The sequence below is a fragment of the Seriola dumerili genome, unplaced genomic scaffold (assembly GCF_002260705.1).
Source record: "Seriola dumerili isolate Sdu_G_001 unplaced genomic scaffold, Sdu_1.0 BDQW01000008.1, whole genome shotgun sequence".
In the NCBI taxonomy this organism is placed as follows: Eukaryota; Metazoa; Chordata; class Actinopteri; order Carangiformes; family Carangidae; genus Seriola; species Seriola dumerili.
Window position 1 is genome coordinate 392,346 of NW_019174263.1, and position 72,089 is coordinate 464,434.

General features: G+C 40.7%; 1 protein-coding gene across 1 annotated transcript; it reads right to left on the reverse strand.

Annotated features, from left to right (window-relative positions):
• Positions 1-21,406: 21,406 nt before the first annotated feature.
• Positions 21,407-55,137, reverse strand: olfml2a (olfactomedin like 2A). Its single transcript, XM_022746615.1, has 8 exons — positions 55,069-55,137; positions 45,774-46,037; positions 43,102-43,209; positions 42,810-42,974; positions 40,771-41,014; positions 35,770-36,063; positions 35,464-35,649; positions 21,407-24,299 (listed from the first exon to the last, which is right to left on the reverse strand). The coding sequence occupies exons 1-8, from the start codon at positions 55,135-55,137 to the stop codon at positions 23,695-23,697; spliced, it is 1,935 nt and encodes a 644-aa protein (XP_022602336.1). The 3' UTR covers positions 21,407-23,694.
• Positions 55,138-72,089: the final 16,952 nt, after the last annotated feature.

Here is a 72,089-nt window from a genome sequence, read left to right on the forward strand (position 1 = left end):
ATTCTCTGGAAGAGATCAATCATTTCTTGGAAGATACTTTTGGTAAATCAGCCAATGTAACTGATTATTTTCCTGATGCCAGAAAGTCGGCGAACACTCTACAAAAGCTTGTGGGTCTGGACTTATTGGATGAGAAGAAACGCTACCGGTTAAAGAAACACATAACTACAGTAAGAAAAGACTTAAAGATGTCTAAAGACAAAAGAGTGAAGAAAATGAAAGTCTCCAAGTAACAAAAACATGATCATGCAACACTGGGTGTTTCCTCTCTGCTGTGTACTGTCCTGTCTCTCTTCTCCTCCTATGCAGGTCTTGAGGGTGGCCTCTTTAAACATTAATGGGGGTAGAAATGCACAGAAGAGAGCGTTAGTGTCAGAGGTAGTCAGTCAAAAAAGACTGGATGTAGTTTTTTTTGCAGGAAACACACAGTGATAGTGTGAATGAGGCAGACTGGTGGTGGGGTAGCATGTGCTTAGGCATGGCTCCAATCTCCAAATAAATGTTTATGCTCCAAACCATGGCCCTGAGTGCTCAGTCAATTTTAAAAGGTCAGTTAAGGCTGTGTGGTCAGGGAGAGTGTGTTGTTCTGGGGGGAGGGGGACTGGAACTGCTGCACAGACTCTTTAGATAGGACTGGTCAGGAGCTGCACCCTCAGTCAGCCGCACATCTGTCTCAGCTGGTAGCAGAGGCCGATTTAGTGGATGTGTGGAGGATGAAGCAGCCTTCAGTCAGGCAGTACACCTGGATGAAGGTGACAGGGTCAGTGCAGCCAGGTTAGACAGGTTTTATCTGTCAGCTTGCTTTTACTGCTCAGGCTGCTGACGGTCACATCCTCCCTGTGGCTTTGACAGATCACCATTTAGTTCTTATGGAGCTTGTTTTATGTTCCACTGACAGTTTTAAATCTTTTTGGCATTTTAATGTTAAACTTTTTGTGAAAATTTTAAATTGTTTTGGGCTCACTGGAGGTCTAGGAAAGAGTCCTTTCCTTCTCTGAGTCAGTGGAGGGAGACAAATCAGGGTTTTCTGCCAGCAGTACACATCGTACTCCACTGCTTGGATCAGGAGAGCTGTGCAGCAGTTGGAGGCAGAGATAACAGAGCTGGGGAGTGGGTCTGGTGAGCAGAGTGCCCTGTTGCTCTCTAAAAAACAGCAGTTGAGCACCTTCCTCCAGGAGAGAGCTAAAGGAGCGCTCATCCGGGCTCGCTTCTCTCAGCTCATCAACATGGATGCACCGACTAAGTTCTTCTTTAGCCTGGAGAGGTCGGTGGCCTGGAAGAAGCAGATGGTGTGTCTCTGCCTGCCTGATGGGAGTCTGACTTCTGACCAGGTGGAGTTTAGGAGGCATGCAGTGGCCTTCTACACTGACCTGTTCAGAGCTGAGAATTGTGATGCGGATGCTGCTGCTGAGCTGTTGTATCTTCCACAGCTGAGTCCGGAGGAGCGCCACACCCTGAGCTCAGACATCTCCCTACATAAACTGACCACTGCTGTTTCCCAAATGGCCTCAGGGAAGGCTCCAAGCTTGGATGGCTTACCTGCGGATTTTCTTTAAACACTTCTGGAGTGAGCTGGGGCCTGACATGCTGGATGTTTTTAAGGAGTCTTTTACTAAAGGGACCCTTCCAGCTTCCTGCAGGCATGCAGTGATCTCCTTACTGCCTAAGAAGGGAGGTCTAACTCTTTTAAAAAACTAGAGACCAGTTGCTCTTCTGTGTACAGATTACAAAATCCTCTCCAAGTTTTTATCTAACAGGCTAAAAGTTTTTATTGACCTGTTGATTGGGACGGAACAATCATACTGTGTCCCGGACAATTTGCTTTTAATGAGGGATGTTTTTGACATATGTAATCTGTACAATCTTGATGTAGGTGTAGTTTCCATAGATCAGGAGAAGACGTTTGATCTTTGCCACAGGACCCTGTTTGTCCTGGGTGAGGTTACTGTACAGTGGTGCGTGTTGTGTGCTGAAGGTGGGGGGAGGTCTTAGTTGTCCTGTGCCAGTCAGGAGAGGGATGGGGCAGGGCTGCCCCATCTCAGTCCAGCTCTACAGTGTGGCCATCGAGAATCCCCTCCACAGACTGAGGTCCAGGCTGAGGGGTCTCTCTCTGCCAGAGCTGGCTAACTGCCCCCCTGTGGTTATATCACTGATGATGTCAATGTTTTTGTCTGGGGGATGTGCGGGAGTTAGAGGCCAGCCTGGCTCTGTATGAGATCTTCAGCCAGGATAAACTGGGGGAAGAGTGGAGCTTGTCTGGCAGGGCAGTGGGTTTCAGGATGCCCTCCTGGTCTTCCTGGGAGCCTTAGCTGGGGAACAAGAGGATTAAAGGATTTAGGTGTTCATCTAGGCAGTGAGGACATAGAAAGACAGAATTGGGAGGGAGTGCTAGCGAAGGTGGAAACCAAGTTGTCTAAGTGGAAATGGCTGCTTCCCCAGCTGTCCTACAGTGGAAGAGTTCTGATTATCAATAACCTGTTTGCCTCTTCCCTGTGGCACAGACTACAAATGTTGGTTCCACCACCAGACCTCATGGAGGCGCTGCAGTGGCTCCTCATGGACTTCTTCTGGTCGGGTCATCATTGGCTACGGGCGGCGTTGCTGTATCTCCTTGTGGCAGAGGGGGGGCAGGGCCTTATAGACATTAGATCCAGGACAGCACCCTTCAGACTGCAGGCTGTTCAGAGACTGCTATACGGCTGCAATCTCTGCTGGTCGGCTCCTGCCCAACTCATCCTCAGAAAGGCTGGGAGATTTGGCCTAGATAGACAAGTGTTCTTGCTAGACACAGTGTGACCTGTCTGGACTTACGCCAGTCTCTGTCTGCTCCACTGAGGGCTTTTGTTCAGGACCGGGTGCTGGCTGAACACAAGTTCGTGTTCCCCTCCCTCATCATCAGTCCTACTGTGGGAGAGTGGAGAGAGAACAGTGGCCTGCTTCTCTCCCTGAAGACTCAAGCTTTGGGAAAATTCATTCCTTGTGGGACGAAACATCTTTATCACAGCTATATAAAGGTCCTGAACCATGGCTCTCTAACAAGACTCAGGGAGTCCAAATGGACTGAGGTGTTTGATGCAGACTCTTCTCCTAAAGGCTGCTGGTGGCTCCTGTATAGGCCTCCTGTTGAAAGACAGATGGCTGACCTCTAGTGGAAGATCATACACAGAGCTATAGCTACAAACAGATACAGAGCTCACCTGGACCCCAGCACTGGGGAGAGCTGTCCTTTTTGTAGACAGACAGAAACTGTGGAACACCTGGTGATTTCCTGTCCTCATTTGTCTGACTTATTTAGGCTGCTGCACAGGTGGGTGGAGGCTTTAAGAGAGGCTTTTTCGATTTCTTTTTTTGTTTTTGGCCCAAGGTACACTGTTAAAAAGAGAAAGACACTGGTTCTGATCAACTTTTTGTTAGCAAATGCTAAGATGGAAATCTGGAAAAGTTGCAAGAACCAGTTGTCAGGTGTGGGCTGGACAGAGCCGGTGCTGTGCCTGAAGGCTCTGGTCTCAGCTTGGCTCAGAATTGAGCACTCTTTTTATAGACTGACCTGCAACCTGGACGTTTTCAGGAATGTGTGGGGATCAGGCAGGTTTTGTGTTCCATTGTGGACGATGGGTTACTGCAGCTCAGCTTTTAGTTTCTTTTAACTTGTAGGTAGGAGTGTGTTGTTGTTGTTGTTTTCTTTTTGATTGTGGGGTTTTAGTTGTTCACTGGTAAGTTATTAGAAGTTTTGAAACAGACCATTTAAGTTTTTTGGCATAATGTGTCCTAAATAAAGTTGTGTAAAAGTCTTATTCTTCTTCTTCTTCATCTCCTGTGTGAAGGAGTAAGCGTGGAAGAGCTAGTGTGAGTTTTTCTCTATATTTCTATCTTCTTTTCTGTCCTTTCCTTTGATGTATTGATAGTTATAGTTGTGTTAGGTGTTTAGTGTTGTGTTTTTATTTTAGTTTAGGTGCTTTTGTGTTTTTTTGCCAGCCAGGCTTTTTCTGACTGGTCGGTGGCTAAGACGCCAGCATGGCGACAAGCTGTATCTTCTCTAAGCTGACACGGCATCAAATCAGAGTCGGCTCTCCGTGCAGAGTGGAGGGGGTAGCTATGGCCATGGGAGAGATTATCGGGCACGGGTCTGTGAAGTCCACTGCCCTCATGAACAGTGCAGTAGTTCTGTTCCTGGAGATGGTGGAGAAGGTTAACAGGTTAGTGTAGACAGGCATCATGGTGAATGGGATGTTTGAGCCAGTGCTGACACTTACTCAGCCAGCTACAAAGATCACACTGTCAAACGTGCCTCCGTTCATAAGTGATAAATTCCTGATCAGAGAGCTGTCGAGACACGGAAAGGTAGTATCACCAAAGTGTTGTCCGCCTGTAAGTCTCCCCTGCTGAGACACGTTGTGTCTCACAGCAGGCAGCTCTTTATGATATTGAACAATTAAAAGTCTTATCTCATACATAATAATTTATTTGTTGATTATATTTTTTATTATTAATTTAAATCTGCAATGTAACAAGTTATCAGATAAATGTAGTACAGTAGTAGAGCCTCTCTAAAGTATTTTGCTTAACAACCAGTCCTCCAACCAACAGTCATACAGGTTGTCATGGTTACAATAACAAACTGTACCGACAGTGACGTGCCACAACTTCGTTGCAATGGTTACAATAATAACCAGTCATGTATTGGTTAGGTTTAGGAAAAGCTTCTGGTTTGGGTTAAAATAAATGCTTCCTTAACATTAGACAATCCTTGTTGTCACGGTTACAATAACAACAACGTGGTTAAGGTTGTTGAATGGTCATGGATTAAAAAAAAAACAAAACATAAACTTCTACTTTCACATGGGAATCAAACATCACGCTCCTGTGTCATATTCCCTTTATTTGTCGCTATTTATACATCATCCATACATCACTGGACCATACATCACTGGACTTCTACCTGTGCTCCTTGACCACCAGGTGTCGCCTAGCAACTAAACCTAACTATGGGTCATAATAAACTGCTGCACAATGACCTATGGGGTAACTTTTAACAGGATGACAGTCTCCAAGTACATGTACCTCAGAATTGTACCTTCTGTTAGTACAATACTTGTGTAGCATTAACACCATAATTTAGAATTTACTCTCATTGAAATGGGGCACCAGTCCTCTGTGAGGACAACAATGATCATTAATAAATTTATCAATCTCATATCAGAAGCCATGACATCTTGATTCAATGGATCTCCAGTCTCTACGTCAAAAGAACACAACAGGACAACAACTGGGTGTAAATAAAGGAGTTTATTAACTAAACTACTATCTAAAGAGTTAATATAAGGTGTAATAATCATAAAGAAGAAAATAATAATGAAATTAGCGGTGTGATGAGTCAGCAGTGGTGGGAGAGAATATGTTATGGCTACACTGTGGCTACACAGCTAATGATACTACGTCTACGAATGAGGTTTGATGATTAAATATTACTATATTTTGACATCAACCCAGTCATGAGCAGTGTTAAGACCGGCCTACTGTGAGTTGCGCTGTAGCTGAGGACCCTTCGCTGGAACCCAGGTGGCTGTGGTTGCTGTGGTAACCCTGGAGACGCAGGATCTAGGTGGATTCTCCTGGAGGCCGTGTCCTGTTATCACGATGACGGATTCTGACGGTGTCTCAGCGGTTCAGCTCTGGTGGAGTTAGCCAGGAGACTTTCTGTCTCGGGAACTCATGATTTCTGGTCAGCTTCTCTGCAGGTGGTCGGGCATAGGCAGTGCTATGTGCTATCTGCTGGCGTCTCTTGCAGGTTGATGCGAAATAAACTCTAATGCTCTTCACTCTGGCTGGATAACTTTAGAGGAGGGTGGCGTTGACCAGATGAATCTAAAGTTGTCAAAAATATTCAAAAGGGAAAACTTGATAATTAAAAGTTACAAAATTACTCTGAGGCACATCTGTTGTTTTGGTTCAGTTGTTCTTGACTTGGCCCATAAAAATTAAAGGTTGCGCATGTAGACAAAAATAATGTTACTTGGAGCCTGTGGCAAAGAAATAATAAAGGACATGAAAAAGTGCAAAAATGGCTAAGAGCCATGGGTTTGTGGCTAGCAGCTTAGAGCTAAGAGTTTCCATAACTACAGAGCCGGGCTAAGAGCCGGGACTCTTAGCTTTGAGCAAAGTTCTCAGCTTCTAGTTTTCTGCATTGTTTTTCTAGCTTCAGCTTTTACATCCTCTAGCATTGACTCAGCTTTTAGCTAGCTTCTCTTGTCTTAGCATCTAGCAATGTATGAATTGATCACGACTGTTTTATTCCCTGGGAGCTGGCGCACATTTCAGGGGCGTCACCCGTCTTCTCCTGTGTTTCAACTTGGAGAAGAGATTAATTTTCCTCTGAACTTTTTAATAGATTAATTCTAGAGTTTACCTATAAACTCACACATCCGTCTTCGACCATGACAATAAAACATTAAATGAAATAACATCCTAATGGCACTAATAATGATAGACAGGAGTAATACAAGTGTAGATTTCATATTACATCCTTCAAACCTGGAATTAATCATAATACAAGTGGTTAACTGATCAAACAACAATATAAACATTTCCTAAAGCTAATAGTCTATAAATGTGGATTTCACAGTAGTTCTTTGAATGTAATAATAATAATATGGACATGGGTTAAAAAAAAAAAAAACTGGATCAACACTCAACAAAAAAACATGACTTCCTGTGAACCTGGACGACAGGTTGAAGAGCTGCGTGCTTTTCTCTCATGTTTAATATTGATATGAAACAGTCTGACAGATTATTTCTTTAGTGTCTGTGTGCTCCAAACAACAGACACATCAGTATTAGCTGCTGTTTCCTTCAGAGCTCAGATGGTTCGCCAGAAAGAATGTCTTGGAATTATACAGGCCTTCATGCACACTCTCCTCTTCTCTCTGTTTTACAAGTGAAATAAAGCATCCTCTGCCAACATCTGGCAGTAGATCTACTTTTATATTTGACTCTTTATCATTCGGCGTGCTGGGATCTGCCACATGATCCTTGTCTCTGAGGACAGCAGGATACAGAAACTGGATTCCTCTAGTTGATATGCTTGGCGCGGCCACTGTGATGGGTGAAATCACCGCTACGCCAGAAGACTGGGCGTCTCCGTTCTCGTCTCTGGTCTCTGGAGGAAGAATTACTACTCACTTTCACCCAGAGTTCTGGAGCTCGGTGTGTGTCCACTGACAACTGAAGTATTTGCTGTGAGGATGCTGTAAGGCCTCTCCATGAGGACAACCACAGGCTGCTGCCTTTGTTCTGAATGCTTGCTCTCTGAGGTCAGAGCGTACGGCCACCCATAAAGGGCAGAGAGCGCTCCATATGTGTGAGCAGGGTGTCTTATACTGTACATTCTCTGCTAACCACATCTTGAGCACAGATGATGTCAAATGTAAACAGTGCATCATTGTGGAACATGCTGCAAGACTGGCTGAGAGATCCATCAGTCTAGATGACCCACTAAACAAGGTTTCCTGAGCTGTCTGCTGTCAGCTGTGCAGTTTGTACACTGGTGATTTGACATCTGTGAGATGTAGCATTAGGTGTTGAATATTTGAAAGGACCCTGTGGATGTGGACACATTAAGAGCATAAAAAAATGTCAAACCTTGACATAGGCAGTGGTAAAATTGATCTACACCGATGGATGGCCGTCTGTGTGAACCAGTCAGAGGGGATTACAAAGGGTTTTCCCCCTCTGATACCAGGGCCAAATTGATTTAAGCAGCAGTTGGCTTCAATGCATCACATTAGCTGTCAAGAGTGTGACCACGCTCTTCTAGAGCACAATGGCACTCTGAAAATGTGGGTCAATTTCAGGATTCACTGGGTGACACAGTGTCTAGATGGTTAGTATTAACTGGCTGGTTCCACACGTTCCTGTCATAGTGCAGAGACAGCTGAGGTGGGTTAGAACCCACTGTGACACAGGTCCACCAACCCTTTAAATGTTGTTGAAAGTTCTTTATAAAGCTTTATCCTTGAATTTTAATTCATGAAGTCCGCAAATGACATCTACTTAACATCCTGGTGCAGTCATGTGACAATGGGTGAATTTGTGTACCCATGACACCATTTCCAAAATGGTGGTGTGCCTGGTTAGCTCACTTCACAGAACTAGATAATTTTAGAAAGCTTCTTTTTTATATCCAAAGTTATGTTTCATCCCATTTAACAATTGTAATACTTTAGTAACATGTCCTATATTACATTGAACCTGTTCTGACAACATTTCTTGAACAAATCAAGTTAGGAAAATATCGTTGTGAGTTCATCACAGCAGAAATGCTTGAGTTACTGAACACAAACATATTTTTTGGGGGGGGGGCAACATCAGTACAACAGTACCTGTTCTGTCAAAGCACCGTACTAGGCCTTGTTAATGCATGGTTGATCCACCGCCATGACTGTAAACTACTTGGTGTCCAAAAGCCACTGAAACAAAGGAGCTTCCAGGCAGAGGTTGCCACTAGCCTGATCCTTTTGCGGTGTGGTGTGCACATTTCCTTCACCAAGGTAAGAAATTGCTTCAACTTTTAGCATATAGCCTAGGCTAAACTTCCAAAACAGACATAAAAACTGATAACAATAGTTCAAATATGGTGCTGATACTATGAAATTCTTGTTTCTGTTCAGCATTTTTTTTGTTTTTGTTTTACACTTTTTTGCACTATGTACATGTTTTCTCTAGTTTGCTACATAAAGCTGTTGCTCAGTTTTCTGCAGCTACAGTAGCTTTTTGAAAAGACCTCCAAGATAAGGCAGTCTTACTTATTTTTATTCAGTTTTCACATTTGTGTGTCGTAAAACAAATCTTAAAAAGAAATTGTTGTTAAACCTAACCAGCAATGTTATAATTTTGATATCTGTTATGCAAATGCAAATAAAAATGCAAATCTGTTCTGCTAATTTATATTCAAATGAGGAATAAATATGCCGTGAATGCTCAATGTAATGTATATGTAACGTGTTATATGTGTTCCATTTGGTCTGTTTTATGTCCCCTGTAATTTTCCTTTAAGGTGAAATGGGTCTGGGTTCTTATGGGTTAATGACAACTCATAGTTGTAAATGTGTTAGCATTGGGTTGGCTCACACAACCCTGAGCAAGACTGTTAGAGAATGTATTTTGAACTTCACAGTGGATGTTGTTTTTCAGAGGTCAGCACAGCACAGCACAGAGCCTGAAACCTGATCCAGGACTGTGAGCTGTACATAGAGGGAGCATAAAGAAACAGTATGACAAGAATTCAATAAACTGCTTCTCTCAGAGGAAGCTAAAGAGATCCTTCAGTCTATAGCACTGATGTATTAACATATGGAGCTGATGTCACGTGTTATCAAACAGTTGAAACAGTTGGCCTGAGTTTTTTTTTTTAAAGCTTATATACTGTAAAAATGATGTGGGGTGGAAAAATTGGCAGACTGGTAGTGAATTGTAGCATGCCCAGTACCAGGGCAGAGTGGGATTTCTGACTTGGACTGGTCCACCAAATCCCATCATCAAACCTATTGTGCAGTAAACAGAGGATAAATTCTTTGTGGTGACTGCAGAACAATAGATGAAATAGAACATCACATTACACTGTAGTTCTTTTTTCACTTTCCTCTGTTTAAAGCTGCGTTTTGACCAAAAATACTGAGAACTTTTAGTTCCAGGAACTTTTTTCAAGGAACTAAAAGGTTCCTGTTGAACTGTTGGTTTCCTGCGTTTTAACCTCGGTTTAAAGTACTTGGAAGATTTGGCAAATTAGAATGCTGATGTATGACAAACTGATGGCTACACCATGCTGTTCAACTTCAGTCCAGCAAGTAGCAGTAATGCAAAAGACTGGCAGCATTTGTGCGACACAGCAACAAAATGTAAATATGGAGGAGATACAAATTGTGCAGCTGTTGATTATAATTTACTGTTTTGCAAATGGAATTGTTGAGCCGATGCTGGAAAAGAGACAAGCTCTGGTAGCAAAGCAAATTCAAAACGTCTGAAATGCCAGACTCAAAGAACAAGGATGGAAAGACGCTAAAATTCATCCATCTATTAGCTATACCATCTATCCTTTGAGTGTCAGGGGGTTGCCAGCTGACCCTGGTTGAGGTATAGCATATTGTGACGTCATCAGTCATCCACTGTAGAGGCTGCGGGGCTAGAAGCTCAGACAGGTGAAAACCACTCCTTGAACCTGAACAACCACCAATCCTCTGATTACGACCCAGAGGAGTGTCTCCTGAAACACAGCCCCTACGGTGGCAGGTGTACTGGATCTCGGTTGTCATGGTTACAATAATAAACATGTGGACTGTACCGACAGCGGCGTTCCTACCTTTGTCGCCATGGTTACTATAATAACGGTCATGGTTTGATAAGGTTCAGGAAAAGATGGTGATTTGGGTTAAAATAAATGCTTTCTCAACATTAGATGATATTTGTTGTCATGGTTACAATATAAACAATTGGTTTCATATGGGAATTGAACACTGTCCTCCTGACGTGGACTAAACCTAACTATGATTTCATAATAACCTGCTGCACAGACAACCCATGGGTTCGTTTTTTACAGGACAGTCTCTCTAATGAAGTTTCTCAACTCATTGTAGAAGTTGTTGAAGTTTATAGATTTCAAATAAAACACTCTAGTGGCTCTAATACAATGTGCATCGTTTTGATCTGTGAAATGTTTTCACCAATGTACTGTTTTTTTTTCGATAAAAGTGTCAAAGCTGCATAATTAGTGTTTAACTTATTAAGCACATCACCTGCAACTCAGCCTGAGGACATTTGCTTATTTTAACTTATGCATTCTTAAATACTGAGCTCAGTGGTGTACTGTGGTTTTAGTTGACAGACAACGTATAGGCCTAATATTAAAATTTAGTAACAGACATTAGCATTGACTTTTTACATGTAGTAAACAGCTGTCTGTGGCGCATGCAGCAGTGGCACTGGACGGAAAAGGACAATCTGATCATCATGACAATGGTCACATTCTTTATTAGCCCAGGCTGAGGCTGCTGTCACCCAGCCAGCATTCCTCAAGGAGCTGGCTTTGTGCTGAATGTCAAGTATGTCTGGGGCTGCATGGAACCATCAACAACAGTGTGGATCAAAACCTGCGTGAAACGACATTCACTTTCTGCACAGTACAAATACAGAAGAGGAAGAGGAAACATTTTCCCATGAGAGGTTCTGAAAGTCAAGACTGGATTTTTACAGAATCATAAGATAATGTGAGACATTACAACCACAACACGAAGCTAAAGGTATAATAAAGCATGCTGTAAACCAGTATGCAGCAGTTTCACAAATGCTTTAAAGTAATAATATGTATATATGTAACTTTTCCACATTGAAATGACCAATGTTCTATATGTTGTTGAGTTGTGTTCTTACATTATCACAAATATTTCCATCAATTCTCAAACCAGAGAAATCAGTGATTTTAGTCATGGTAATGTTTCATTGGTTGTCTGTCAGTGACATCATATCCTCTATGCTCATGTGTCAGTGTTGTGTTTGTCTGACAGAAACTCAACACTGACTTTTATCTAGTTTTAAGCCACATACACTTTTTACACCTTGGTGGTTTTCAGCTCTATATTGGAACCAGATGAAGGATTTTAGTCGTCGGACATCTGGATCTGAAGTTATCAGATAAACAAGCTGAAGAAATGTTAGATAGCTCAGCTCCGAGCTGCTGGAGACGTCCTGTCCTGTGTCCACTGAAAAGCGTCGGTGAATCTCTCATTTTTAAAGGTGAACTGCTTTCTTCTGTTTTTAATCCCCTGATCTGTTTGTTATGGAGAGGAGGACACCTCTGTGGATAATTCACCTGCTGGTAAAAACCTGCTGAATGTCTGGTTCATAAGTTATCAGAGAAACAATCAAAAAAAAGGTACATAAAGGGACAAAAGGACAGCTCCAGCCAGGGACAGGCCACCACAAACGGGGACAGTCCCTGGAAACGGGCTTGTCTGTTCACCCTAAGTCCATTTATCAGCCTGTGCAGGTAAACTGACCATTTGCTAGTGCTGCTGTTCACAGGTCTAATGACCTCTGGAATAAAACCAAACTCTTTTTGTTTAACAGGCGATCTAAACTGCATTTCTGTCAGTTTAGGCATCAGAGATCAGAGAGCACATGACTGAAGTTGTTATTTCAGAGTTGAGATATTAATTGTAGAGCTGCAGGTCATTTCTGTCACATCTCAAACTGGGGATGGCTGCACTTTTAGAAAGGTGCAACCGCAAAAGGCATTTATCTCTTGGTTCTAATAAATCCACCCATGTTGACCTACAACACAAAATGAGATATACACTCTGCTTTGGTTTCTGGTTTTATTTTTCTTCATATGCTCCACAGTATATGAGCTGTAGCTGTAAACACAACAGTGGTCTCCTGAAAGCTCCTCAGTGAATTCATGTGGCCTCTTAGTTTTGTGGTGGAGCAGTTGGTGTTAGCTGAAGTCAGGCTTTCCACAATAAGCCCAGCTTTACTTGTTTACCCCCCTGGTCTCTGTAGTGACTCCTTCGACAGCTGCGAAGGATTTTCTAATGTTTAGAACAAATCAGTCTTGTTTCTGATGAGGCAACGCCTCAAAACTGCTTCACCCCCCCACCTCACACCCCACCCCCACCCCAACAGCTGCAACGTGGTGCTGATGTTTGGCTTCATTGGAGCTGGCATCTGTTGTTGGGTGGGACATTGTAAAGGATGGCAGGGCTGATTGAGGCTGAAGCCACTCTAGCGTGGTACCATAAGTTTGGTTCCATAAGTGCCAGCAAAGAATAGCTGTGGACTTGGCTGTGGCTGAGTGAACTGCATCAGGCGCTCTGGGGGCTGCTGTGTCTCTGAACCCTGTTTTGTTGTTGGCCCAAAACCAAGACCAGATCACCTCTGCCCCTCCACACAACACGCACGATCAGATTTCCAATTGTGGCTCTCTCTCTCACTGAAATCCAAAGGTTCACTTACTTTGTCGAGCAACACTGTGAATGTTTAATATCTGTGTTCAATAAAGACACAAAACATTATAATTGTTTCTGTAATATCAGCTCAGACACAGAGTATTTGTGTGACTGAGATGAGAATCAGATCACTCAGAGAATGATGATAGAATTGTGCTGCCAGTAGAAATGTGCTCTGGAAGTCATTTGTAGATTATTTTTCAGGGGATTTATCTCTGGCAAATGTCATGTTTCTGTTTCTGTGTCAAGTCCCATCTCGTAAGTTACTATGACCAGAGACGTACAGTGATGACCCTTATGTGTGTGTGTGTCTGTGTGTGTGTGTGTGTTTGTGTGTGTGTGTGTGTGTGCTTGTTTTACTATATTTTCTGGACTCCACATTTAAATGGCTGTTTGAGGGTACTTTATATATCCCCTAGGGGAAATACATGTGTCTATTAACTCATTGTTGACAATAATAATACAAACAGTTAATACCAAATAAACAATAATAATTAGATTAGTCCACTTCCTTTGGCTGAGGTGTTGTATAGGCAATGGCAGTGGGAACAAAGGATCTCCTGAACCTCTCTGTTCTTCAGCGCAGTGAGATGAGACGTTTGCTGCAGCAGTAGCTGCTTCTCTGTCCTGCCAGAATGTTGTGGAGAGCATGGTTGATATTGTCCAAGATGGCCTCCATCTTACATTGCATGCATCTCTCCACAACAGTCCTGAGTGAGTCCAGACTCCTGCCAAGCACAGACCCAGCCTTTTTGACCAGCTTTTTCAGTCTCTTTGTGTTCATGTTGGACATGCTGTTGCCCCAGCAGACTGCAGCATAAAAAAGTTCACTGTCCACCACTGACTGATAAAACATGTTCAGCATTTCACTGCAGACGTCAAAGGACCTGAGCTTCCTGAGGAAAAAGAGCCGGCTTTGCCCCTTCCGGTAGATGGCATCCGTGTTCAGGGACCAGTCCAGTTTACTGTCCAGGTGCACACCTAGGTATTTATAAGTGTGCACCACCTCAATGTCTTTCCCTCAAATGTTGACTGCTGAAGGGTGGGCTCCCTGTACTCAGATCCCTGTACTCCTCTTCCTGCCCGTTTCTGATATGCACCACAATAGCAATTGCAATAGCATTGTAGGCATATATTATTATTCTGCATACTTACTACATGTGAATACTGAGTCAGTGAAAACATAAAGAGTGAAGTACATGCACCAAGCAGCAGGCACATTCAAAATTTCTCCACAGATTTTCTAGTTATAATTAATATTATTAATTTGTGCTACTCTCATTGCTGGCAGACCCACAGCCAGACCTCCAGCTGCCTGTCTCTTGCCCTGACCTCCAGCCTCATTGCTGATCCTCCAACCCACTGTCTCTCATGTCCTCCTGTCCTCCTATTCTGCTTCTTCAACATTACCATCACCTCCCTGCTCGGCCCCCAGAGCAGTTCTACCTCCACCCCTGCCTTCACCACTTGTCTGTCATGCTTCTGCTCCATCTGCCTGAGTCGTCCTGCAGAAGATTTTCTGCTCACCAACTCCATCCTGTTCCCTGATTCCCGCTTCCAGACTCCCTCCACTTGCCCTGCTGTGCTTCAACTTTTTAGGGATGTCGGTGGGTGTTACTTCCTGCTTGGACTCTGTGTTATTATTTCCTGTAATATTATTTTTTAAATATTCTTATTTCTGTGGTGTTTTTACTTCCTGCTATTGTGTGCCTCTCACCTTGACTGCCACGCCTTTCACCTGTTTCTTATTACCCCTGCCCTCCTTGTGTGTTTAGTCTCACATTCCCCACATGTTCCTCAGCTGTCCTTCCCGGAATGTTCCCTCATGTCTTCGTGAGAACACTCTTGTTGTTTGTTCCTGTTTGCTTTGCAAATCATCTGGTCATCCACCTCCTACCTATCAGCCAGTCTCTGTGTGTGTATTTAAGTTCTCCATCAGCGAACTCTGACAATTTCATGGAAAACAAAACAGAACATGACAGAAAGGAGCCAAAAAGTTTTAGTCATGGTCTGACTGGAAAAACCCATCTGGAGGACGGTTAGCTCTTATCAGCAGCTGCTTGAGCCGGGCTCTGGCAGCACACTGGCTATGGCTGCAGGCTGGTTTGAGTGTATGGTACTGTATGAATGTGAAGCAGTGTTAATTATATTTATTATATTTACCTTCCCAATCACATATCTGTATCTAACTATATCTCTAAGAATTGCATCTTCACAAGATAAAACACTACAGAGGTTGTCCAGATGTTGCATTGTTCCTGTTTGTTGACATTTTTATTTTCCTGTCACCATAGTGAAGACTACCAAAACACTAAAAACATATCTTTTATCTCTTCTGAAGACTCAGATTCTATTGGGTGTTTTACTTGCTCTCTATATTTTCCAGACTACCTGTTATCTCCTCATATTCAGACCCAGCAGGGACAAGAGTTCATTGCTTCATCACTTCATCACTTCATCAGGAATGTATTTGGAGGAATGAATAATCTTTGTTGAGGATTGTTTATGTGCTGCAGCATTTTTCCCTCGATCACATGCTAAAATCTGTAGGTGTTTTGGGCATCTGTGTCTATGCGTCTGCTACAGAATGTTGATGTGAGGTCCCAACACAATCATTCCTCCTTCTTCATCTCCAAAGGCCTCCATTGTGTCTCATACAATGACCGTCTCTGGTGGACCTCAGGAAAGCCCCCTCTGCAAAGAGCATGAGACATTATTGAGTGTGTGCCAGCTCTCATAGACCAGCTCGGAGAGGCGCACTTCATAATTGGTTTGTTATTGAGTATTGGACCCTCAGGCCTGATTTTACAAATGAGATCTTATAATGCTCAGCAGATTGACAGATTGATAGGTTTCCATGCAGCTTTAAAGAGGAGGTGCTGTCCTCACTTTGCTCATACATCCTGTTCAGCCAACTCTTTCTTTGAGTAAATGTTACAGGAAGAAGCTCTGTCTTAATTAAAATCACATTGATGTCCTCTACTTTGTGTTCAGCAGAATGAGTAGAGCTTTCACGAGTCCCATTTCTGTTAAAGCATACTTAACTATGAGCACTAATGTGTTTGCAATATGCTGTTGAGGACTGCTCCAAATATAAAACATACAGAATCCTGCTAATCTCTGTAAGATCCATTTAATAAAACCTGTCATACTGCAGAGATTTACACTTATGTTTTAAGCCCTAGTAGAAATATGAGGCAGAAGGAGAGCTGTAGTGTGATCAGCAGCAAATCAGAAATCCATTTCATCATCATGTCACCTGTTGTTTTGTTTTGTTTCAAGTCTGGGCTGTGAAGACTGACTCTGGATTGAGTCCTAAACTTTCATGAAGTCAAAGCAACAACTCCTCCTGAAAGACCTGAAAGAGCAGATACTGTATGTTCTATCTGATTTAAGTCAGTGAAGAAGGTTAATGCACATTGCCTGTTGTAGTTTACTATAATTCATATTGAAATATATTATCCAGATTGAGCACATTGATTTACATTAAACTCATGATGGACTTTTATTTGAAACACTGCAAGAGACATGCTGTGCATTGTAGGATAGGAAACCTGTAGTAAACAGGTAGTGTGAAGCACATGTGTGCATGGTGAAAGCTTCTCCTGTGTCCTACACTTTTCTCATGCCCCTCTCAAGTTCTGGTTGTTTAACACATATACCTATACTTATATATGTATAAATGAGTTACATTTACTGTTTATGCACAGTGTTAGTGTGATGATGTGCAGATTGATGCTAACAGGAAGTCATTCTGGTGTTGCAGTGATGCTAATTTACAGTAATGTTACATGCTAGTGTATGACAGTAGGAGCATATCATTTACTTGTCATTCGGCTGATTGCTAATGTTAGCACTTACTGACCAGCTGTGTTGTAATCATACAGTAACTGTACTGTACTAGTGTAGAGACATTCAGGTCTTCTCTGTCCTTTGTTTATTACAATCAATTGTCTATGAAGGAGTGAGGCGTTTGCTTCCTGGCTCGTGAACATTGTGTTTGGCAGCTGTTTATCTATGTTGAGCTACTAGCTGTATAAAACAACTAGAAGGAGCAGTCCACTGTAGGTCATTTGCCCCAACCCTCTGATACGACCCATAGGAGTGTCTCTTCACCTAGAGGCACTATGGTGGCCAGTGTAGTGGACCTTCGTTGCCATGGTTACAATAATAAATTCATGGAGTCTACCAGCGGTGGCGTACCAGATCTTCGTCACTGTGATTACAATGATAAACACATGGTTAATTTTATGGTCAGGGTTTGGTTAGGTTTAGGAAAAGATTGTAGTTTTGGTTAAAATAAGCACTTAGTTTAGGTTAGAGGACCTTTGTCATCACAATGATAAAACATGCAGTGAAGGTTGTGAAATGGTTAAAAAAAAACAAGGTGACTATTGGGTTCAAACAGGAAATGAATGGAGGTCTCAATTCCCGTGTTTTGTGGACTCATACTGAAATTTATGCAAATAGATAAAACACGATCAAATCAAGAAAACATCATGTGCTGCAAATACACACAGCATGACTACACAGACAAATGCTGCCAATAGGGCATTTGGTTAGGTTGTGTTGTGTGCATTTGTTGTCATGATCTCAGCTTAGAGGCTCCAGGGTTTTGGTTTTTTGGACTTTTTTTGGACTTTCTTGATGATTTAGTTTTCTGTGTTTTGGGTTTCTGTTCTGGGTTTTGTGTATTTCTGGTTTGGGTATTTCCAGTGTCTAGTGTAGTCTTCCCTGTCTTGTGCTCTGTTTACCCGTGCACTTCCTGTTTTATTTTGATAGTCGTTTCGCCCCAGTGTCTGAGTTCTAGTTTTGCTTCCTTTGGTTAATCATCCCTGATGTGTCCCACCTGTGTCTGCTTCCCCTCCTGTTCTCCATCGTTAATCAGTTCCGTTCCTTTAAAAAGCCCTTGCTCTGTCTTGTCTTTGTGGGATCATTGTTGGTTATGAGGTTTGGTGTCTGTTTTGTCGGCGGCTTCTGCTCATGTATGGACTTTGGTTTTTTTGTTTGAATAAATTCTTTCACACTGGTTCCTCCTCCGCATCTGAGTGTCTCACCCTCACCCCTGCCTCATCAGACTGACATTTGTGCTCTCTCAGCCATCTGCATCGCCAGGTCAGCTCATTTACTTACTAAGACACACAGTCTTCATGTGATATCAAAATGATGTGTCATAGCCTGGCTCCTAGGCAACGACATATTAGGGAATGGACACAACAGATGATAGTTGATTAGAACATTTCTTATAAAAATGAATAAACTGAAGAGACAAATACAAATTGGAGTGTGACAGACAGTAATATCAGTAATGTGAATGTAGTGAATTGTAGGATGTTGTAGAGCAAAACGAAAACAAAAGCCAAAGAAAAGAAAACATGCCGATGCTGGCAGGAATGAGTCCAGGTGAGGGAGAGGGAAGAGCGATGTGAGCCCGTGCCTATATGCCCTGGGAGCGCACAGCCCATGGTGCTTCAAATCTGGCTGCTGTGATCACCTCCTTCCACTTACCTTCAAAAGACACAACAGCACAGTAACTGCCCATGACACACTCAAGCAGGGACTGTCACAGATGTTACAGTGATGCTTCTTGTACCACACACATGATCTTTGGTCAGTACCACATTAAGTCTCAAGTCTTTTGGACCAAAAGTCAGAGACCTGGGATGTGAAGTCAAAAAGTTCAAATCAGTGCTTAGTGTGAAAATGACAAGAAATGACACCACATACATATTTTTTAATGGAGACAGGAACCAGGATCAGTGCCGATCCAGACTGTCAAAACCAAAACCCAGACTGAGAGTTTATCTGGCAGCTCTTATCAGTGTCACGCAACAGAGCAAATTCATTTCATTCATATTTTTGTAGTTAAGTTGACTCACTATGTTTAATATTATAACTAATTTATACAGTCAGTATCATGGGCAGGTTGCACAAAAAGATTTTCCTTAAAGTCAGAGGTAAGGTTTCCTTAAAATAAAAACAGTTGCACAAAACAACCTTAAGTCTTGTTCTTAAGGTTTCCTTAAATTGTTCATTTAGGGATTTAAGGTTTTCTCTAAAAATACAAAAAAAAATGCCTTAAAATGCAGTGGAGCAAGTAACTGACAACAGGCAAAGGACAAAAGTTCATTTCAAGCAAGCAGCGCTTCCCTTTATCCACCAAGTGTTTGAGAGAACTACTTCTTAAGTATTTAAGAAATCACTTAAAGTCAGTTAAACTGTTGCACAAAAGACCTTAGTGACCAAAGTAAGGAAAAAAACTAAAAGTATCTCTGACTCTTGTGTGCAACATGACAGAGTTTAAATGAAGGAAATTAACTTGACCCGGAGACACCCTTTAACGATGCAGAAGAATGTTACTGCTGTAAAATCTCTTTCACTGTTGCAAATACCTACTATTTCCTTAACTAAGGAAAACTTTTAAGAGATTCTGTGCAACAGCCTTAAGTAACCCCATCAGCTAAGGAGAAATTAAACCATAAGCGCCATACTTAGGTAGAAGACTGAAGGTGTTTTGTTTTATCTTGAAATGTTAGGGAAGTGGTAACACATACTTTTATTTTGAAACAACTTTAGTGTAGGCCAAGTCTACAGCTGTGATCAGGATCAGGGAAGACACAGGCTGCAGAGGAGACGACAGAACAAAAGTTGCATTTTAGTTTTTTGTTAAGTCATTTAGAGGAGCTATCTGTAAGTTTAGCTATTGCTACATAGCTAACATTAGCATGAGCAGCTGTTTACTGACCAGTCTAGAAGAAACATTGTAAGTTCAGCGTGAAACCTCATTCCTTTATACAACAACAGCTGTCTGCAGACGTGGACACAAACAACAATGTTAAATCTCGTTTCTATCACGTCTTTTCTTCTACTGAAGTAAGCATGCTAACCAGCTAGCCCCGACCTGTCTTATCACAATTTGGGTCCTGAAATTGCTGTCCTAAAATTCCAGCCCTGGAACTGCAGTGTCCGGTACTGCAGGAACACACTTTGAACTTTGAACTACTCAGAGGATGTATTTTGCCTTATAATGACAACAATGGCTGAAGCTCTTGTAAAAAGTGATAATCACCACCAACTGCTCCTGACAAGAAACCACGTTCAGCAGCAGAGGAAACTTATAAACAGCACCTCTAAGATATTAATGTTAATTAGCTATTATGATAATATAATAAAATCATACAGTGAAGTCACTAGTCCATGGTGTTAAAGTCTTTTCTGATCCGAGTCTGAAGTCGTCAGATTCATCAGACTCTAACTTGAATTTGAATCATGTGACTCCAGTCCACAGCTCAGGACTCTGCTGTGGTCTTGGCTGAATGTGTGGGCCTTTGCTTCATAATCAGACCAATACACAGGTCCTGATGAGTAACTGCAGTGCTGGGTGTATATCTGTACATGCATGTGGGTCGATGATGCACTGGAAGGTCCCACAGTGGGAGAAAATAACCTTAGTATTGTAAAGGCCTGTGTTGGGGAGGGGGAGGAGGAGAGCGCCTTCCTACATTAACCCAATTACTTCTTGAACATGACATAGTGGCATGTAAAATGGGGACAAAGGCTTTACATCCTGGCCACTGTGAGAACATAATGGTATATGATGAGTGTGAGGCCCTGCTGATGTGAACAAGATCAAGTTGAGTCCTGGTTTAACAACAGGAGAGCTTTTGTATTGGCCATAAGGTGCCGGGACTGAAGCAGCACAGGTCATGTGAATTGTCAGTGTTCATCACCACGGCCAGCGTGGACTACATTGTTCCATTACAACAACATGTAAACATTTCGTGACAGAATTCATGATTGGTAACACCATTAGTGATGCCTTCATGAGACCCACTGACTTGTTATACACTCATTAATGAACCTCATTATCTGAGTGTAAAAAAGTCCACGCAGCTCTTCTTTAAATAGAAGAGGGGATTTGATTTTCTTTAATGAGGCCCACATAAAGGGACTCACCAAACCCACCATTCAGCTCTGGGTTTACTTCAGCCTCTTCCTCCAGAGTTGCATAACTTGGAGCTTAAGTTGAAGATTCTCAAATCCCCGGCCAAGAAATGAGACAGCCGTGCCTGTATGACCACGACCCAGAGCTGCTTCTTTAGGATATTTTGGGACTGAGATCAGGCAGAGCATGGTGACCTCTACCCCACAGCTAAACACAGCTCATGAGAAGAAATGAGTCACCGTCATCATCCCTTCAGCAGGAGGCGGGCAGGGCCAGTTCTGCTTGCGTGGCTTTACTGCGCCACTGCAGATTGACTTACAGGACAGACTTTTACCATGGAAATATTATTTCATAGCAGACACACACACAGTTGTTTTCAAGTGTTGTGCTACATTTCATTACATCATTATTTAAGTAAAAGACTTTGCAATTGACCAAAATTCTTTATTGCAATCAGCATGTCTTTTATCAACAAACTTGACAGAATAGAATAATTCAGTTGTGAATAATGAAATGTGTATGAGACTGAAGCAACACTATGAAGTGCTATAACAGAATACATATGTTAAAGCTTATCATCGCCACTATGTGTCTCACACAGTTCTGCTGTCACTGTCAGACATTAAATCATTGATGGTTTATGGCGTCCATTGTTGGACATGGAACAGGCAGCTGTTGTGTTAGCATGACTGATCGCGCTTCTTAATTTGCACTGAGGTGAAAATGTTCAAATTCACAATAATTACAACAAATGTAGTGGCAAAATCTGCATACTTTTACACAACAACAGAAATATAACAAGATGCATGGAACTCTGTATGATATTAATAGTCAAATGAATTCATGTAAGTATAAAAGTGTATTTTTTGGAGTTCATATTATATTCAACACATTCCTCAAAACAATATCTATGGTAAAGAGACAGGAAGCATCAGGAGGCCGGAATAATAAACAAAGCAGAATCATGGTCAAAGTGCTTGGTGATAGGATGGAGTAGATGGACAAGTGAAACCACAGCTAATAGTTTAGTTTGACAAACAGTTATCAGAAGAAATAATCTCCTTGGTTGAGTTAAATGCCAGGGTGCGGAGCCAAGTAACACCCGCTCTGTAAAAACTGTTTGGTGTCTAAGATTAGGAAGCCTAAATGATTACTGAATCCAGCCATGCTGCATAATCTAATACATTAGCTTGTTAGGCTATTTTTCTTAAAGCTTAAAAATTCAAACCAAGTGTCAACAACTGTGGCTGAATATATTTAATTTCCTGTTAAAAACCCCAAAAACTAGAAAAAATAAATAAATAGAGACCAGTGTTCAGGTAGAGCACTCAAATCCTGCTTGCCAACAAGGAACTTACCAACTGTATTCCTACAGGTGTTCAGAGAAAACATTATAATCCAACACCTCTCACATCAGAAACCACATGTCCTGAAGAAAATGCCAGTGCTGGAGGTTTGGTGACATAGAGACTACCTGCAGGGTTAGCTGGTGAACTACTGTATCAGGTAAGCTAATTGCTAGGGTTTTATATAGCTACACAGTCACACTTGTGGTCAAAAGAGCACTTGGGCACTGACTGAGAGGAGGGTTAAACAAAAATGAAACACTAATGCTAATCTGTGATAGCGTCCTCCGTTTTGTTCTCTCCTGTCCTGAAAGGTCAGCACTGTGAAGACGGTTTGCTGCTAGTAAAACGCCCAAATGTAGTTGGGCTGCAGGGTGTCATGGTCTGGTACTATTGACTTTATTTATATTTAAATAATATATTCCAATTATCGTGATATACAATTTCATCGCTGAGGGGGTATATTTTCAAGATTATGAGAGATATTGCAAATGCAATTGGAAACACTGCAGTATTCGATATTATTGCAATGTTGTTGAATATCAGCCCAACTTATTTCCCAGGTCTGTTTTGATACAAAACCACATGGCCAAATGGATTTACTGGTCGCTGTAACCATTTCTCCTCCTGTCTAAAGTGGTTGTCAAGAAACTGGGTACAAAATCTTTTTGTGTAAAAATGCATTATAAAGTTCATCTAGCATGACTGACTCAAAACAAGTAGTGTTTCCCACCATCTTTTACACTGTGGCTGTTTTAGGAGAGCATCACTTCACTATCAGGAGGAAGAACTACAGCAACCAAGACCATATAAGGCCATATATGTTTTATAATGAGATTAATGACATAATGAAGTAAGGATGTTAACACTTAAAGTTTCTGCTTGATTAGTTAACCTCTCTCTGCTGCTGCTCATACCACTGGCAGGCCTCAGAAACTACCAGCATCTACTGACATCTGAATAAATCCAAAATGCAGGCGTCAAAGTGTCAGAAACCAACAGGGGCTGTGTTTGCTTTAAACACACCCTTCATCTCTCTGCTTGTTAACCAGCCTGCTGACATTTCATAAACGAATAATAATAAACGAACATAAAAGAAATCTGTATGACTCTAAACTCTCAGCTTTAACTCAACCTGTTTGATTATTTCCACTGTTTTTGTCTCATTCTATTGACATACTGTACAAACACATCCCAATACATCTTTGAGGCATGTATGTTTGGTCCACTGTGAGGTCAGCTGTTTGAATAGCATGCATTGGTACTGGAAGGCTGGTGTAGATTCATCCTTTGTCCTGTTTAGTCCAATATGCCTGTTTGTAGGCTGTCAAATACTGAGCTTCTTCTTCCTGTAGGTGCCAGACTGGCAGGCCTATTTGAGCTTATCTGTGTCACAACCTCACTGTGCTCACTGGTCGACAAAGTTTACCCGATATGTCAGCTGATGGCCATTGTCCCAGGCGTACAAAACCTTCTCCTTGGGATTGTAGTCGATCTGCGTGGTGAAGGAGTACTCATTGGTGAAGGGCAGGCGTGGGATGGCTTCAGTGTTGGTGTGGGTGTCGTAAGCATAGTTCACCTCACCTTCTTTCTGGTTGTACACATTGACGGCGTACAAGACGCCGCAGATGATGAAGCAGTTCCCATAAGAGTTCCTCTTGAGACCGGTCCTCCAGGTGGTCTCCTTTTTCAAGGACAGGTCTCCAGGATCCAGTTTACTGATGACAATCACCTCCTGCTGGTTGTAGTCATAGTCCATTGAGGGGTAGATCACCCACAGGCCGCTTTCATCCACCGCAAAGTCGATGTCCGAGTGGCCCCTCCACTTCCAGGGGGTGGTGTCCTCGTAAACCACGTCGTGCAGTAGCGTCCAGGCTGCCACGTATCGCATCCTCAGGTCGTACTTGATGATGTTCTTGGTGAAGGCTCTGTTGTAGTAGAAGGCTCCATTGTAAACCACGTGGCCTGTTCCTATCCAGTTGTAAGGCAGTTTGAAAAGGTTGCTCCAGCGGCCTGGGATAAACAAGAACATTATGTTAGCATTAACTATTTATTATGAGGTTTGGGTACAATACATTCTACTGTTGTAGTGCCAGTAGCTTCCAGCGTGAGTCCAGTTCCTCCAATTGCTGCTCTGCTCACCACTAACACTGAGTAATAAACACACTTCAGGCTTCTGCTGCTTTACAGACTTATAGGACATCACACTGTGTCAACATGAGCCCACTAACACCATGTATCAGAACTGTATTACTTCCTGTGTAACTTGATAAAATTAACACTTAATGACTTGGCTCTCTGACACTGATCAACAGATTTGATACCATTGTTTTTTCTTCAGTCATTCAGCCTGACATCTACATGTTACCTCATTTCTTTTTGCTCTTTGTTACGCACTAACCAATCAGACGCAAGTGACGTATCCATGTCATCTTCACTGGATACAGCAGCTGTATTAGCGCTGTGGTAGCAGACAGTTAACTCAATGTTTTTCACCATGATAAAAACAACTCTGCAAATATCTGATTTTTTATTTGTGTAAGTTTATTTAAAACAACCTGTACATCTAGGTCAAGGTACACACTTGTCACTTGTCAAGACTTTGACTTGAACGTTTAAGCAAAATGTAACTTTTAAATGTACAAGAAGTAAATTCTTTCTCATAAAAACAAAAGTTAGATTTGAAAGCAATAAAAATTATGTAATAAACTCGGCCACCAAAACACATAAAAACAACAAAGTGTCATCATGCTATTACTAATAATTACTACACTTAGGGCCATTTGCTTTCTTTCATTATCAGCCCCTTCCATGAATTACATAATGATGTAACATGGTACAGCAGCTTGTTATCTCAGTTTCTTAAGAGCTAAGTTTAAGACTACCAGCCCTCAGCAGAACTAAACTACATGCTAATAGCCACCAGACGGTGTTGTAGAATGGAGACATGACAATGGAGTGTTTCTCATCATTGAGTCAGTGTGAAGCTTGCTAATTTGTCTGACTTTTTTGAGGGAAATTTTCAGGGATGGCAGTCAGGGTTCGCAGTTAGTTCCAGTTGGCGAGTGGAACTGTGCCTATAGTAAGACAGCAGACATCGCTGAAGATGTAATAAACATCACAATCCTCTACACTGAAGTTACATCAACACTACACCGAGCAAGTGAGAGAGAGGGAGAGAAAGAGAAGCTAGTGCTAACTGCTAAGCTAAAGTAACTAGCAGATCTGAACAGCATTGTAAACAACTGCTGAGTTAGTGAAAGTTGCTAAAAGGAGCAGAGAGCCCTGAGTGCTGGAGCAGAACTAGTGTAAGTTTAAATGTACAGCAGGTAGTAAGAGACTGTGATGAAAAAAACAGCAATGTTAACTGTGTTCAGACCGAGCAGCAATAGCTCTACCAGGAGCAGAAACTGACTGGAGATGGGACACCACACTGACATCAGAACGTCAACATGTGAACGGTGTCACTACTATTAGTGAAAAAACATCTGTAGAAGTAAATCACTGTGTAAAAATGTTCTCAGATAAAAGTACAAAGTAAGTTAAAGTGTTAAGTTAAACTGTTTCTTGGTAAATGGGTTACTGTGTTACATTTGAAAATGGGGAGGGAGGTTTAAACATGTTGTAGGTTGATAATAATAATATATGATAAAACTATAAAATTAAATAACATCTTCAGATTACCAGATATATCAGTTCCCAGGCGAGAACAGCAATGTAATTAACCAATTAATTGTAGTTAGGCACTTTGGAGCCTGAGCATACACCTGATAATTACTAATACTCAGTTGGCAATTTAATATTAAAATAATTCTAGACAGTTGTTGATTCAATTGATCACTGTGGAGGATGTAGTGTATATTACATTACACAGAGGTGTTTCTGTTTAGCCCACCTTCAGTGATACAAATGGGCTGGTGGGGGTGAAGGGTGGGGGTCGTGACGGTGGTGGTGGTGGTGTGTGTGTGTGTGTGTGTGTGTGTGTGTGTGTGTATTGCAGTCTATGGGAGACCTACTATGATGGTTGAACAGTTCCTGTAGCTCAAAGTTCAAAGTAAATTCAATATGTCTGCTGCTGTATTTGCTGTCCAGTCTGACTGTAATCTCTCTCTAGAGCACTAATTTGTAAACAGCTTTCTGCGTGTGTGTGTGTGTGTGTGTGTGTGTGTGTGTGTGTGTGTGCGTGTGTATATATGTGTGTGTGTGTGTGTATATATGTGTGTGGCTGTGTTTGTTAACATCACAGATATCAAAGAATCTCTGAACAAGCTGGTTCCAACACCTGTGTGTAGCTGGAAGACGCAGAGCTGACTCAGGTTGATTTTGGCCCGCTGAGCCATCCAAACGACTGCTATTTGTGAAAAAACGGTCACTCCTATCAGAACTATGAGCTAACCATGACCGGCACAAGACCTACGTGCACAGCATATCTGGTTTTGGCGTTTCTAGAGCCAAAAATGTGGACAAAGGAGCGAGTTACAGAAAAATGTTACTGCAGCTGCTGAATTTGTATTGCAGGTAATGGGAGAAGTGGAGGGGATTTCCATCACTTTAAGGCTCATGTTCAAATTCTGTAAGTCTCTGTGCTAGGGTATTGAGGAAGCCATGATGTGTGAAGATTGAAATATGTGGCCGTGAGGACGAGTTAAACAGAATTTTTTCAGAGGAGTTCTAGAGCTTATCCCACTCTAGCCATGATGTCATCCACTCTAGACTCGAACATTCCATGCGATACACACCCAAACCAAAGGAATAGTTAGAGACGGTAAAAAGGTGTAATAATAATAATAATAAAGATGAATAACAATAGTGTGAATGCTGAGAGCTGAATTAGATTGATGAAGCAATGCTGAAGAAGCTCAGGTAATGGCTGAAGATTAAAAGCAGAAATTGTAAGTTGGAGGTTGAAAATGGTTGAAAAAGGCCTAAGTTGCTGTTGGAAGCTAAATGGCCTAAATTGGCTGAAAAAAACATAAATAAGAAGAAATGTACAAGCAAAACTTTTAATGTCACACCTGAAGGAGATTCTGACACAATGCTAAAATTGTTGAAAAAGCAGCTCATATTAACTGTGCAGTTTTTTAAAAAATGTAATACCAAAATGTTAAAGTGGAAGAGCTGAAGTCCATTAGCTGCAAAAGTGAATCATGTTGTTGAAACAATTGAAAGCTAAATTATTTACTGCCAAAGGTGGAAGTAGGAATAAAATGACTTAAAAATGTGAAGAAGTAATCATTTGTATAAGTAACAGAAAGATGAACTTCATCCTAAACAGTAAAAATTTTAAGTAAAGATATCAATAAGCTGAGTAATCACTTCATAGCCGAAAGTCTTGTGAACAGTTTAAAGTTTGAATGAAGTCTGTAGCTGAAAGTATGCTCCAGAAGTTGAATTTCAAAGACAACTAGAAAATTCCAGGGAAATTTTGAGTGCCACGGGGGCTACTGCCGGGATGAGTACATGATTTATTTCCAGTGTTCAAAAGTCACCCTGATCATATTCTGGTTTTGAGAAATGTCTTGATATAAAAGACTCTGATATAAAACAATGTCACATCCCTCCATCATGTATTATGTGGGAAATATCTCATATTCTGTGTTGTTTTTTTTTTAATAAAACAAGAGGCAACATGTCTTCAAACTGGCATTTAAAGGGTTAAAATCCTGAAAACTAATAAACATTTGGTAGGTTTGAGCAGAACTGAAGTGGTTTAAGAGATGTATGCAAAAAAAGCAGAAAAAAATATTGATATATGATGATTTTATAGCATTTTCTTTGTGTGTCCTTTTTTGGACGCGAGTAACCCCAGAGGGTACAAAATGTGTTATCAGTGTATAATAGACCTGTAACAGCAACTGACATTAGATTTTAAAAATATGTCAAAAAAGACACTTTCTTGCAGAAATCCATACCTTCAGCTGTAACACAGCCAAAATGGTCAGCAAATCAAAAAAGAAAAGTGAAGAAAATGTCCAAAAAAGGACAGAGGGACCCCTGAGGGTTAATAAATCCCATGAACCGCTATTCAAATTACCACTATTATGTTTTTTCGGTGCTAAATTTAACATTACTGGGGAGGAGAGCAACGCGACTAGAAGTGACAGCGAGAGAGGGCTAGTAGCTTCTCCTCTCCTCTGTCTCAGCGGAGACCGTCACAACTTCATTCACTCATTTAACAAAACAAAAAGAAAAGCAACAAAGGAAGCAGTAAATGGACTTACATATTTAAGACCTAACTAAATGTAATTTAAGACCTAACATGCGGCTAATGTAAAGCTAGCGGAGCTTGGAGAGTTGGTTATCTGGTTGCTAGGCACGCACACACGCACACAGGTCAGGAGCTGCCGTTGCCATGGCAATGTGAAAATCTGCCCAGAATTTGGCTTCTACATGGCTTAAAACAATTGCAAATTATGAGAAAACCGTTACTTCTTTTCAAAAACCGAAAACACCGTGACAGACACTGAAGCCAGAAGTTTCTTACAGTCTCTATTTTATTCAGATATTCCTTAAAATGAGTGAGTAAGCTCAGTGCGAAGACAGAGTGAGATTCTTTTGAAAAAAAAAGACGATTACATTAGGTGTCAATGAGAGTGAGACAGGTATTGCTGCCGGACTCGGCACCCCCGTTTAAATTTTGTGCAGACCCTGCCTGTCAAAGTTACATTTAATGAATCCCAACAACTATGTCTACATTTTGAGAAAGAATTATTTGTCTCCTTTTTACGGTTTGGCCGTGAGCTTGGGTTAAAAATAAAAATAAAGGTTATTTTTTACTGCTTCACGCACTCTAGCCAACTGACGCTGTCACAACTTTGAAGAAAAAGTGATTTCCACTCCTCCTTTGAGTGCTCATAGTTTGGAAAGTTTACATGTTATGTAAAAACAGTTGCTGTGTTTTGGAGAGAGCAGAAGTTTTCCTCCGTTTTATAGTTTGAATCACATTTCTACGTGCAGGTATGAGAGAGCTGGGTGACTCAGAAAAAAGGTGAAATTTTGTAGAAAAAAGGTGAAATTTTGTGGGTTTTTAAAGAAAATTCCAATGCATTCCTAATGCATTATTTATTCCCAGTATTTTGGGAATAACTTTGGGAAAAATTGGAATTTTAACACCAAAAGTCATAGCATCTCTTTCGGGATCAAGACACACGTTTTGATGTATATATTACCGGGGTTTTCTCAAAGCTGCGGGACGAGTTACGTGCCAAAATTTGGCAGAAGAATAATAATAAGCCCGAAGGAATATTAATAGATGCACTCCTCTCAGCTATTCTAGCTGTAGAGGAGTGCCTCGGAGCTGAGCACCCGTGGCACTCATGAAGTTTTGAAGGAGTTGAACATCATCTCCATTCATTTACATTGTAAAAAATTGCAGAAAAAGCTTATTATTTCAAAAATTATTAATGGTATCAAAAACTTGAAAGTAGGGATACATCTGCTGAAGAGGCTGAATCTTTTGATAGTTGAACAGTTTACGTAGCACAAGTATGCAGGAGGACTTAACAACCCAAGGAAAGTAAAAGGAGGATATGGAGTATAACACCAATGGAGCAGGTTCAATTCAATATGTCTGCTGCTGTAGTTACTGTTGTTCTGTCCACTCTGAACTGCTATCTCTCTCTATGAGTATTAACTTGTAAACAGATTTCTGTCTTTCTGTGTATGTGTGTCCCTCTGTGTGTGTATGTGTGTGTGTCTGTGTGTGTGTGTGTGTCTTTGCGTGTGTGTGTCTGTGGGTGTGTGTGTGTCTGTGTGTTGGCGAGTATGTGTATATGTGTGTGTCTGTGTCTGTGGGTTTCAGAACGTGGCTGTGTGTGTGCATGTGAGTGGGTGTGCGTGTGTATATGTGTGTGTGTGTGTGTGTGAGTGTGGCTGTTTTTGTTTATCTCTGTGTGTGGGTGTTTGGGTGTGTGTGTGTGTGTGTGTGTGTGTGTGCGCGCGTGCGTGCACACGTGTACATGTGTGTGTAAGAGAGAGAGAGAGAGTCTGGCAGTGGAAGACACAGAGGTCACACAATTCTATGGGGAAAAGAGTTTAGCGAACCTCTCAAACTCTTGCCATTCAATACAAAACGGTACATAATATCAGCAAAATTATCACATGGTCAGCTCTACAAGATTCTCCTGAACATCTCTATGTGGTTTAGGTGTTTCTAGAGCCAAAAAGCTTCTGAATTTGTGTTGCAGTATATGGAAGAGTTGGAGGGTGATCGCATCACTTAGAGGGTCAAATTTCAAATTCTGTTAGTCTCTGTGCTAGGGTAGACACTTTGTATGAAACAGGACAAATTCATCTACTAATGAGGAAGGACAACAGTAAAAACAGTTGAAATGTGTGTAAATCATTGTCTGATTTAGTGCTGGAGCAGTGTGTAGCTGGACTTTTGACAGAAATGTCACTAAAGTGGTTGATAATCACCACAGATATCAGAGGAGTCTCTAATCAGGTCATTTGACCCACCTCTGTAGCCCCTTTCCTGCACTCAGAGGTTGCCCTGTTGATTTTAACTGCTAAGATTTTACTGAGTGGGACAGAGATTCAGTTGAAATATACCTCTTGAACTGAGGCTTGTCAGTAAAATATCGTAACTCTTATCACATGAATGTTTAGATTTTCTGAGAGAGGAGACTTTGCTGATCGCAGTCATATAAAATGTTTGTCTGTGGTGCCAAAAATGTGGCCTATGCAGCGATTTTAAAAATGCCTCCTTTTCTGTTTCCTCCTGATTTTCTGCTCTCATTTTACATTAGAGTGAATGGGGCTAGATGGTAACCTGCCACTTTGAAAGGGCACAATTTAAATTCTGTGAGTCTCTGTGCTTTGTTAAGCCCATTGTCTGAAAGCTGTCAAGTTTGTTTAGTTGGTGGGAAACAATAATTAGCTCATAGTAGCAATCCATTTCTAGCAATAAAAACATCATGCACAGAGAGGAAAACGCGTGTGAATGCTGAGATTTGAATGAGATTGCTAAAGCAATGCTGAAGAAGCTGAAGCATGGCTGAAGTAGCTGAAGCAACTGCTGAAGCAATAGCTGAAGATTAAACGCAGAACTTGAAAGCTGGAGGTTGAATGTCCTGAAATGGTTGAAAAAGACCTGCATAGTTACTGTAAGGTGTAACACAGCACAAAACTGTACAAAATATACAAAATGAAAAACCAGGTTAGTTGAGAACCAAATGGCCTAAATTGGTTGAAAATAAAAACCAAAGAAAGAAGAAATGTACAATCAAAACTCGTAATGTGCCTGAAGGAGATTACTGACACAATGTTAAAATAGTTGAAAAAGCATCTCATATTAACTGATGAACAGCGCATTGAAAAGTTAGATGCCAAAATGTTAAACTGGAGGAGCTGAACTCTATTAGCTGCAAAAGCTGAGAACTGTTGTTTTCATGTTGTCTCCCTTTATGAGTACTAACATGTAAAAAGCTTTCTGTGTGTGTGTGTGTGTGTTCGCGCACGTGTATCTGTTTGTGTGCGTGTGTGTGTGTGTGTCTGTTTGTGATTGTTTGTGTGCCTTTTATCTGTCTGTGTGCCTCTCTGCTTGTCTGTATTTATGTCTATTTCTGTGTCAGTTACAGTGACAAACTGAAATTAACTGCCGAATGCTTCCTGATTACAACTGGACTGAGGCATATTTCCAGTGAAAACAGTTTAGAGGTGTTTAAATCATTGTATTTAGTGTTGGAGCAGTCTGTAGAGGCATTTTGATAGAAATGTCAGTAAAGTGGTTCATAAACACATATCAGAGGAGTCTCTAATTAGGTCATTTGACCTAGCTGTGGATTCCCTCCATAAACTCAGAGGTTGCCATGGTGACAATACTGCCCGTCTGTCTGGCTGCCTACCTTTCTTTATCTCTGAAAAAGGTAGCACTTGGAAAACACTGGTTAAAGGTAATCCACCAATCACTATGAGTGATGTAATGTGGAGTCACTTAGATATCAAGCTGAAATTAACAGCCAAATCTTTCCTGAACGAAACTGTGTCTATCTGCCTGTCTATCTGCCTATCTGTCTGTCTACCCATCTAGCTCTCTATGTGTCCATTTGTGTGTGTGTGTGTGTGTGTGTGTGTGTGTGTGTGTGCGTGCATGTGTGTGCATGTGTGTGTGTATGTGTGTGAAAAAATGTGGAAATAGTAGCGAGTTACAAAAAAGGGTCAGGTCTGGGTTTATCCTGAAATCAGCTCCTGAATTTGTGAATTTGTATGGGACAGTTGGAGGTTACTCCCATCAATTTCAGGCTCCCAGTTCAAATCTGTTCGTCTCTTTGATATGGTAGACACTTTGTATGAAACAGGACAATCTGGTCTACTTTTAAGGAAGAAACTATGTGTGTCCACCGAATGTGGCTGTAAGGATGAGTTACACGGATTACACAGTCATCCACGCTAGCCCTGAATATTCCGTGAAATACACAACCATTATAAACTCAAGAATGATCTGAAAAAAGCATGAAACTAAAACTGTGACGATCCAAAAACTGTACAAGATATCAAAAAGTTGAATACAAGTTTAATAGCTGAATTTCTTGTGAACATTTTAAAGTTTGAATGAAGTCTGTAGCTGAAAGTATGCTGAAGTAGTTGAATTTTAAAGAGGTTGAAAATTTCAAGGATTTAAACATTCTCTATATTCATTTGAATGGCAAAAAATTGCAACGTAATAAAAAATAAATAAAAAATATAAAAAAGCATAATATTTTGAATATGATTATTATGATTATGAATAAAAAAACGTTTTGATAGTTGAATGGATTTTGTACAAAAAGTATGAAGGAGTAGTTAGAGACCACAGAAAAAATAAAATATAAAGATTTGAAGAACAATAGTGTGAATGCTGCAGCATTAGTGTGCAGAATAATAATGCATGCCTTCAATGCAATAGCATTGAAGGCATGCATTATTATTCTGCATAATAAGAAATCTAGTTTAAATGTTCAGGCCTGAGAAACACGACTTCGCAGCTCTATGAGTTGGTCCTTGGAGGTTGACCTGTGGCAGATTTAACTTGTAATAATATCAGTTTAAACAGTTGAAATGACTGATGTGTGTTAATTTTCCAACAGTGAGTTATGTAATGAGCAGGATGATGTCTCTATACATTATCTTTACTCTTTAGGAGCTGGATACATTCGGTTTGTGTATGCTATGCTAACAGTATGCCCCTCACAGAGCCAATGAATATGTTTTCACAATGCCAGACTGTGTACACACTAGCTTCATGTGACAGTGACACAGTTTGTTCAGGAGTTAGATCCTGAACAAACATATGGTGGACTGTAGGTGTCATTTTCTACTCACATCCTCTCTGCTGTCCTAACCTTCTAACCTCAGGAAGTCTGATTCACATAATGATAATAAATGAAAAGCCTAGTGAAAGACAAAAACAACGTGCAGCAGAACCCCCCCCCGCCACACACACACACACACACTACCACCATCATCCCCATCCCCATCTCTTCGGCCGGCCCACACTCTTAATCCCTCTCCACCGTGCCAAGCTGAAAGGAAAGGACAGAGCACGTCAGGGAACAGCAGGCATCACCGGCCACTCACCAAGACCCTCAGTCATTCACGCACAGCTGTGAGCCCCCGCCCTGCAGGACGCCTCACATGTAAGAAAGCCGGTTGTCCAAACACATCTACATCAACAAGCCAAGATCATCTTAACTCTCTTCGAGGGTGTAATCCTATTCCTCCGTGGATCTGGAGGTGGAAGAAGTTGATTTTCCCACCAACCCAGACCTGCTTTCCTCAGATCTCATCAGTCTCACTGAGCTCACTGGATCTTCAGCATGAATCAGTGTCAGCAGCGTTATCAAAGAAAACACAGCTATCAATTAAACCACGGTGATTCCACAGTTAGACCAATACACTGGGACATGAGTCAGATACTCAAAGACAGATACATCTCAGTCTGTAACTATGACATGAACCCAACCGTAATGTTTGTTATGGCTTTCAGAGCGTGGTCAGACCTACACTTTCAGTTTTGGAACCAGATTACATGAAGAGACAGGTACACAGTCACGCTGACTTCATCAACCCAGGTGCAAGTAGTGATGAGGTTCAGTTTGCCTGGACAGAAAATGTTCCATTGCTCAGCTGTTGCCTGTTTTTCTGAGTGGATTAGATAAGGTTATACAGTGGTTTGCTCTCTATATTAATAACAGTTAGTCTGTTGTCCCATGAGTCCACATGAGTCATGATGCAGACTGACTGATGCAGATAAAAGTGTATTCTGAAGTGATTCTGAAGAAAAGTGTAGTAAAGGGTGGGCTTTTTAAACCTAAAACGGCGTTATCTCCGTCTTTGGTAATTAGAAAAAACAACAACACAAGTGACATGAAAATCATAAATTCTTCACTTAATATAAATGAAAAAGACATGTTTTAAGGTTCATCATGTGATCATGTATCAATTTACCAGAATCAATAAATATGTAAATATATTTCATTTCAGAAAAACTTTCAGCAGGTGAATGTAAGAACAGTTTTCAAGTGACTCACATCAATCATTTTATACAGTAAACTTATTAAAGTTCAATATTGTGTCTATAGTTTCTGTCACTTCCATGGGCGTGACTGTGTCCTGTTGATAAGGACAGGAGCTCGTCAATCTGTCCGTATCTCAGCTTCTACTGTTCTGAGATCAGTTATGATATTCCAGCATCATACGAGTGCACAGACGTGTGGGGAAACTAAACCTGCACATTAAGTGTTCAGAGGCAGCAGCGGGTAAATGGGAAAATGACACTGATTTAAGCAGTGATGCTCAATATTAGGACAGGAGCAAGCCACAAAGCTCGTGGTAGCCTTACGGCATACAATATTTTTCAGAGCATCACAGCCAGAGGGAGGGGCCATGGCTGCCGTGAAATTCCGACCCTGGCCATATATATGTAGGAAAACTGGGCTATGTAAAGTATGTAAAAGTCTTTGTGAGGTCGCTAAGACTATAAAAGTGCCACTATTTAATAATTCAATGAAGTAACATAAAGGTGACTGTTTGACGTGAGTCCTATTCAGCAATGAGACAACTGAAAGTGAAATTGAACCATCATCACATCACCATCAAACACAGGCACCATCAACAGTTGTAATCCAATCAAACCTTAAACATCCACTGGTTAATGGCCGATGGGGTTTCATAGAAAGACCTGAATGAAGCACACCTTGTTTGAAGTTGTCCAGGTTCCTGAACTCCACCAGGTTGTTGCCATAGTAATAGTTAGTGACATAGATCTTGGAGTCTTTAGCCAGAGGATCCTTCATCCAGGCTCCCTCGTTCCTCCCATAACTGTGCTGCTTCTCTGGCTGCTCAATGGACGCCAGAGTCCCCTCACAGTTCAGGATCTTCCCTGAAAACAAAACCAGTCGAGGATTTAACTTGCACACCTGAGAGAGAGTGAACCTACACACTCTTGTCCTCTGTTACTGCAGCAGGACACTGTGTTAACTGAGGGGTGTTTAGGACGTACCGGCTCTATGCAGAGTGGGACGACTGTTGTTGTTCGAGTTGTCCAGGACCAGGACTATGGTCGGCGCCGGTCTCTCAGATGCTGCTGTGTTCTGTGTGGTGATAGTAGTGGGTGCAATGGTGGTTGTGGTGGTGGTAGTAGTTTGGGTGGTGGTGGTAGTTGTAGTGGTGGCGGCTGCGGTGTTGGTGACGGGTTCAGCCACAGTGGCCTTCATGGTTTCCAGGACCATCTCAGCTCCGTCCTCAGACTGGCTCTCTGTGACATGGTGGACTGAGTACGCTTTGGCAGAGTGGTCTGGGGGTGAGGGTTGGGGTGGGGGGTTAGAGTTTTGCAACTGCAAACCAAGCATCAACCTCCAGACTGAAACATGTAGCATCAACACTTAAGAACCAAAAGCTGCAGTTCCTCTAATGCACACTAGAGTCTGGCTCCAACAGTGAGTCAATCCCCATAGACTCCCATGTTAAAATGTCCAACTTTAGAGCAGAACATGTTCATAGCCTGGTACAAAAACATTTTTGGTCTCAATAGCTAATTTCCTCCTTCATGACAACTGTTTATATAACTCACCTGTTTACATCTTATTAAGGCTTAAAGTTATGGAGAATTGAGGGCGTGGCCTCTTTAAGTGACAGGTGGGTGAGCGAATGCTTGCCACAAACTGTCATGCACCAAAGTCTTAGCTCCACACATGCCCTCCCCCCATGATCCAGTTCAACACCTGCTGCTAAATTTACTATGATTTATAATTATAATTACTGTTATTAGCTTTCATTGTTACTTATATCAGTAGGAGCATTACAGTTACCATTACATTATTATTATTGCCGTTACTGCTGCTACTATCACTATTATCAATATTACTATCATTGCATGCTGTTCTTTTCCTTTGCTCTCTCGTTCTTTTTCTCTCTCTCTCTCTCTCTCTCTCTCCAAACCCAATCGGTTGAGGCAGATGATCCCGCCCACCCTGAGTCGGGTTCTGCTCGAGGTTTCTGCCCCTTAAAAGGAAGTTTTTTCTTGCTCTTGTTGTGAAGTGTTGTGTCTCTGCATATGTGGCTCTCCTACAGACTCTATGAGACTTCTCAAAGTCCGCTGTGCTCCAGAAGTCCACATCAAAGACGCTACATTATCGATGCAGCAAACAAAGAAGACCGGCTTCCTGCCTCTCCTCTCTGAACTGTTTAACCCCGTCTGCTCCTTGGTGGAGTTCACTGAGGCAGTGTTCACCTTTTGACAAACATAGGGCCAGTTTGTAAAAACTACAGTTAAAAAAGTTATTGTATTATATCAAGTGTTAAGAACTCAATATCCTTAAAGTAAAGCTGCTGTTCATTTGTCAGTGAAAACTATGACAGAAAGTCAAAGACTCGATAACACTGAGACTTAAAGCTCCATATTTTCCTCTTCCTCTGTGTTTTATTTGAAGTGTTGATCCATAACAGGATATATTTGTGGTTTTAAGAACCAAAAATCATCTCAATGTAGTTTTACATCTCCTCTCTCAGGCTTTCTGGAGCTCTAGTAACAACAGGTCGGTGAGCCAATCAGAAGAGAGGAGGCTCTGAGCCCCTGTTTTGATTGGCTGACTGTTTTCTGAGGGATCCAATAAAAATATAGCAGATTTCAGGTAAACACTCAGAGAAACCAAATCCTGCAAGGTTGGATGATGGGTCCAGGTAGACGAAACTTGGTGACTGCTTTGTTGTGACATCGCAAAGTTCCAGAATTCCTGACGGGTGGTTTTAAGGCTCAGTTTCTGAATACAGGCTTTAGGCATTTCTTTGTGGACTGAGCGCTTTGATACTTTCACAATATTAATATAGAACCTAGACCTGCTTTATAATCAAACAACACATGGACATCTACCTTTAGACTATATGGACCTTAAAAGTAATAAATCTGTAAACAGCTGAAAACTATCTCTTCTTTGGAAGTTGATTTAGCTGCATGAACTGGCTCATGAGCTGCATCATACACTTATAACCTGCCGCACTCTTCATGTAAACAATCAAGCGCAACATCATCAGTGTCTTTCAGGTGAGTATGTTATTTGTAAAGAAAAAAGTCTATGCAATTAACAATGTAACATACTGTGCAATAACTACAGCACTTAAAGCCATATGCATATAACAGTTTGTACTTTTATACCTTGCAAGTTGTTCTTCTATGGTAAAAACACAGTACAACGGATATTTTGCAAACAGGTTTGTTAACTAAATGTTAATAGCTTCGAAACATGTAAGTTGTACTAAGTGGTAGTTCATACCAAAAAGGCCAGTGTCAGTTCTGAAATTTGATAAAAAAGTATTCAGAATATTCTATGATGTCGATGTATCAATACTGTTAAGAAATAGAAACTTAAAGTTGCGTGGGTAAATTATACACTTCAATTTGTCAATGAACTAAACATTGCAAGTTAGATGAACTATTCCTGAAAAAGTAACCTGGCTGCCTTAAAAAAATGAGATGCTCAGTTAAGCCAATTTATATTATTTTGGCACAACTAAAAGTTATAAATTGATTCAACAAGATGCTTAATCTAAACCACTTTTATTTTTGTATTTGTAGAACTCAATACAAGTTTATTGTTTTGACTGGTTTTGTTCTCTCAACTAGGATTTAGGTTTGTACAATTTGAAATGCCGTCTTGGTATCACTAAAAAACCTTGTTGATTAAACTGAAAGTATAAAGTTTTTATTTAGCTTCACCTTTGTCACCCCAACTATTTATTCTAAGTTTAAGGAACTCGAATATTTGTGCAAACTACTGAAGTTTCTTAGTTTGTCAGCAGGTTACAAATTATTTCAAGTTGAACCAGCTTGTTCTTTTTTATAGTGTGCTCATGACATCTCACCCCTTTCAAGATGGCTAACTGTCACAGTCATTAAAGGGTTAAATCTGCCAATTTGGAACAGGTAAACAGCTTTACCTTTAGATGTGGCTGGACATGTCACATCTATGACCTCATTAATTTAAAGTCCACTGAAGGATTAGCATCCTCTGATGGTTTCAAAGCTTTTAGATCAAATTCAGTGAAACTGAGTGTTTGTCACTTTTTGAAAAAAAAAACATCTTTTTTTGTGGTTTCAGGTTTCAATAATCACTTTGGTTCTTTTAGCAGACAGCCAAGGAGAGGCTGCTCTCCTTCTGCTCCTCATTCTCCTCCTTCCTGTGCTGCCACACAGATGTGATGAGATCACAACATTTATACATCAGCAGTGGATCTTCCTGACACGCGTACTCTGAACATATGGACCTGATGAAGGCTGCAGTAGAAATAATATTTACATAAGGTTTTAACAATTACCAGTAGGAGTCTTCAGAAAGCCATTAAGATGATGAATAAGTTGAATGTGTACCTGGCAGTAAACGTAACTCTGATCCACAGTTAAACAGCAAATCTGTCACAGTCATTTTATCTCAGGAATCACTTTAGTCATTTTATTACTTTATATATCAAATGGCAAATCAGTAGTTTTTAAACAATTCTAGTTGTATGGTAGAATATTTCTGCATTATTGTGCTTCTTTTCTAGACTTTATAAGGACCTCTGCAAAGATTCATACTGGATACAAAGGCCTTCATTTCAATCTAGAGATGAAACTGTATAAAAATTTAATATCATAAAATGTGCTGTAAATGTTTGAAAAATATTAACATGCAATGGAAACCACAAATAAATAATTAGCAGCACATTTTGTAAAAACATTAATAACATGTCTAACACATCTGTGTCACACATGAGGACAAGGGATGTGCTGGGTTTGTCTGCTGTATGCCCACTCTGTAAACAAGGGAACACCAAATGTATCATCATTATTATTATTATTATTATTATTATTATTATTATTTAGGTTTTTTTTAAAAGTTTTTTGTTGCTCTTGGTGTGAAGTGTTGTATCGCTGTAAATGATATGATTATTTGAAAAGTGCACTGAGATAACTTCTGTTGTGAATTTGTGCTATACAAATAAAAATTCACTTGAGTCGTCTGGCATTTTTACTGTGATTTAGTGTGAAACCGTTTAATCTCTTTTTAAATCTTACATTGACTGTTGTATTGTGTGTATCTCTCCACATGGTTTCTGATTCAAGGCTACTGAAATGAGTGCAGCAGGTACAGCATCTGTGTCACTGTAACTAAAGTTAAAAAGAGAGGAGGAAGCATGAAGGTGTGTTCACCTTCCCTGGATGTATATATGAATATTAATAAAGGTCTGTGCATCCTGCTCTGTGCCAGAGATCATGGAAATGCAGCTGACTGGTTCCACTGACGTGACAGGTCTGTGGGCTTCACCTACGTTGTTGAACATGGTCTGACAGCTTCATGTGCGTGTGCCCTGTATAAACGCAGCATACCTATTCATTCAACTAGACTTAAAGAGGATTGGAAGGAGCTTGGAAATGTTTTCTCTGCGTTGGTGAGGGTCCCCACGCATTGTACTGAGCATTGAAGCCCAGGCATGTCATAGACGTGGCAGTACTGCATTGAGACAGCATTCCACAAGCTCCATGTATTCAGTCAATAACACATTAAGATTTCCTGCTCGTTGAATGTGCACCAGCAACAGCTGACTGGAGCCACTTTACCTAAAACAACAGCAGAGTAAAAGTAGTATTGAGGTATCCTGTGTGCCACACTGCTATGCATCCTGTTTCATTGCCTCAAGCGGATGAGTAAAGTTAGCAGCACAATCACATTAAAATAACATTGTCAGGAAACCTTCATTCTGTGCTTTATTGGAAACTAAATCCAGCTACTAAAGATCTTCTCTGTGTTTGTAAGACGAGCAAAGCCGGCTGCCGGCTGATCCTGGTCCAGCAAAGAAACTCATTTGGATCATTTTCAACACCCACAGGGGATCACACACAGATGATCGCACACAGATTGGAGTGCAAACTCAGCTAAAGTGCGAGCACAGTGTTTTCTTTAGCTCGGAGAGGATGGCTTTCTATGAACACACCAGTGTGCTGGAGAGTCAGGCTGGAAGCTCTCACCTTCTCTGTGGTCGTCGCTGGTCTTGGCAGCCTTGTAGTATGTGATGCCCCTTACCACACTGGGCTGGTGGCCAATCACCTTGGCTTTGGCTGTGGGGTCAGGCTTGAGCAGCTTCCCGGGTTTAATGACCTCTTTCTTGGGCTTTACGACCTTCTCTTTGGCTGCTTTGGGAGGAGGTTTGGCTGCAGGAGTCTTTTTGTTGGGGAGTTTCACAGGCACCTTGGTTTTGTCATCATTAGTGTCCTGCAAAATTAATGTTCACAGTGCACCATGTTAGGATACAGGCTAACACTAGCTTGAGTGTTGTGTATGTTGACTGTATGAGAAAGGTCGTCTATTGGCCCGACCCCGGTAGAATTGTTCACACACTGTTCACACACTGGCATTAAATGTAAAATATCTCCATACAACGTGTTTCTCTTCCTCAAGCCTTGATCCACCTCGACCTGTTGTTGCACCAGTACTTGCTGCCACAAGGGTTGGGTCAATTAATGTCAGTGTCCATCATTGATCACCTGACTCACTAACTCACAGAGTGGAGCTTCTTGCCTCACAAACTTTGACAGTGACATCAGCGGTGTGCAGGATCAGTTTAAAACAAGCCTGTCATCAAGTTACTGAATCAACATTAATTAGTGACAGCTGATTCAATAAAATGAAAAGTTGCAGCTGAATGTCTTCTACACAGCTAATGATCATTAGCATCAGAGATGTCTCAGTGTCTGAACACAAAATCATTAACCACTTCGCCCAATAAAAAAAGCCTGTCTGATGACATCACTGTCACAAACTGAAAACAATCTACTCAGTTCTGAGCTTTATTCATCTTTCGTTCTCTAATTAATCTATAAATTATTAACAGTTCAGCCCCAGAATATCGCATTGTAGATCTAAATTTGGACAATCAGTTTTCTCCATAAAATAAGTGAACACATCACCACCTGAAATGACATCAACTTAAATTCATTTACAAGAAAGGTTCAGCACAAAAGTCCAACCAGAGCTGTTCTCATCTCTAGCTTGTTGTTGTTGTTGTTGTTGTCTATCTATAGACTGAACATCTGTATATTTTTAGATTACTGTATCAATTGTGTTGTTTTTGCTATTGACTGTTATAATTACATTAGACATGTATAAGTCCAACTAGGGACAGGAATGGAGAATTAGCAACATCTATAAACTCTCTGTGCAATTGTGGCATTATCTCTATCAAATTAATAAACTAAAACTAAACTTAGTATTTAACATTCACATGATAACTGTCACTGGCTTATGCAGTGGATACTGAACCGAACTTGATAACTCTCTCTGCCTTAAACTGATAATTACTCATCGTTATATTGTAATAAAAGCTTTTCAACACGTCTCATCTGACACATTAAACTAAGAATATTTCGTGTTTAGGAAAAATACAATCACTGAATTATTAATATTGTAATGACTAAAGGAACAGAACTGTAGACATCTTTTACTATTTTTTATTGATTGTTTACTGTTCCTGCCTTCTTCTTTTCTTCCAAGTTTGATGTCAGACTAGAACACTACGACAGCTACTTAACCTCCTCCTCAGAGTTGGTGATAACTTCTCCAGGTTTATCACAGCTGACAACCATTTGATCCATTGTAAATATATAAATATTGGCTACACGTAATTTAATGGAATTGTTTGACATTTTGGGAAATATGCTTATTTGGTTTCTTGCGAGTTAGCCATAAAAGTGGTATTGATTTTTTCATCTAACAGTCAATTAGCTTAGTTTAGCATAAAGACAGGATATTAGGAGAAAGCTAACCTGCTCTGTCCAAAGGCAAATTCTGTTGCCAGCCTCTGAGTCTCGCTGATTTAAACAAAACTGAAGGGAACTTAAATTTAATGGGGGGGTGTGGGTTATGGGCCAGATCATGACCACAGACTAAAGAAATGAGATCAGCATCGGAACACCCACTTTACTGAGACAAGTTCAGTAGAACAGAACAAACATCTCCAGACTACAGCGCCTCTCGTGCTGTTGTAATGTACATACAGCTGCTCTCTAACCTGAGCTTTGTCTTTCTGTAGCAGCTGCAGGCTGAGGCTGGAGATCTCCTTCTTGATGCTCATCATGATGTTGGAGTAGTTCTCGTATCTTTTAAACTGGTTGGTGAGGCTCATCATGCTGTCCCGCACAAACTCATTCTCCCGCGTCAGGTTGGTCTTGATTGTCTGTGAGATAAGTGATCATCATCCATCAAACAGCATCAGCTGTTATTTCAAAGTGGCCTCTCTCTACAACAACAAGCCACTGAGTATCATAAAATAAATAGTATATTATAGGAGTTATGTTTCCTACCTCCTCCAGAGTGTTCATCTGCGACATCACCTTGTTGATGTAGGAGTGGACTTTAATGAGATCCATGCTGTACAGAGTTCCCTCCAGCAGATCTACCATCGACTGGAGCTGCTCATAAAAGAATCAGCGTCAGTGACCATCTCCTGACAAAGCCCTGACAGCTTCATGTGCCTTAGTTTAACAGTAATATCTGACCTAACCTCCCAGATAATTGATTGATTCCCACTATTGACATCCTCAGCCTGGGTCCATCTTGATTACTTTCACTCTTTCCTTTTCAACACAGTCATTTCCTTAAGAGATGCATTTGGTTGATCTATAGGTTAAAGTGCAGTCAGATCAAACATCTGAAGCTGCCTCTGGTTTCATATGGTACATACCGAGCTTCTGCTTCCGTAGCCTGTGAACAATGAACGTGTGCTTTAGGTGAGTGCAGAGGTCTGCTGACGTGTTCACATCACATACTGATGACACACAGCTCAGGTCTCACTGCTGAATTGTGTTTTTATTGCTGAAACATTTTCATTCTCAGGTGTTATAAACACTATTGCCTCTAGGCCGCGCTACTGGGTATTAAAGCTGTCACATGTCTGGTGACATTCATTAATTAGTGGACAGACTTCACTGAATTGAAGGTTGTGTTTATTCAGTGATAGTGAACAATATAGTTAAGTCAGAATAGTGGAGATTACAATGGAAGCCTAATGCATTCACTTGAGAAAATAAAATTCAGAATTCTGAGATAAATATCTTATAAAACAGGGCAGATTGTTTTTCTCAAGTCAATGCATTACACTTTCATAGATTACTACTTAACAAGAGGCTGTAATATGTCCTCTGAGCAGCTACATCTTCAGGACAGACTGGAGGCTAAGGTGAGTCAGTATCAGGCTGGAGCTAGCTGGTTAGCATGATAACTTCAGTAGAGGTAATAATTGGTGTTTATTTCCACCTCTGGAGACAGCTGAATGAAGTTTGTTTCATCTAGACAAGTGATTCTCAAAGTGTGGTACGCGCACCACTAGTGGTACGCGGGGCTCCCTCTAGTGGTATGCCAAAGAATCACTGAAATAAATATAAATGCGTTGACATCAACAGTTATTCACGCTAACAGGAAAGAATTAATGGCAAGAGGTGGAGGTTTTTAATAATGAAGAGTACTAAACTACTGTCGTGGCTTCAGTCTGCGAAGGGAACTGTGGACCAGGAGAGAGCGAGAACTGAAGAGGACGAGTGTGGGCAGGGTGCAGGTGCTAACAGCGGTGGCGCCAGTGAAGCCCCCAGAGCAGCTGCTAGCAAAAACAAAAGGCACAAACCAGTGAGGAGATATGACGAAAAATATATCAAATTTGGATTTATTTGGAGCGGGAGAGAGGAAGAGCCCAGGCCGCAGTGTGTGATATGTGGCGACGTTTTGAGCAACGAATGCATGAAACCATTGCATCTCAAACGGCATCTTACAACCAAACACAGGGAACTTAACGACAAACCAGTGGAATTTTTTTTACGAAAATGTGATGAACTGAAACAGTCAAAGTCCACTATTCAGTCCTTTGGTACACCCATAGCCAAAGCACAGGAAGCTTCATATCGTGCCAGCCTCCGGATCGCAAGAGCCGGTAAGCCGCACACAATTGGGGAACAGTTGTGTTTACCTTTAGCCAAAGAGATGACACAGATCATGTGCGGAGAGAAAGCTGCCAGAGAGTTAAACTTGGTGCCACTTTCCAATGACACCGTGTCAAGGAGGATAAAAGACATGGCTGGCGATGTTAAAAACACACTGATTGAGCGCATTAAGAACAGTCGGTATTTTGCCATACAGCTTGATGAGACTACAGATGTTGCAGGACTGTGTTCACAGAGGCACACACACCCATCACATTAAGCTCATGTAAATTGTCATCAATTGTCTGTGTATGTTTAAGTACAGCTGTTAATCTTAATGCTCTCCCCCACTTTTGTTTTATTCTTAATCTTATTGTTCTTCCTCTGTGTTTGTGTGTGTTTCTGTTTCAGAAAGCAGCCATACAGCAGTGTGTGAAGTTCAGACAGCCTGTTTTGATTTTTTTAATCAAGTACAGTACAGTTTTATTTAATCTTTAAGAACTGTTTTTTGTTTTTTTACATTTATTTAAGTACAATGTTTATTTTACTTTTATGTGCAATATATTTTAATTGAATCATTATTTAAGAACAATTTTTTTTATTTTCCTATATTTAAGCGCAGTGTTACTGTTCAAACTGTGTAAAATGTTACACTGGCTGACAATATTAAATATACTTCTTTAGGAATAAAACCTCTGCCTTGTTTTTGATGAATGCTTAGGCCTACTACGCTACTGTATAGTGTTGGTCATTATGGTGGTACTTGGAGAGCCAAGTATTTTCTGAGGTGGTACTTGGTGTAAAAAGTTTGAGAACCACTGATCTAGACTGGTAAGTAAACAGCTGTTAATGCTAACGTTAGCTATGTAGCAATAGCAAAACTTCCAAATAGTTCCTTTATTCTTCGGCGACTCCAAGTGATCAAACGTGTTTAAAGCAAAAAGAAATGCAAGATGAGGCACATTTGAAGATGGAGTTTTTGTAATTATCCTCCAGACAAAAACTAAAATCATCAGAATAATTTGAACCCATGACCACATTAATCTTACGCTCCATGTGCTCACCTTCAGTAACTCAGGTGCCTGTTTCTTCAGCTTCTCCATCTTCCACTCATTCTCACAGGGGTTGAGGGAGGAGGGCGGGGCTGTGCACGAGCACTTACAGTCGGATCCAGAGCTGACCGTCTCCACTGTGTAGAAATCCTCCACGCGTACGCTGCCGCTCCGCAGTCGCAGGCAGGCATCCTTACTTAGAGGACGCATGATGCACTTACAGCGGCAGTCCGAGCCCTCGGACGTCATCCGGACTGGCTCAGTCTCCCCAAAGATCTGCAGGAGGCAACAGGGAACTGCACATGAGCAACTCTTAAGGTCTGAATTTAAAACATCAGACCTGGATATCAATTACCTGATATTTATTCAAGCCATGTGAGGATGAATAAACATGAAGGTACACTGTGAACTGTCTCTTCCATCAGTCTCACCCCTGCTGGACTTCCATGAATAATAAATCCATTTGTATTGTAGAGAAACAAAAGAAGGGAAGGAAAATTATCCTGAAAAATAACCCCATGCTTCCCCTCTTTTGAACACCAGCCTGTTTAACCCTCTGAGAAAAACATAATTCATAAGACTCCTATATCACCAACTGGCCTTTGGCTGTCATGTATGACGACAGAGCCTTGGCAGCCATGTTCATTGCTTCCTTATTAAACAGGAAGCCAAACACAGCAGCCTGAGCAGACATTCCTCACAGCTCCAACATGAGGCAAGTGCAGGCTGGTGTACAGTGGAGATAGCTCTCACTTCAGAATTCAGCTACACAGATGAACTGCACAGTCAAATTTTGATCTGGCAGACAGAGAATTACTCCACAATGTTTATTAAAATCCTGATTTGACAGGGAAGCATGAGCAAGTCTGACAGATTAAAGCTTGCTACATTGCTAGCTAGCCGATTGGGGTGAATAAACATGGACAGACAAAAAAACACTTGAAAGGTCAAATTTGCACAATAAGGTTAAAATTTGCTCCGTCCTCAGTTAAACATCTCAAGAGTTTAGTGCATCTTCATATTGAACAGCGGTTGATAAGATGGGCCGCACCAACATTGAAATCCATGTAAATACCGCTGCACCAATGAAAACTGAGACAATGGATTCATCCCAATTCCTTAATGGCTCCCATGTTCCCTTTTCTTTCATCTTAGTCCCTCCGAGTAGGGACAGAAGAGGAGATGTGAGGAAACGTTTCTAATAGAAGTAAGATGTCCTCCTCTCTGAATGATCCATCACCAGTTGTGATGATGGCAGCACAGCTAGAGCAGCTCTGATCTAGCCTCAGGAGCTGTATTGTTCTGTCAATGGATTGATTTCCCACATGTGCTGAGCACTGTCCACATGAAGAGAAAGAAGAAGGGCACACAGTTATCACCAGCAACTCACTGGTGTTTTTTTACTGTCATGTTTCCCCATAAAAACAGACAGAGATCATGTGTTTGTTAAACAGCAGATTTATTAAAACTCTGAACTCTGTAATTACACTGTGAACAAATGAGTCAAACCACAGCGCGAACACCAGCTTCATTGCTCAGATACTGCTCACACATCTAAAATTTCTATCTCTACTCTCTTGAAATCTATATCTCTTCTGGCCATTTCAGTATCAAACTGTAGTGATGTGGTGGTTTCAAATCAGTTTAGGGTTGCTACCTTTGATGTGTGAAAAACCAGGACACTCTAGCTAGGACCCTAGTCAGCCCTAATTCAGGGTGGGGTTGTTTTTTTTTGTGGAATTCTTTGCCTGTATTTGACAGGGCAGTAGACACTGACAGAGAGCGGGGGAATGACATGCAGTGTTCAGCCAGCTGGGAGTCGAACCAGGAACTCGCAACACTAAAACTTGGCATGCACCCTAACCACTCAGCTGTCAGGTCACCAAATTCATTGGTGGCACCTGCTATGTGATAAGGTATATTGAGCGCTGTTGTACCTGTTTTAATCAGCTTACAGACACAGGATTGGACATAACCAGGAAGAAAACAGAAAAGCAGTAGAAGGAAACAAATTAGGTTTTATTTGAAACTCTGAAATTTGAAATTAGAAATGCACAATTGTTGTCCTGGGAAAGAATATCAGGGCCTTTTCACACCTACAGCTTTTTGCTCAGGTCTGGTTCAGTTGAGTTTCTAAAGGTGTAGGTGTAGGTTTGGTTTGTTCTTGCACAGAGTAAAATTCGAGTGAACCAAAATGCATCATTATAAACCAGGTGAAAACGTTCACTCCTCTGATTGGTCAGATTGTCTGGACCAGGAAAGTAAACACAGGAAGAAGGGTACAGGAACCATCAAACTCAAACTTGTGAGTTCCCCTGCTGGTGGGGTTGGATCCAGTTCAGAACTCTGTCACACCAAAAACGAACCGCTCCAGAGTTGGTTTGGGACTGGACAGAGACCACCTCCTCCAGAGGGTCTCAGTGTGATTGTTTTGGTCTGATTACTGTTTTCACACCTGCATAAGAAGACGAACCAGGGTTCAGTTTAACCAATCTGAAGAGAGCAGGTGTAAAAACACCCTTAATTTACCAGGACAGTCGCTCAGAAAAGAGAAAACAATCCCAGGAAAACCGAGACAGGTGGCGACAAGGCACACATTAAACCTGGTTTCTACATAAATACTCCCCCTGTAATAAAACCTTGTCCCAGGTCTTCATTAATGAGCTGTGTCTTCATGTCTGAGCCTTGGGGGCAGGATTCTGTCTACATGATGAACAGAAAATAATGAAAACACAACAGTTTAGTCATGAAAGAGCCTCTTTCACAAAGTCTTCATGGTTGTACAGGAGTCAGTGCAGTGAGCTACATCAGCAGAGCTCCACTAATTTTACACATGAAGGTCAATTTGTTTTTTAATGGGGAAAATCAGCCTGTAAAAACATTTGTGTATTGTCATCTGCAGAAAATAACCCTGGTAATGTCATAGTGATGTCATCAGGGTTATCTCAGCCTCAGCTGAGATGAAAGACCTTGACTGAAAGAAATGAGCTTTTCCCAAACCCAGAGGGTCCTACAAGATATTATTGGTTATTATGAAAATGTAGGACAAGATTCCTCAGCTTTGATCTGGACTATTGGTTTTTAAATCTGTGTGAATCTCTCAAATCTATGTGAGAATGATTATACATGAAACATTTTACAATGCAGGAATATGACAGGCACAAAGACTGAAGTGAGTAATTAGCGTCATAGCTTTCTGACTGCGTCCTGTTAGTGTTAGTGTGATGTCATTTAATGGCACCTCGTTACAGTTTTAACTCAGTTTTGGATTTTGTCTTTTGGTAGAGCAACACCAGGCTTAACGAAGGTGAGGGGGAGGAGTGGTAGAGGTGGTGGGGGCTCATTAGTGAAGGAATGCAGGCTGAGTGATGGGAGGGGGTGGGGGTGGAGGGGTGTGTGCTTTCTCCCTCCATTATTGGAGACATACTGGGAGGGGGTCTGATGGAGGGTAGGACTCCTGTGTGCAGAGCCGGATCAATCCTAACCCATGTCAAGCGAAAAGGCAGCAGGTTGACAAATGCTACAGCCACATGAAAACAGGGTGGATTAACAGATTAGACTTCTTTAGCAGGGGCCCTGCCTACGGCCTTGCTGGGCTGCATTGTTCAGCCCCAGCCCAGTACTGACTGCTGCGTAGCAACATGAGCTTAAATTGCTTTAAGATGGAGAAGTCAGGGAAATTCCAGCCAGATTTACTCTGCTGCTTCATGTTGGGTCAAACTGTTACAGTGCAGGAGAAAGACTCAGGAAGAATCAGAATCATTCTGCCAATCAGAACAGCTGGCCCTTCCCCCTGTCAAATCATATGTGCCGGCGTGCCTAACTAACTGTTCAGCATCTCATGCCAAGCTGACCTACCAGCATGAGAACAGGCAACACAATTAAGAGTGCTAATAATTAAGAGTAGAGGGTATTTAACGCATGCTTTGAGCTCGGAGTCCTCAGTTTTGACCTCTCAAGTGCAGTCAAGTTTCAGGTCAAAGAGATGCGGCTCAAACATGAACTCATGTCTGCAGGACGGGAGGAAAAGAGCTGCATGCTGCAGAGAGCGCTATTAGATCAACTGCTGCAGCCGTTAGCGGCTAACACGCCCTGACAGTGATGAGGTGAAACCCAGCTAAAGACACAAGCTGCACACTGACTGCTGCATTTGTTAACGTGTTAGCCTCAGTGTTTCCCTCTGCATGTGTGTGTGTGTGTGTGTGTGTGTGTGTGTGTGTGTGTGTAGCGAGTGTCACGTAAACAAGGACATCCTCTCCCTTCAGAGAGGAATACTGGGACAACAGCATGCCCCCCCCCGTTTTGCTTTTTAAACTATTTTCCCACAAATGCAGAAAAAAGCTCAGTGAATACCAGCTCTAATCAGCCTTAAACCTGTCAAGCTTGTGATGTTTGTGATTTAAAGACAGACTATCTCTTTAAAATCCACATCATCTCCTGTCAAGGGCTCTCAAGACCAAACCTAGGGTCCACATTCCAGTCCACAGAGCCCACCTGATTTTTTTTTTCTAATTAGCCAAGCTCATGGTAAACTGTCAGACTGTAAAGATTTACTTGGTACAAAGAGGAGTTGTAGCCGTCAGCTGGAGACGAGCCGTGAGGTCGAAACACAAACACAGGGATGTTAATTAGCTAAACGCAGTGTATCAAGCACTTGCTGTTTTTGGGGGTACACATCCACATTCCTGCTTTGTTCATGTGTCCATGTAAACCTTCAGTTCGCAGCACATGATGACACAAACTCCAGGATTCATGACTTTACTGTTCTACTCAACAGCCACATTAAAGAGTTCGTCACACATTTGATTTGTTTTTTTTGGTGAACCATCAATTCATCTGCTGAAACAGATACAAGCTCGAGCTGTTGACATGGCTCCATAGTAAAATCCACATACTATAGTATGATCCATTCATCAGCACAAAGAGACACTTCTCTAACTGTCAGTGTGTCTGGAGACGTGAAACATGAGTGGAATGATAGATGCTGCCAAAGCTTTCCCCAGATGATTTGATACAACAGATGTTTATGAAAAAGCTGCAGAGTTACTGCACGACATCATACAACAATTTAATGAACAAAATAATAATAAAGGAAAACAAAACTAGGTCTAAACATAGTGTTTGTCTGGACCTCTGGTCAAATCCTGATTTTATAACTGTGACGTTGTCAAAATCACCACATAAGACTGACTGAATTAGTAAATTAGTGCAGATGCTAATGTAAGAGCAAATATGTAGAAGGTCATTGTTTAGCATGAACAAAAATCCATTAATCATTAGTTTTGTATTTGTGTTGTTGTTGTTATTATCATGTGTACATGATCTGATTGACACCACAGACTCCATCCACACCTCAACACATGAAACTATGCAACTACAATATGGTTTAGGTTAAGGTCATGACAAATAAGATAGTAAAATAAATCCGGACCATACTTGGGCCACATGCATCCGGTTCCACAGCCCGGATCTGGCCCATATACAGGAGGATTGTCAGATGTTACTTACACATCTGGATCAACTCTGGTGCACACAAAGAAAATCTTCCTGCTGTCAGCCAATACCAAAGGATAACAGCTGGAATGTGCCAGATGTGGAAGGATGCAGTAGCTTCCTATTTACCGTACAATTATGAGAGTGCTTTTAATCTTCTGGTTTAAAGCAACAGCTTCGAATCATGTTGATGGTTCACTGACTTGGAGCCTAATAAGAAGATGGTGCTGCTTTCATTCCTGAGACCTGAACAGGTGTGATCTCACACACACCAACTCTTCAATTATAAGAAGAAGCTAGCTCTGTGTTTTCAGTTTAGCACACAGCTGCAGCGGGTTCCGATGTTTTCGGTCAGTCAGACTGAGTGTGGTTCTTCGTAGACCATGAAGACTGAACAGAAATGAGATGGTCTGGTCACTAAAACTTGTTGTTTTAAGTCTCTTGGTTTGTTGAACTGAGCTGAAATACAATACTTAACATTTAACAGTATTCCTCAGGCTCTCTGTCACTGTTGTTTGTTTTCATTACCGGAGCGCAATGAATCATGGGATATGTTGGAGCTCGAAGGATCCTCCTGTTGGAGCCTTCGTTGTCCAGGAAAAGAAGGACACATCTCAAGGAGCCTTTGAAATGGGACAGTCTAGTCGCACCACTGTGACCTAATTGGTCTTTAGATGCCTCTGAAGGATGAGACCCTAAACTGGGACACAGTTTTCTTACGGTAGTCTTACTTTACTCACAGCAAGACAGTGGATACAAGTATTTCCCAAAATGTTGAACTATTCCTTCATGGTTAGAGAAAGATTGTAGTTATGGTTGGTAAAAAATGATGAACACCTGTCCACCATTTCAGCCTCCACACCCACACAGGACACACTACATCCTGCTGTGACACTGAAGGTTGGAACTAGATGTGAATCATGATGTGCAGAATAGATCCTGGGCTAGGACCTGCATCATGATAGGACGACAGGAAAGACAAGGTGAAAAATACAATAATGCTGCCATTATTGGTCCTGTCCTCCCTGACAGAAATTAGTCTCACAGAGAGCTGCAGGTCTTCATTGCGTACACTGCATGTGTAAATGAGTAAACTCACTGTTGAACCTTCCAAGGTCCACAGAGAGATGATGGAGACGGAGAGAGGCTAAATTAGAACTTATCTGGGATCATAAATCTTTATCTCTAGGATTAACGGATCTGAGAAGACACAAAAGTCTGAGAGAAAAAAAGGCCAGTGAGGCTTTTCAAAGTCCATTTTTTTTACTTCCCTGTTTTATTTATACGTTTTGTGGTTTTGGCCTAAAATTCAGGATCCATGTTGACCAAGCAGGGTCAAAAACCGGTCATGTGACGGGCTACACACTTGGGCTGAACGGCAAACGTTGACCCGTTCACACTGAAACCAACAGCAGGTTTTCCCCAGGTGGTCGCCTCAGTGTCAGTCCCTCTCTTTTCCAACAGCTTCCAGTTGTTTTCACCACAAACATGGAGAGCTGACTCTCTGCAGTCTGATGATGTTGACACTTCATCAGGCCCCATGTGACATGTCTCATTAATGTCTTACACATCTCATCTGAAGCAGAAAGGCAGCATACAGCGGCTGTAAGTAACACGTTTAGTCTGCATCTCTGCATCCCCTCCATGTCCTCCTCTAAGCAGGTTGTGTCTCCCATTAATGCCAGTGCCACCAGTCTGGCCACAGAGACTGTGACTGGACTGTGACTCTGAGACTGGAAGACGGTGCTGTGAGGAGAGACATGACATGATGTGTGCTAATGTAAAGAGACGGTGAATGAACTGTATGACCTGAAGTTACTGATGTGTAATGCTGCACATTCATATGCATGTTTTTTTATTTTAAATATTTGCATATTTTAGGTTCAAAAGATTTTGTGCAAATACTTTTCTCTTCTGTTGAATAATTTAAAAAGTTAAAAAATGTCTTTTGGTAAATTCACATGAATTAGTGACTGGATATTCATATCATTACAGCACTATTCCACACTGATCACAATTTTTTGTGTCACTTATTTGTAACTTTATAACACTATAATTAGACAAGAATAAACAGTGTGTATTTCTGCAGTCTCTTGTCAGGGTACAATTAGACTTAGATTTACAACTGTAAACATTATACACAGCAGTGCATCACAGCTGAATTTTTAAACCACCAGTATAATAATATACCACGGATAGCAGTTCTCCCAGTGATGCCAGAGGACAGACTTTAAAACCCTACTACTGGTCTATAAAGCTCTAACTGGTCTCTGGTTTGAACACATCTCTGCTCTACTTGTATGATATGAAGCATCCAGACCTCAGGTGATCTGGGACAGGATCACTCAGTGTACCCAGAACCCGAACCAGAACCAAACAAGGTGAAGCAGCTTTTAGTTTCTCTGTTCCTCACCTGTGGAACAACCTGAACACCTGAGATCAGCTGAAACTGCCCACTCAGTTAAATCAGTGAGTAAAACATCACCAATAAATCACATACAGAACACCTTTTTAATCTTGTGCATTTGTTTGTTGTTAATGTCTTTTATGTATTTAAATATTTTATTTGTATTCATTTAAATATGTTTTTATGATTTTAAATGCTGTTTAATATCATCTTAATGTTCCATTGTTAATGAATGTCCATGTCTCTGTAAAGCACAATTGTGTCTGAAGGTGCTGGAGAAATAAACTTGCTGCTGTTGATAGTAATAAAAACACTACACTTATTATTGCTGCCACTGATGTTATGGTGCTACTGACACTGTCACAACTACTACTAGCAATACTGCTACTACTTTTACAACCAGTCTTCACATACAACTCCTACTACTCCTGACCCCAGTGCTTCTTTCGCTGCTATTAACTAGGTGTACACAAACTGGCTGCAGGGATTTGCTCCCATTCAGCCATAAAGAGTATTATGGGAGGTCCAGCAATGATGCTGGGTGATGAGGCTAAAGGTGATGCCAGTCAAGTTCGTTCACCCCAAACTGGGAAAACCATTTCTTTATGAAGCTTGTTGAACTGTTGAACACTGCTGTCTAAAGCTGCAGCATTAGGATCAAACCAGGCTCAGGGGTGTCCACATACCTTTGGCCACATAGCTCACTACAAACACCCTTCTTACTCCTGACATGCTGCCTCTATCACTGCTGCAACTCTGCTGTTGCTCCTCACTGATTCACTGCTGCTGATTTGACCTGATCGTATCCAGAGATGGTTTCTGGCAGTCACTCAACACTCTGGACTTCATGTATAATGTGAACTGTACATGTGTTTCATCTCCTGGCAGTGTGTGTGTGGAGCAGGCTGAGGGAGAGTGAGGGGTTACTGGAGTCCAGCAGCTGCACAAACAAGGGCATATTACTGTTACCCCACTGAGTGGCATCTCTCCCACACTCTGCTGGGATCATGTCTGCACACACACACACACACACACACACACACACACACACACACACACACACACACACACACACACACACACACACTGCACCTATCATTACACAACCTGTTGTTACTCACGTCAACAGAAGCCCTCATTGGGAGGATTAGCTGGACTCATACAGAATGACACACGCCTGAACCGTCTGCTGCCTTTAGACAGGAAATGTACAGGTGTGACTGGGGAAAGGCGCGCTACTGGTCAACTCACTCAGGTGAGGCTGAGCTGAGCAGGACTGAACTGAACTGTACAGGGTCTGATTTTACATGCACCAGCCGCGTAAATACAGTAGGTGAATACGATGCAGTCATGCATAAAGCTCCTGGAGAGGGCTACTGGTCTGAACCCGCAGGTCTCTGGTCCTACCTTGCTCTGAGAGGACGCATCCTTGCACAGAACCAGCAGACAGGCAAATAAGTTCGTGTATCTCCACATTTTATCTCTGGAGCGGGGAAGTAGATATAAGAAATCCAAAAGCTGCGATCACTGTTCAGTCCATATGGGAGAGGAGAGCGCCTACATTAACTTCATTTCCGCTGCGCGCATGGAGGATCATACAGTGTGTGTCCGTCTGCCTGTATGGATGGATGTGGTGTGTGTGAGTGAATGTGTGTGCTCCCTGTTTACACCCGCGCTCTCAGCCCGGCCCACAGCTGCGCACCGTGTCACCCGCTGTCCTCCACTGAGGGGAGGGGTTTACAAACACACACACACACACACAGACACAGACACACACACACACACACACACACACACACAGTCTGGTTTGTACAAGTTACCAATATTAATAATAATAATGGAATTGATAATAATAATAGATGTTTATAGGATGTCGAATGTCCATATAGGTGGTTCTAATATATGTCCCTATATGTGTCCCTATATCAACATCACTCTTGATATAGGGGCACGTACGTCATATATTACATTTCCATATGGTAAATCTTCAACAGAGAACATGTGAGGTTTAGCTTCAGGCTAACAAAGTTGAAGCATCACACACATTATAACAGTATGACCACCAGAGGGCAGTACACACCCACCTGTCTCCTTTCTATATTCAGTCTAGGCTCCTAATGAAGGATCTTCTCTTAACTACGAATGAAACCTGCTGCTCCTGCCGCGGAACGTGTACTGCCAAATAAATTCTAGCTTGCACTTACCATGAGCTAATGCTAACACTAGTACGAGTTAGCCTTCGTTGGCGTATCCCTGTAGTAAAACGCTGCTATCGAGATTCAGAACGGACCCCAGGTTGAGGTTACGAAGACTACACATCCCACAATGCCTCCGGAATGACGTTGCGTAATCTTTGTTGTGTATTTGTGGCAAGGTGTTGTGGGAATAACCGAACGTGATAATATAAGACGACATCATGTCACGAGGAGCAGGTTAATTAACATGAAATAAGATTTAACTGCTGATTTAGATTCAAAATATATCAATCTTTTTCTTTTTTTATACACTTACATTGAGGCAGTCTGAAGACGTGTTGAATTCTCCTGTGTTGATTAACACGTGTAAGTAGTTAAACAACAGATTCACATTAAGACATTTACACTTTCGTAGGCCTTACGAAAAACTTATTCATCACATCCTACAGAAAGTGTGGCCCTTCTTCAAACAACAGATTTCAGCTGTTGGATGGTAGCAGCCTTGCTAATCGTTGAATAGCACCAGAGTTTTACATGTGGTAGGATGCCCCTTTTAAAAGATTTCATATTTAGTTTTATAATAATAAAGTCTGTTATGATTTAATTACCCTCTAGAAGTGTTCACGGAGGCAAACTTCTCTTCTTATTATATTGAAATTTAAAATACATAGACATACATTTTAGAAGAAAATGGACATCATTCTTAAGGGGGGCATCCCACCCCAGTTTACCCTATTATTTATTCATCTATTAACACTTTTAGCTGAGTGCACAATATTGTCACTGTTTGTATAGTTACATCTTTTCAGGAAGACAGTCCACTTGCAGAAATCTGAAGGGCCTTTGGCGCCATCTGCTGGTCAGCTATTACCTTGCAGCTCTGTCCTAGAGCGGTTGAATCAGTTATGAGATGTCTCAGTGTTTTTCAGAGACTGGACACAAATTATGGGTTTGACACAGGTACTTTCAACAAGGGACTGGGCTTCAAGATCAGGAAATTAAGCAACACCCGGCTGTACAGTATGTATTAATCAGCTGATATTGTGCTTCAGTGGAGCTTTTCGTCAAACATATTATTTTCAATGAAATTAGCTCAGACTGGCTGACAGACAGTCAGCCTGGAGTGTTTGGGGCCACTGCAGTTCCTGGTTACGGTTCCTGGTGTGTCCAGAAAGAAATCAAAATGTGTCACTGGTATACTCCATCAGATGATTCATCAGTCTTCAGAGTCTACTTTCATATGAATACATATAATTAGCAGCACTATATCTGACATACCATTACAATTATATACTTTTAAAATGTAGTTCTTTTTGAATGGGTTGGACATTTTTAAACTATTTTGAAATTAAATAAACTATCCAACACACGAGGTCAACACTACTGTCAAATCCCCGAAATATGGGAATCGAAACAACATTAAATACCTTTAAGACTGTAAACTGTAGATCGTAATATTTTCAGTGTTTGCATTTATTGGAGGTCAAATTATCTACAAACACATATGCAAACGTAATATATGTACATATATTGAATTTCCATATATTAAATATATGTGCATATGAAGTAAGAATATATATGTAAAAATAACCTATTAGAAATTGGAATGATTTTATTTATGCATATATGTGTAGCTAATGCAAACATACATATTTACGTATGAATGCTTTTTTGTGGACATAACGTACATAAATATCCATCCCAAAGCCTGTATGTAAAGATAAAGATTAACATATGTTTAATATTAATAAGAAAAACATATATAAGCATGTAGAATGTTTTGTATGTATGTTTTAATAAACTTGCATATATAAATTAATATAACTTGTGAATATACAGTGGATAGGAAAGTGATCTCAGACTTCTGGATCCCACTGTATGTGGTTGCAACATGTAATATCACATAAAAAAGTATCATATATATATATGATACTTTCTTATGTGAGGATGTATATATGTGATTCTAATATATCCCCTTGTAGTGAACATATATGGAAACATCACTCTTGATATAGAGGCACGTATGTCATATATTACATTTCCACATGGTAAATCTTCAACAGAACATGTGAGGTTTAGATTCAGGCTAACAAAGTGGAAGCATCACACACATTGTCACAGTATGGCCACCAGAGGGCAGCAAACACCCACCTGTCTCCTAATGAAGGATCTTCTCTTAACTACCAATGAAACCTGCTGCAAACGCGGAACGTGTACTGCTACTAGCCAAATGCTAACTTACACTTACCATGAGCTAATGCCTAGCACGAGCGTCTTAGTATTCGTTAGCTTATTCCTGTGGTAAAACGCTGTTGTTGAGATTCAGAACGCAGCCCAGGTTGAGGGTACGAAGACTACACATCCCACAATGCCTCCGGAATGACGCTGCGTAATCTTTGTTGTGTGTTTGTGCTACCTTCAGGTGCTGTGGGAGTAACCGAACGTGATATTATAAGACGACATCATGTCACGAGGAGCAGGCTAATTAACATAAAATTAGATTTAACTGCTGATTTAGATTCAAAATATATAAATCTTTTTTATTTTTATACACTTACATTGAGGCAGTATGAGGATATGTTGAATTCTCCTCTGTTGATTAACACATGTGTAAGTAGTTAAACAACAGATTCACATTCACAAGACATTTACACTTTCGTAAGCCTTACGGAAAACTAATTTATCACATCATACAGTGGGTGTGGCCCTTCTTCAAACAACAGATTTCAGCTTTTGTCTTGGATGGTAGCAGCCTTGCTAATCTTTGAATAGCACCAGAGTCATTTTACTTGGAGGAAAACAAGACAAGAGTTTTTCAGGTAAGTTGATGTAATATCAATTTAAAACATAAAATAACTAATTCATCACATCCGACAAAACGAGTGGGCCTTCCTCAAACAACACCATTATTATCTATTCTGAATCATTAACAAAGTTATTAGATATTGCTTCAGTGTTTTTTATTTATTTTATTTTGATGACACCGTACATAGACCAGGATAATCATTTAGTTAATTTCATATATAAGAGGATGACTGTGTAATTTCTTCTTTGAAAAGTTTGAACATTTTAGCATTATTCAGGTTCTGTAACAGGCACTATCCTCCACCGTCTTCACAGGCCTTGAACGCACCACCCCTGGGGGTGTGGATCCAGTTACTCCCCGCTGACTGGAAGCAGGTTAAAGCATGGGACGGCGATCGGAGCAGTGAACCAGCCAGGCTGAATACGGGGACAAAGCAGCGCTACAGCTCGATTCACCTCAGACTGCACTATCATCATCACCATCATCACTGTCACCTCACCTTCATCACCGGCGTGCAGGTTTTTCGTGGTGGTGAGAGGCGACGTCGGGCTGACTCGGGATCAGCCCATGCAGGAGGATGGAGATAGAGAAGAGGACGAATGGGTTCGACTACCCGGAGAGAAATAACGCCAAGTCCGGAAACGGTAAGCAAACACACACACACACGGACACACACACACACACACACACACACACACACACACACGCACACACACACACACACGCACACACACACACACACACACACACACATACCACACACACACACACACACACACACACACACACACACACACACATATCTGCTGGTTAATGTTGACAGTGATTGGATCATATACGGTACATCCACTACTGCTGCACGAGCGTTTGTCTCCAGTCACTGCAGCCCAGAGCACCTCCACAGTAGGCTACATACCTGCTGCTGGACACTCACACAGAACAGAGAAACAGCTGATCTGTATTTACCTGTGCTGAGGTGAAATGTAGATGAGAGACTGGGCCGCAGGTATGTGACAGAGTGGATTCTGGTGGAGTACGGTTTATTTCTTTGATTTGTACTAATGGGAATGATGATTTAAGTGTTAATCAGTGTGTGTTTGCATGAGGGGCCGGAGCGGGCTCACTGGGAACAGAGGTCGGAATGTTTTTATTTGGAGGTGGCCAGTCAGGCTCGGGGAGATCGTAAAAGGTGAACTTTTGAACTTGGAGAACGCCCTGAAGCCATTAGCTACTCCAGTCCACAAAATCCGGAGTTGCTCGCTCTGCATAGGATGAGGAGATGGAGGAAAGGCGGTGATAAGACACCCTGTGTTCAGAGCTGTTTGGCCTTTTTCACCTCCAGCCTGTACAGGAGGCAGATTGTTTGCTGAGACCGAGATGGATAAAACGTCCTTCTGCAGCTCACCTCTCATTTCATTTGTCCCATTTATACCCCACAATTTCTCCCAGCAGCGTCTGTCCCCGGCGCCAGTCCCACATCCAGCCTCCGCCCGGGCGACTTAAGATTTATTGACATTTCCAAGATTGGGATTCCTTTAACTCTGCCTGCTATCACCGACTCTGAGGACATGGAGAGTAGCTCTAGGTGTTTCTGATCGTAGAAAAACAGGTGACTGCATGAGTTGACAGTCTGCTGGTTTATTTCCAAAGAACATTTGAACAATAACGAAAAATATCAGTAAATAGGTTAAAAACGTTTTCAACAATATATATTTAAATAAATGTAAAAAACTTACAAAGAACGTTCAACTAGTGCTGAAACAATCAGTTGGTTAATTTATGAGTCAATCAAGAGCAGATCAATCGACACTAATTTTAATATAGCATATATATATATAGATATATATAATGTGTGGGTATCATTTTAAGTCATTATTCAAGCAAATTACTCAAAACATCCACTGCTTCCATCTTCATAAGTTTAAACGGTTTTTTATTTGTTTTATTTTCTCACATTTATTAGACAAAACAATTAATCAACCAGTAGAAACAATAATCAAAAACATTTTATAAGATGAAAATAATAGTTTTTGCAGCCATATTAACCTTCAAATAACAATTTTAAGGATGCAGTAATTTTTTTTATTTCTTTAAGACTTATAAAATGAGATCACCAAATTAGGAGCATTTTAGTAATTTACATAATAACATTACATTTATTTATATAGCACTTTTAAACAGAGTTAAAAAGAGCTGCACAAACATAGAAACAAAATCAAGCAATAAAAGACTCAGAGCAGACAGGCAGTGTCAATTAGCAAGGCAAGTTTAACAGGGACAATTACAAATACATGTGTTAAACAATGAGATCAATAAAACAGAAAAAAGAAAATAAAACCAAAAGTTGAAACCAAAAATAAAAGCAGTGAAATCAAGAATTAAAAGCTGCTTTACACAAGTATGTTTTGTATAAGTAAGTAGTGTTTTAAACTGGGGCAGCAGACTGACATGTTGTCTTGAATGTGGTTATTGTCATTTTCTTTTGACTGTGTAGTAATATATAAGTGATATGAATTGTCTATGTAAATAATGTAGAGCTGCACTGAAGTCAAATAACTGATTAGTCTAACAACAGTAAAACAATAGATAATAATCTGATAGTCGATGAGTCGTATAAATGATTTTTAAAGTCAAACACTCTCCAGTTGAAGCTTTTCAATATGTGCCAGTAAATGTCAAAGTTTTGGACTTTTTGCTTTTTAAACACAGAGACTGTGACAAACTGTTTTAGAACAAATCATGATTCACTTAATCAAGAAAATAGTCAGCTGATAAACAGATAATAAGATCATTAATAGTTAGTTTTAGGGCTAGAAGACGGACAGATGTTGCAGATGTTAAAGAGCAGCTGGTTAACCCATCGATGACTGGTGAAGGTTCGACTTTGTAACAGAGAAACAAAGCAGCAAACCCTCCGTCCAGCCTCTGGCTGAAATAACCACATTTGAAGAACAAACTCAATTTCCATTGATCTTTGAATAGACCAGGAATTTACTCCCAGCCCCCACCACCACCCGCACCCCCACTTGCTCAGTGAAGTATGCTTGTTTTAATGTAATTGAACTCATTGGAAGAAGAAGGAGCAGAGGGAAGGAGGGAGACAGGGTGGAAGGGTTAAGTATTTGTGTGTTGGGGGGTCCCTTGGGACAGAGTGAAGAGGACGGCTGAAAGTGGGTGGGGCAGAGACAGGATGTAAAACCCCCCAGTGTGACGCTTGAATGATAAGCCAGGAGCAGTACAGTAGAAGAGAAAGGAGCAGAGCGTGGTGGAGGAGGGAGGTGGTCAGGGGAGGGGCCACACAGGGTAATGTGGTCTATCATGTCATGTTTTCTTCTTCTTCTTGATTTCCTCTGATAGCAGAGAGAGACAACACCAGCACCTCTCTCTCTCTTTAAATTAAACTGTACCTGGCTTTAATCCCCAAAAACATTTGAAATATGAAAAACATTTTAAATGAATATTAGCTTTAATTAAAAAACTTGTAACCTAATTTTCTCAGAATATTTCCACAGTATTGAGTTGATTTTCCAGCAAGAATATGCTGCTACTAACAATTCCTTTATCAATTAAATTGGTTCATCATTTGGTTTATGAAAAGTAAAAAAAACTGTGAAAAACCCCACCATCTTCATGTTATAAAATATCTCAACAAATGACTGAGGTCAGTACTAAATGTTTAAATGTCAGCCAAGAGTTTCTGTTTCTGTTTCTTCAGTCAAGTGACACAATCTTTAAATTTAGTCATTGTAAACTGAAGGATATTATTTCAACCTTTCACCAGGTTCATATTTTGTGGAACAAGGTTGTAAATTCCAGATAATTTCACCAGATTGAAGAAAAGTGATTAGACTCTCAGGCCTGTAGAAACTGCAGGTCTGAGAAGAAAAAGTCAAAGAAAAGTAGAGACCCGATAACGTGGCTCTGGTATGAACTGGATTTACATCTTTTACTGGTTATAATAGTCATTCAGGATTTTATTATTATCATGCATAAAAAACCTACTAATGACACATAGTTTTGATTTTTTCACCTATAACAATAAAATAAAATGGACTTTGATTTGGTGAAATAAATAAATAATATTGAATAATGAAATATTAATGCATTTTAAGATGTTGGTACATTGAAAAGATGTTGATGTATTAATTTTCTCTGTAATGAATTATTCTACATTTTACATCCCTTTTTTACATTATTTTCTTCATTATTTTAGCTTCTCATTAATGGCAGTTTTAGTGACAGTGACACTTTCTTTTCATTATGAGAGCAACTGTTTGTCTTAAAAAAACAACAACAAAAAAAAACAAATCACATGCACATGTGAAAACCATCATGTCTAAGAAGCACATTTAATTCACATGCTTTTTTTTGTATAGGATTGAACAAAAATGTCTTCTGACCACGATTTGAAATATGACTAAAATCCATATTTCAAAATAAATGTCCACATTTCCCTTGATGATGATAAATGTGTTGATAAAATGGTTTTAATTCTTTCCTTCCTGTAGCACTGTTTTTGTAGCATTCAGACAATTTATTTATAGAAAATTATGAGAAGGAATAAACTGAGGTCAGTTACAGAATTGTAATTTAGGTGATTTCAATAAATTTCTCTGCAAAATAAATGATAAAAAACAACAAATGTAGATTTTAACAGATTTTAGAAAGAACAGAGGAAACATTCAAAAGAATATAAAATAATATGTAAATAATGGATCAGGAGCAAGGCCAGTGTCACTGAGGAAAGTCCTCCTCTGTCCGAGAGGTCTGGCAACACACATGTTTGTGGTCAGAATGAAGATGGTCAGATGGTGATGCAGCAGCAACAACACGACACAACGCACACAAGTCAGCCTGCTTTATTCTGCTGTTTAGGGAACAAAATGATTGCATAGTTTTGACACAGATATTAAAACAGATACAAACCTTTTCTCAAAGTTAAATTTCAGGAACGTTGTCTAATTGAAATTTGATCTCAATTTTGATTGAAATTCTTTATCAGTACTTTCTTGTGCTGTGCACACACATAAAAAATTTTTAATGAAGTCCTTTTCTGTGTCAAATTGAAAAACTCAGTTGCAGCGGGTTGTCAATACAGAACTACTGTGAAATTTTTTTATTCTTATTACACCTAAAGCATTAAATGACATGTGTATCATTACAAAGATTAAATATGATATGATAAATCATTATATGTGATTAGATGAAAGAAAGGAGACACTTGAAAGTCCAGACTGAGAGGTCATCCTCTTTGTACAAACCACCAGTGTTAGATTTAAAACAGTGGACAGTATCTCTATTTATATCTAATACTCAGTAAATCACCAATGGTCTAGTAATCCATCAGTTTAACCAACGTCAAATTATGGGGGGCATTGGGAAGGTCTGACCCCTGGATTAAGACTCGGACCCCCCAAAAGTGGTAACAACAACAGTTTAAGCAAAGTTTAAAGTATATCCTACTTACCTGTAATTGTAAATATTACAATATATTTCTCATATTCATGACTGGGAGAATCTTGTACTATGACCTCTGACACCCCTAAAGTGGACCGTACCATTTCACCCTGGAGAAATTTGAGTTAACATTATCTAAAGTTTTTAACCACAGTAGATGTTAGTCATTTCCTGTTTCCTGGCGCCTTTTTATCAGGTGTTTTGATACTGTTATCTGACTACACTGGCATGAGAAGAATCATGGAGCCATTTTTTAATTCACATATTTGAAGATATTACAAAAAGCTAAAAGTAAAGACACTGATTGGCTAATTGTTAATTTAAACTTTTAGTTTCCTTTCTTTCTGTGAGACTGTCATCTTGGTGACTTTCTTTACACACACACTACTACCCAGAAGCACTGCAGGTACACTGTGGATTTACACTCTGACAGTGAGCACAGCCGAAGATGGTTCACTCATGAATGGTATAACATTGAGTTACTTACTTTCCTCTCCTCTGTAGAATAGACTCCTCATTGTGGGGAACAAACAGTTAAACCAAGAGCTTGTCAGCCGAAAACAAATCAGTCAACTTTACAATAACAAGTGAAAATGAGCCTCTCTCCTCGTTAATCTCAAGGTTACCTAAAAATAGGTAACGGGTGTCTTTCAGTGAAATGCGTAGCTTTGATTACCAGTTAGTTCACAGTGTGTGTGTGATCCACCTTGGCCAAAACCTTAACTCTGCAATCTGGCATCCAGTCGTACTGATCTGAGTGGTCCAACCTAGTTTAGGTGAAACTACACCCACTTCTGTTTGATGAAACACACCTTCACAAGTTGCTAGGTAACAACAACACCCCTTGGACAAACCAGATTGTGTAGTGGATTTGATGATGAAGCAATGACACAGCGTTCTGAAAAGGACGCTGAATGGATTGACTGATTTTTGACATGGTAAATGTGGGTAGGTCCAAACTTTAAAAAGTGGGCGGGACTTGTCCCACCCTCATATAACGGCTGCAACTCCCATTATCTCTCAGAGCAAGGATTAGAAGCCTGTTTACATCCATCAGGTAATTTACTGCCCTCTTTTGGCCGAAGCAGTCTGTTACCTCTGAAGCTAGCTTGATTGTCATTTTTGTGCGTGTGTCCTTGTCCCGACAAAGAATGGAGCTCGTCAAGCTGAGAGAGGGGAGCAGCAGTTTTTGGATGTTTGTGCATTGATGATAATCCTGGGATCTTTGAAGGGGGACGAGCTCTAGTTAGCTAGAGATCAGTTCTGATATTGCAGTGTTTATTATTCAGGTGAAACCTGTACTTGTGTATTAGAAAATTACAGTCTTTACTTCCTCAGTGTTAACAGGTAGCAGCAGCAGCAAGTAAACAAGCAAATAACTCTGACAAATCATCTGAAATCAGTTTATTACTAATCACCTCGGTCAGCGTATGACATCAAGGAGGTACTAGGTGTGATGGAGCAGCTTTTAATTAACTCCTTCTGCAGGAAAAGCTTCCACAGACATATTTATTCAGTTTACATGTTTATAGTTAACCATGTGACATATAACCCAAGACTTACTTCTGTTTTTATATTCATTTTTCCATCTGTTATTTAAGTTTATTAAGTATCAAGATTTGATTAAATGAAAACCATCCTCATCATCTTTTCACACTATTCATCATTTAGTGTGAAGGAGCCACTTGATGTTTTTTCAGTGTTGATTAATTTGATTATTTTCATTGTTGATGAAAGTTTCCCTGAATCTTTCAAATATCTTATTTTTTTCCGACCAGTTGTTGAAAACAAAAAGATATTCAGTTTAAAATTTAATAAAACAGAAAAAGCACAAAATACTGACAGAATATTTTGGCATTTTTCTTGAAACATGACTCTAATAAATAGATAAGAAAAATAAACTGATAAAATCAATGGAGCTGAAAAACACTTTTCACCAAGTTGTTCTCATTTATAAAACAGAACTGATCAAATCACTTAATGATTGATGGAAACTTCAGGTGAATGTGTTTTTAATGAACTAATTTTTATCACTTTAATTCCTCTGACTCCCTCAGCTCTTCCCTGAGGCTGTGCTTGTGATTTTTTTGTTGTTGTGTGAGCTGTGACGGACACATGGGGGAGGTGGCAGTGAGCGCTATGGGAACGGTGACCAGGGTCAGTGGGATGTTGCTCTTGAAGCATTAATGGCCTGCTCTCAAATGACCTCCATGTAACCCAGGAAAGTATTTACAGCCTCCACTTGATCCCTGAGCTACAGGCTGGATGGCAGTGAGGCTGCTCTCTGAGATGTTTGCTTGCTCCATCCTGGCACAACCTGAAGCTCTAACAGCTGCTAATGAACTGCGAGGGAGAATGGGGGAGGAGGCAGCTCGCTGCCATGAACCATTTTTTGAGGAGATGCATTACAGTAAGTACGGGAGACAGTTGGTGCAGCGATGCTGGTGATCTGCAGGCCATGCTGTTGTCAAGCCTCTGTGATATTCAACACGTTGGACGGTCAGAGGCCGTAAAAGTCTTCAATTTGAGTTTGAATTTGGGTGGAGGATGAGTTTACAGGCAGCTGTAAAACACTGAACTTGGTATGTAGAGCAGGGACAGCGCTGGAGGATGCAGTTATTGGGGGGTTATAAAAGAGCAGCTGAGCAGCTTCAGTTCAAAAACACTATTTCCATTTTAGAGGTCTGCTGTTTGTAGTCATAACAGTTAGGTGTGACCTGCTCAGATATTTGAATCAGAGAAGAAACTCACAGGTGAATTGTGGGTTTTTGGGTGCAGAGCTCCTCCCTCCATGCTGCAGATGATTGGCTGCTGAAACACAGGCCTCCCGTCCTCACTGCTCATTTCACAGTCAACAGAAAAGAGTTGTGCATATTGATTCTTTTAACAGGAATCTGCTAAACAGCTTCTGTTCTCACAGAACACACAGCAAGGAGCAAACACTCCCATTTGAGTTCAAGGTTTTAACTGCATGGCTCCTCACTCTAATTGATCTTTACCTTATCAATATATCTGTTAGTACTCTTCCAGTTTGTCAATTAATAGTCAAAAGTGTCATCAACACAACGACTGTCAAACTTAAAGCAATGAGTTAGTGCTGAGCTGATGCTCACATTCAGTCACTGCTGTGACCTTCATTAACCCCATCCTGTCCTCACTGGAGGCCGTGATGCAGCTGCTGAAGTGAAAGGAAAAACAGCACAGTGAAAATATGAATTCTCCTTAATCACTCAGTGAAATAAATCACTGATGTTTTGATGCACAGTTACCTGATGGTGAGCTTGTCATTGTGTGGCTACAGGTCACATGATCTAGTGTCTGAGATGGAGGCAAAAGAGAGAACATGACTGAAGATATGTGTTGCTGTGGAGCTTAATGTATCTGAGTATAAATTCATCCTGAACCACATGAGGGTCCCAGTGGCTCCACAGGCTGATTCCTCCACTCTGTTTTTTTGGTTTGTTTTGTAAGATGATGATTATCAGATGGCTGCTGCAGGTCTGAGTTTGCACAGTGCAGTGCGCTCGCTGGCTCTGGGAGGTAGTAAAACTCTGACCCCTGGTATGATGAAAGGGAAGTTGCTCCTTTGAGCGTGTCAAGCAGTGGTGACAGAGCCCCTTCCCCTCTGACCACAGCGTGACCCTCCGCCCAGCTGCCCACTGGGATTAGCTCAGATGAAGACGTACATTCATTAGGTTAACATAACATACACTGATGACTGTGCTATGAAAAAGTCTCTGAGGCCGTAAAAAGTGGCCTTCACCTCTGCACTGTTTGATCTCAGACGCTGCACTGAGGCAGCTTTAAATAAACCTGAAGAGTACCATCAGTTCAACTCAGATATCTATCAGCGATCAATCAGAGTTTCACAAAAAGACACATATATTTTAAGGGGAAAAATCTACAATATTTCATAAATAGCTACAGATCATCCTGATGTGATGTTTTCCAATCCAAGTGTTTAAATCATTTGAACTATTTTAAACACGTTTTCTCAATATTTAGTGATTTTTGTCTTATTTTTCATAGTTTCCTGAAGTTAAACTACCAGATGTTACTCCTCAAACTCATCAGCTTTTTGGATTTCTTCCCTTTTTACCTTCAAATTTACAGTTTGACTCATTTGTTGAAGGAAAATTATTAATTTATTATTACTATTTAGCTTATTTGCTTTTTGTTGAGAGAGTGGTGAGAGGATCTACATCAGTCATGTGTGTGTTTTAGGTACAGAGCTGGAGTCAGGACGTGGTTAGCCTAGCTTAGCATAAAGGCTGGAAACGGGGAAACAGCAACTGACACTTTGTTTAATCTGTACAACAGAAATGTAGAAACAGTGATTTGTGGTTGAGGGCGAGTAAGTTGTTGGAAGAGCAGTTTCTCTCCGGTATCCCCGGGTGTAGTTTAGGTTACCTGGTAACTGTTTGGTTGGTTTAGGTTAGAGGTGGTGACCATGTCCTGACTCCATCTCTCTGTCCTCTCATCTCATCTCATTGTTGAACTATTCCATCACTGAACGACATCTTAGCAAAAAGCTCATTTGCAGAATGGAGGTTATGTACGAGTCCTTGACAAGCCTGCAATTATCAAAACCTTAAATAAATAAAAATATATGAAACTTAATTTTCATGCTGCAGAAGAAAGCTATGAGAACCATCAATCAATTAGATAATTATGAACCAACCAACCCGCTATTTATTCATTCATATACTTTAACATTTCATGATCTGGTCAACTTTAAAACTGCACAGATAATGTAAAAAGTACAAATTAATTAAATAAATTAAAATAACTGTTTTCAGAGGCTGTTTGAAATCAGAGAGAGACTCTGTATTAACTGAGGGGAATAAATACATTTAAAAACACAAGGGTAAGGACCAATATAAAGGGCTAAACGTGTGGATGAGTTGTGATAATGAATTAAGAATTGACTTGGTAAATTCATTTCTTTTTTTTTTTTAATACAGTATGTTGATAAATAAATATAAAACTGAGATATGATAATTATCATCACATAAATGCAGCAGTGAAAATCTTTCTTATTTTCTCTCTTTTGGTCTCAGTTTATTTTGCTCTCTGGAACCCCTCGTCCTGCTTTTGTTAACTTTTTGTTGTAAATACTTCAGTGTCTCAGAATTTCCTTCTGTTTTTGCTCCTCATTCGTATTTTCTCTGACTGTAGATCAGCCTGTAGAGAAATGGTTGATGTTGCATGTAATGTTATGTAAAGAGGGGAGGTGTAATAAGCTGTCGCTTAAGCCTGCACCTTTTCTAACAGTATTGATGTGTTTTAATTCTATGTGTATTTACTATGTATAAATATTAATAAGGACCAAAATAACACTGAAGTGAACTATAGTTGCTGTAGTTTGCATCTTAAATGTAGTTTTATAAATCTGAACGAGGTTGTGTCTGCTTGGATTTCTCAGGTGATGATTAAGGTCTACTGGCATCACAGAAACAGTGTAACCTTCGGTCCTCAGGTATTCAGACCATGTGCCGTGTGAACACCGAGCATGCTCTGTGAACTTGAGTGGTGCTGGGAGGCAGCACCACTGGGCCATGCTCTTTGTCAGCCAGAAGCAGTGGGGAGGACAAAGTAGACATTGTGCTGCAGTGTGTTACACAGCGAGGTCAGGGGTTAGGTGTAGAGGTCAAAGGGATGATGCCGAGCAGCCTGTGAAGCCAACACTTGAGTTCCTTCACAATCTGTCACATGTAATATCCACCGCGCAGGCTGAGAAGCTCTGACCCGACAGACTGCTAATAAGGACCCAGACTGTTTGTCACGATGAGGGTGGGGCTCAGAGGACTGTCCCTGGGTGGTTGTAGGTACTGTTAGATTTAGGGATTACCTGTGGGATCATGTGTAATAACTGTTAGCAGCAGCAGCCACAGCCAGGTGGTCACGTCTCCCCGTAACCCTATCTGCTCCTTCATGACTGCCTGAGTCAAACTGAGACTCCTTACTGTCATGCATGGGTGTCTCTGCTGGTGGTGGTAGCACAGAATTCAGAGTGAAAACAATGATCTATCTGTGGGTGCCACTTCCTCCCATCCATCTTACAGTTGGGAGGGGTGATTGATTGATTGATTAAGCAGAGAGCTGATGTCACAAGACCCATAACTGTACAACTTATTTAAGTGTAACTTCACAAACCATTTCCTGTCCGTCCTCACTGTGTTTGTGATCACAGTTGATTTATAGTCCAGCTCTGCCACCCTGTTGGTGTTTCAGCCCTGGTTCAGTGTGAATCTATCAGACACTGAGAGCTGAAAAAAAAAAAAGTTTGTAGGTCTTACAGCTTGTAGTTCAAGATCACTGGATAATAGCATTAAAAACACATTTATTTAATCATTTAGGAAAAGAGCAGGAATAATTTAAAGGTGTCTTAGTAGAAATTTCAATAAATCTTTATTTGACATTAAAATAAGGACAGGTGAAGAGCAGATCACTTAAAGTAAAATACAACAGTGTTTAAAGGGCTACTTCACTCAAACGTGGAAATCCATAATCCACTTTTCCTTATAATCAAATCACTCTCTCGTTTCACTTCATTCTTTTGTTAATATCCTTTTTTTATTGTATTACTTCATGATCCATTCAAAGCTTCTATGAGACTCAGTTGCAAACAAAAATAATGAATCTGATACTCCAAAATAGTTAATACAGAAACAATTTAGGACCAGTGAAGTAAATTAATCAATAAACATCCACCAAGATAGAAAGAGAACATTAAATAAAATACACAAAAAAGAAAAGTAAATACCTAATATATAAAATGCCAAACAGAGAACCCAAACCAATCCAAATAACTAAAACAAAAAAATAAATAAAATAAAAAGTTGGGGTTTACCTTCCTGATACTCAAAACCCTTTATAAAAAAGTTTGTACAAGGAAAAAAAAGACAAATGATGGGCAGCACAGGTGTTTTGTACCTTATCCATCTTGAATGGAGATGAAAATTAATTTGTCCTGTTGCAACTTGGTATAAAAAGTCATTCTTTCCATCCTATAGATTTCATAAGTAATGTCAAGCCAGTCATCCAGGGTAGGTGTCATTGGTTTTAACCTCTCTCTAGTGACAGCTTTCCTGCCAGTAGAGATGAAACATGTTAATGGTAAATGGCAATTTTTGCAATTTCAACACGTCATACTTTAACAAACTCTTCCTAGGGAATTAATCTGATCAACATTATATTTCATCAGTCTTATCTTAAGACCTTTGCAATGTTAAATTGAAAAGTGTTTTAATTGATGATGTAGGACCTGCCTGTGGTTGCATGGTGAATTTTGATGATTCGCCATGAAACAGGAAGTTGCTATAACTCCAGCATACAATGTCCAAACAGGCCCAAACTTAATAGGTTTGATAAGAGTCCCTCCCTGAACACATCTACTTGTCAACGTTCAGTTATACTCACAGCGCCCCCTTGTGGTGACAGGAAATGTAATCTTTTAGAATTTAATTTTCTCATCCTTCGCCATGAAACATCAACTTCCTATAACGCAAGCACACATTTTCCAAACTGTCCCAAACTTTATATATTTTAAGAGTCCCGGCCTAAACACATCTACATGCTTGTATTTAGTAATACTCATAGTGCCACCTAATAGCAATATGAAATATAAATTTTGCAATTCATGTACTACTTCAACCATCGTCAAAAAATACTGCCCTTGCTTCATTGCGAAAATTGTTTGTTTTTATATAAGGGTGTGGCTGTGGTGGCGTGGTGAATATGAACCTATATGGCCATATGTCCATGACAGGTTGTCCAATATCATTGTTGGTTTAATCTCAGCTTTGGACTAGTGCAATGCTAAATTTCAAAGAGTTTGAGGTTGAGTTGGATGATGCTTCCCTGTGAAAATTGTGAGTTTCCGTTGAACGGTGTGGAATCTTGAGCACATTCAAATTTTATTTTTCATTGTGCAATCTGACCTGACACACAGCCACATGTGTTATTAT

Excerpts from the sequence above, each read along its gene's own strand:
- olfml2a (XM_022746615.1), bottom strand. The coding sequence starts at position 55,137 with ATGTGGAGATACACGAACTTATTTGCCTGTCTGCTGGTTCTGTGCAAG. Across the intron at positions 46,038-55,068 it reads ATGCGTCCTCTCAGAGCAAG|ATCTTTGGGGAGACTGAGCC; the intron begins GTAGGACCAGAG and ends TGCCTCCTGCAG. Across the intron at positions 35,650-35,769 it reads TCCCACTCTGCATAGAGCCG|GGAAGATCCTGAACTGTGAG; the intron begins GTACGTCCTAAA and ends TTTTGTTTTCAG.